Below are 72,089 nucleotides of genomic sequence, written 5' to 3'. Positions count from 1 at the left end.
CCTTGTTTACTTTCTCAGTTAATATAAATGGGACAGTTTCACGAGGATTTCACGCGAGTCACCGGGAAATTGAGAATGTAATTTATCTGGGGAACTACATCCTCGGTTGACGTATAAAACAAATAAAATAGGCATCGTGGAGGCTTTTTAAGTGATATTAATGATTCACTACCCCACACAGACGCATTTTGAAATAATGTGCAGAGATCAGCGTGATCGGAAGATATGGATGGTGAGTGCTGTATCGGAACTACTGACACAAACAGTTCTGTTCTCGTTGAAAAATGGACGTAATTGTGTATAATTTACTCTCTAGGCAGCGCTTCTGGCACGATGCCGCGCTATATTTAGACGTGGTAGAGAGATAGAGGGTCTCAAACGCAAGGTGATTCTGGATTACTTTCTTCTGCCCTGAGCTCTCTGCTGGAGGGGCGAATGGGTCTCTGAGCTGGCGTGAAGGCAGACGTTGCCGGCTCTTGCTCCATACCACACTGGTACAAACGCATCTTCTGCGAGAGATGGGCGGTCGCAGATAACCGAGAAGTCGAGAAGTTGAGAATTTGAAAGTAAATAAAACGAAGAGGAGTCTCTAGTCTAACTGGCGCCTTGAGGCTCACATTTTCACCTAGGGATCATTAGACTCCCCTTCTGCCTCATTAGCCCGACCATCTCTCGCTACACATTTCACTTGTTCCCTCTCTGATGTCCCAACACCAACCAGAGCTGGTCCTCAGTGCATTCGTCATCCGTGCTGAGGATTCGATTGGGCGCCGCCCATCGTCCCCGGGAAGGTATAAAAAGAACAGAGCAATGAAGCAGCGAGACAGAACCCGGGAAACCCGGAGAGGCTTTGCCCACAGGGAGAGAAAAGGAAAGAGAACGAGAGAGACAGAGTGTGAAGCAAGAATGACAGCTCTCTGCAGCCGCGAGATGGGTTACCTCGGCTTCCTCGCTTACCTGGTTGTGTTTTCGTACTTGTCCGTGTCCTCGGCGGTCAGTCTAGATCTTACAGAAGCCAACAATGTTTCCAAGATCAAATTCAATCCGAGAGGAAATCTGTGGGCCACAGGTAAGGTAACGGCGTGTCCAGGGCAGTGAGTGTGGGTCTCGGGGAAGGGGTCTTATCTCCGGTCGGGCTCACATTTACAGTCAGAGGAAGGATTGGGCAATGCTCAAGATGCTGGAGGAACTCAGCGAGTCGGGCAGCATCTATAGCGAGAAATCGACAGTGGACGTTTGAGGTCGCGACGCTTTGATGAATGTTGTGTCATGTACCTTGTGTGTTGCTCCAAATTCCAGCATCCGCGGTCTTTTGGATCTCCACACCTTCGATGGTGTCGGGAATCAGTGCCTATCCAAATTGAGGAAGGGAAAGGTAGAGCATTTACAATTAACCATGTTTGTACGTTAGCAGTTTGAGCTTCTTAAAGTGCCATAGAGTCGCAGAGCACAACAGCAAAGGAGCAGACCCTTCGGCCCATCTAGTCCATGCCAATCTGTTATTCTGCCTAGTTCCATTGACCCGAGCTGGAGCATGGCCCTCAAACCCCTCCCATCCATCTACTTATCCAAACGTCTCCCAAATCATGATTTAAAACCGTAAGACAGTAAGACACGGGGGCAGAATTAGGCCATTTCCCCTGTGGAGTCTTCTCTGCCATCCGATGGTATCTGATTTATTATTCCTCTCAACCCCATTCCCGTATCCTTCGACGCTGTTACTAATGAGGAACTTTCCAATCTCTGCTTTGTATATCAGATGATAAATATTGAGTTAAATATACCAGTAGTCAAATATTTTATCCGTGAAATAAAACAAGAATAGTTTAGAAGCTCTTTTAATTTTACTATCATTGCTACTTCGCACAGCTAAGGGAATGGCCTGGTCCCGCCCTCGTTCTCTGGAATTGTACCATCTCTTCTCTCCATTCCTCTACCTGTTATCCGTTTCCACCGCCCAGGTGAGTGTAACGAGTCCATGTACGAATGTTGCTGTCAGTAGATGGCAGTGTAGGCGATATGAGGAGAGGAAGCAGTCAAACCTGTGGTACCTCATCCTCCAAACCTGTAAATGGGCCGCATGTGGTGAACAAGGTTCCGCCAGGGAAACTGACCTCTCACCACGGAGGTGCAGCGGAAAGAGCAACTGTCTCGCCCCTCCAGAGATCCGGGTCCGATCCTGACCTCCGGTGCTCTCTGGGTGGAGTTCGCACGTTCGCCTTGTGATCGCGCGAGATTCCTTGGGTTAACTGAAGGCTGCAATGTGATTCAAGTGTGTAAACGACAATGAACGATGCAAATACAAAAACAGAAAAAATAATAATAAATAAATAATAGATATCGAGAATATATTATTCCCCCCGGCTCAAGAGCCTTATGGTTGAGGGTAATAACTTTTCCTGAACCTGGTGTTGTGGGATTTGAGGCTCATACACCTGCTTCTTGATGGGAGCAACGACAAGAGACATTGGCCTGGGTGGTGGGGGTCCTCGATGATGGACGCTGCGACGGCGTCCTTTGTAAATGCAATGTCGGAGAACGCAGGGTTAAGGTATGACTAGCATAAAGATAGGAACTTGATGACGGGCCGAAGGGCTTGTTTCAGTCTCTGTGACTCTACTGGGTGGCTGCTTTGAGACGATGCATTTGACAACACACCAGATGTACGAGGGCGCACAGCCCAGATGACTCCGCTGTGACGATCTCTATTGTTGGGTCGCAGGACACTTTATGGGAAAGAAGAGCCTGTCAGATTATCCAGATGGATATGACGATACTCCGGCGCTACTCCCTCTCACCTCTTCCAAAGACACTAAGACTATTGGGAGCCTGCTGAGCCGGAGGATGCTGGAAGTCGCCCTGGCCCAAGAAGCAAAGGGGAAGCGAGTGAGATACGGCTCCGGAGCCCAGGTAACGCCGCGAGTGCAAATATATTTCAGGATACAGCGGACAGTGCGGACGAAGGTGGTGGTATGAACGGTGCCAATCCACCCGCACGTTCTCCTGTATTCAATCTATTTTCCCGATCGATGTGTACATGTTGGGTACTTCCTTTAGGAGAGCCAATAGACGCGAGACAGCTCCCTCGAGTCCGCAATAACCATCAAACATACATCTTCCTCCCGTTTGATTCTCAATCACTTTATTCCCACCAGCTCCCCCAGATTGTACCGCTCACCAACTCGTTAGGGTCAATTTAAATCGCACAATTAACATCATCCCGCGTGTCTGAGAGACGTGGGAGGAAACTGCAGCACAGGCGGGAAGTCCGTACTGCACTTTCTCTGTAGCTGTTACACTTCATTCTACTTCGTTTTTATATTACCTTGTTCCACCTCAATGAACCGTGTGCTGGTTTGATCTGTATGAACAGCATGCAAGACAAGCTTTTCACTGTAACTCGGTACACGTGACAATTAAGCCAATACAAATACCAATAACCCCTCTGATCAGTCGGAAACGTACAAAATCTACACTTTCAGCACCAGAGGTCAGGATCGAACCTGCGCCTGTGGGATCTGCCAGCTCTCAGATGGTCAATCAGTTTTACCGAGCACCTGCCTTCAAATATTCTTCAGACGTCCCTCGACGGGGATCTCTGCCTGCCGACCCACTCTGGCTCCCTCAGAGGTACTCGGCGATTGGCATCCGCCCGATTCGCAAGCTCGAAGCCTTCCAGCCCAGAGGGAAAAAGCCCAGATCTGGACGAACCCGCCCTTTCACTGGATTCCATATTACAGAGGCCCTTAGTGATTGTCTGTGGAAACAACAGACAACCAAATGGGTTGCTAAAAAGACCAACTAAATTTCACGTCATCTGAATCAGTGATAATACATTTGATTCTGATTTTGTGCCATGTGTTAGAAATATCCATTAAATAGACCACATGTATTTCCTGTCAGGGGCCGGTCTGTTTCAGCGCTTGAGGTCAAAGTCAATGTCCAAAGTCCGGTTAATTGTCACAGGCTCAAGTTCTTGTCCAGTACATCTCCCCTGCTGGTACACAGGCTGCTGACGGCAGCCCACCAGAGTGCACTATCCTGGCCAGTCCCTCAAGCTGTCCCCCTGTGTAGCCCATCTTCCAAGACCTTTCCTCTTCCCAGAATGAGGTCTTTGGTGCTTCAATTGGTTTTTTCTTTAGCTATGGGTTTTTTTATGGATGGAGTTACTGACCACATTCTCAACCCTCCTCCTTTGGCGTGATACACGTATGCACAGGTGCAATGAGAAACTTAGTCAATCCGTGTCACGGGCACAAAAGAAAGTTAAATGATAGGTGAACACGAGGAATTCTGCAGATGCTGGAAATTCAAGCAACACACATCAAAGTTGCTGGTGAATGCAGCAGGCCAGGCAGCAACTCTAGGAAGAGGTACAGTCGACATTTCGGGCCAAGACCCTTCATCAGGACTAACTGAAAGAAGAGCTAGTAAGAGAGTAAGAAATCTCTTACTGGCTCTTCTTTCAGTTAGTCCTGACGAAGGGTCATGGCCTGAAACGTCAACGGTACCTCTTCCTAGAGATGCTGCCTGGCCTAAATGATAGGTGAAGTGCATTTTAAATTGGAGTCAAACATAGAACATTACATCACAGTACAGGCCCCTTGGCCAACCTTTTAACCTACTGCAAGATCAATCTATCCCTTCCCTCCTACATAACCCTCCACTTTTCTGTTATCCACATGCCCGTCTAAGAACTTCTTAAATGCCCTCGTGTATCTGTCTTTACCACCGCTCCTGGCAGGGCATGCCACGCACTCACCACTGTTTGTGTAAAGAATGTATCTCTGTCATCCCAGCTATACCTCACTCCAATCACCTTAAAATGACACCCCATCGTATTAGCCATTTCTGCGTTGGGAAAAGTTTCTGTCTATCCACTTTATTTATGCCTCTTCTCATCTTTCACACCTCTGTCAAGTCACTTCTCATTCTCCTTTGCTCCAAACAGAAAATCCCTCACTCACTCAACCTATCTTCAAAAGACATGCTCTCCAATTCAGGCAGCATCCTTTAAAAGTTTTGGATATATTGCATTAAAATAACTATTTTATGTGAGAAAAGTAAGGTGTGCAATACAACAGGTCTATTGTATGTTTGGGTCCAACTGATGCACCTTATCAGTAACATTTTTCAAAACACTGGAATTCTGATATCTTGGTAAGACTAGATTCAGTGGGTAATCATGTTTTCCCACACCATTATCAGATTCCACAACTCCATTTTGTTCCATAACAATTCTCCCCTCTGCAATTCTAGCAAACAAGTGTTTTATCTTAATTCGACCATTCTGTAAACTTCCCTTTGCAAGGACACAAATCTTATTAAATCCCTTCCAGACTTTCAAAACATAATTAAGCACACTGACACGTTTCCAAATCAGACCATAGTTCTCTGAGTTATGTCAAAGGTCCCTTTGACCTGTAACTGAACACAGGTTCCAACAAACTACCCTCCAATGGCTTCTGAATCGAATCTCCAACAATAAATAAGAGGAGAGAAACCCCCTCATCCCAATTTTTCCCATTTTTCACACAATATGCTTCAATCATAGTCTTAAGAGTTGAGTTGACCCATTCCAAGGCTCCCTTGGACTCCATGTGATATGCAGATGACACCATGTGCCTAGCTTCCAATTCTCTAACTATCCCCTGGAATGTTCTTGAAGTAAAGTTACTGCCCTGGTCAAATTGAATTTCTTTGGGCAGACCTACCAGTGTGAAAAAGTTACCGAATAACTTCTCCACAGACTTGGCCTGGATGTTTCTAAGAGGCACAGCTTCAGGGAACCGAGACACAGCACACACAATTGTTAACACATACTGACAATCAGCTGCAGTCTTTGGCAATGGGCCTACACAATGCACTATGACTCTAGAAAAAGATTCACCAAAAGCAGGTATCGGTTTAAGTGGTGTTACTTGAATAACCTGATTAGATTTCCCCTCAACTTGACAGGTATGGCATGTCTTATTAAAATTCACAACATCATTCCTTAAACTAGGCCAGTAAATTTCCTTCATAATCCTGCTCACTGTCTTCCTCGAGGTCCACCTAAAGGCATACTGTGAGCCATGTTTAACATTTCAGCCCTGTACACTTTCGGAACCACCACGTGACTTGCAGGCACAGTGGCTGGTCTCCACTTCCTCATTAACATCACATCTTTAAGGTAATGTCCCACTGACTCTCTCTGAACCTCCTCTCCTGTGAGAGCTAGCTCCTTTAAAGCCATCATTTCAGAATCTCACTTCTGTTCCTCTATAAATTCCGTCCTCAATAAGGACAAACCTTTCCTTTTCTCCTTGCTCTCCTCAGCTTTACTACCCTCTAATTCCTGCTGAAATCTGGAAGGTAGAAAAGTCTGTGGTACATCATCATAATTTAAACCTCTGGTCTTGCTATCATATGCCTAAACAGGCTGCTTAAACATCTCTTGATTATCTGCGCATATGAAATAAACACCTGTCTTTCTGTGTGGTTCCCTAACAACAGCTTTGCTCATCAGTTGAACAGCTATATCAACTTTATCTTGGAGAGGTGTCAACATTCCTCCATTGTTTACTAAACTTAGCACCATCACCAGGCTTATAAGAACCTTGGATACATTATGGAAGAGACCAAACAATCCCTCCATCTGATTACGACCTTCACTTCGACTTGCTTCCATAACATCACACTGAATTACATGATGATGACCTTGCAGGTGTCCAAATGTCCAAACAAAATTCAACAGAGTAGCACATCTTTACTCAGCAGCCTTTTGTCCTGCAAGCAGGGTCAAAGGTCATGCAACCAATCCAACCTTTTCCAGTACTTTATCCAAAAGTCCAGGAACAGCACTTTTCCCATTACTTTCAGCAAAACTTACCTTGCCAATTTTCACCTCATCACTAACTTTTAAAACACTGTCTAATACACGTGACTGAGAATCCTCACATTCCACTGAACCAAGATCATCTGACACAAAAAAAACTGCTTTCCCTTTCAACCAAGTCAGACACCTCAGACTTTAACTGAGCTTCAACACAAGGTTCAGAACTCCGTGAATTCAAAGGTACTTCAACAACCTGAACACAGGCAATCAGGACAGCTGCCTCTTCTGGACTGTCATCAGTTGTCCCAGTTTCAAATTCATAGGTCACCCCGAACCTCCCAGCTATTCTCTGGCAAACTCTCATCTGGAGTAAACTCAAGCTCGTGGGTCAGAATCTCTTTGTCTGCTTTCTTAGCAGACCCCCACAAGATAGCAGCATCCTCTGCACCTAGGTATGCCCTTATATCATCAGGAACACAACTTTTAAATTCATCACACAAAACAAGCCCTTCCGAGCTGTAAAAATCATCAGGGTCCGACATTAAACCTCTCAACTGCCACATCTCCCTTATCAACTGTCTCTGTCTTTGTGCCTCTTCTCTTTGTTTTTCTGCCTCTTCGGCCTCAAGCCGTTTCAGTTGCAACTCATGCTGTCTTTTCTTATCCTCAGTCTCCAGCCTGTATTTCTCCAGCTGAAGCTGAATCTCAGCCTCAGTAAGGTTACCTTCTGCGAACATTTTCAATACATCCTCAGTAAATTGTTTTGTCGAAACATAATATTCAACTATCTTCCTTTGAGTTTCTATCTTAGTCATACCCTTCTTTACCATTGTAAGCTTTAATTCCTTAACAATGTCACGCAACTCATACCTTCTAGCTTTCGTCAAGGCCATGGGGTTTGGTGATCCCAGAAATTCCGCAACATCAATTTCTGCTGTTTTTCCACACAACCAAATCAAAAGGGAACTTTCCCCCGATCAATTCAAACAAGCCTCTCGACCAATTTGTTCATATCCCGGACTAGCCCCCAATTTTGTCATGTACCCCGTGATGGGAATAAAGAACCAGCAGAAATAGAAAACACTTTGGAGTCCAGTATTGCTATTAACTAATAATATTTATTAGTAACTATGCAATACAGTAATACAAATGTAGATAAACCAAACAGGTTAGCAATGATTATATCAGAGTAAGTGTGGAATGTATATGAAAATCAAGCTCCTTCAAGTCTAGGGGGAAAAAGATACAGTCTTAAAATGATGAGTAAAGTTCAGTTCAGTTCGTGGTATTGAGTTGAGTCGTGATGGAGAGAGAGAGAGAGGGAGAGATTTGAGTCTTCAGGTGAGCTGACCTCATCAATCTTCTCGTTGTCCTCCAAAATCAACCTCCGAAATCCTTTAAAAGTCACCGACTGTGACTTGAGCAAAGAGGACCAGTCTTCTGTGGTACAGCTATCACCCAGGCAAGGTTGGACACATGGACAACTCCCCACCGGTCACTGCCTTTTCTTTTCACTGCAAGAGCCACTGATCGATCTGCCTGATCGATCCTGTAAAAACCCAGTTTTTCTGCGGGCACAACAAAGCTCATTCAGTGTCCGAACATGTGTCCGAGGTCTATATCATCTGACCTTCTATTTTATCTTCCCGTGCTGAGCACCAACTGTCTCTCATATAACTCCTCCTTCCTTTCTCTGTGTAAGAAATGCAAGCAGGCAAATGTCCTTGAGAAGTATCAACACGCTGCCGAAAAATCATAACATCGATTGTCCATTAAATAATGATGCCTTCGTTTACCATCGCAAATTACGAGCCGCTCAGAGCCATCTCTAACTCAGCAGAAATCCAAAAGTTAGCCAGTTCTTTCTCGTGCCTTAAAGTGACAGTCCAACAGTTAGTCTTCTTCTCTCTCTCTCTTTCTTTCTCTCTCTCTTTTCAAAATGACATGTCGGTGTTAAATAACTCTCTCTCTCTCTCTCTCTTTTCAAAAGCACAATTCGTAGGGGTAATCGAGCACAGTTCATAGGGGTAATCGAGCACAGTTCATAGGGGTAATCAAGCACAGTTCATTGGGGTAATTCAGGACCCCGTCAGACTCCAAACAGAAAATCCCTCACTCACTCAACCTATCTTCAAAAGACATCCTCTCCAATCCAGGCAGCATCCTTTAAAAGTTTTGGATATATTGCATTAAAATAACTATTTTATGTGAGAAATGTAAAGTGTGCAATGCAACAGGTCTATTGTATGTCCGGGGAATATTGTATGCCACTTGTATAAAACGCTAAAGGCAGTTACACTGCACATTGCCCACACCCGCATGGATGCATCGTGTCTGTATGAAGAATGTGACACCCTCACTCCATTTTTCAGTCCAGGAAACAGGACTAATAACGAAGATTATTGAGAGATATGGCAAAAGTACAAAGAAATGATGAACATCCAGGAAAATGGTTGGTGAAGATGTGAGCAAGATGACCCGAATGGTGAATGTGGACATTTTGTTGTAACAATAGTGTATTTCCATCACATATTTTATGTTTTGCTTCTGTACACTTATCCATATCTATTAAAGAGGGAGCAAGGATTATTCTACATTTTTCTGACTTTTTTGCATTGTTAAAGCACATTTAATGTAACCACAAGTTTATGCTTGGCGAATAAAGAATATATTGTTTAAGCAACTAGTACTTGGAATTTAATCCCATGAAAATGGACTGAGAAATGGGATCACAGCTGCAGATTGGGAGAATGGAATTGCTGACATAGCCTCACCCATGAAATGGTGTCCTTTGTCCTGATAATGTAAAATTACAGTGTTGTTGTGAATTTCATTGCGGTGACTCCAGATCCTTCCACGTGAAGTATGCCAGTTGTGAAACACTGCTCCAGCCTCAATAGATGAAGTAGATTTTCCTTTTTACCTTTCCCGTCCATTCTGTGGTCCGTGATCAGCTGCATGGACCATCTGCCTTTGTTCTGGATGTTCATTATAATTCTATACTGCACTATTTTCTCCAAACTTAATAAATCAAAAAGGGGCACACATGCACACAATTACAGATAGATACACATAGAATGTATTTCACAGAGGCACACTCACATATACACAGATGGACACACACACACACACACACACACACACACACACACAAAACAGGCCAACTAGCTCTTGACAGCTGTTGATTTGGAGGCCATTTCTGGACGAGCTGTGAGATTTGCCATTCCCTCTCCAACTTCACCCCCCTGACATCCACCTACCTCTAACTCCCAAATCCCCCTTCCTTCCCCTCCATTGTTCGTTCCACCCATCCTGCTTCACCAACCCCTCATCAGTCCACTAATCACCTCAGAACCCTGCCTCCTCTCCTCCTTACTCTGGCAATTCCCCCTCCACTCTCACACCCATTTAAGGCTCCGATCCATCCCACCCCTCCCACCCCACCACAAATTCTACTCAACCCACTGCTTTCCTCAGGCTGATTATTTGTTGGTCCATCCTTATATTGCTTTGCAGACTCAGCATTTGCCAACAGAATCTGCTTAACACCAAGTCGCAGATCTGAATTCTCAGTGCAGATTCATATCTTCTTCCAGCTTTATCTCCAGCATAGGATCACTGCCTTTCTGGTTACAGAGAAACTTTTCATAAATAAGGCAACATTATATCCCGATGTGCTTTCTTTAAAATGAAATGTGATGCTTACAGTACATGTGTACATATTCAATAATGTGTGTGTGTGTGTGTCGGTCTGTGTGCGAGAGCGTGGGCCCTTAACTCCTGGTGGAGTCATCGGGGAGCCGTGACGACAAGCTTTTTGCACGGATCTTTTTTGGTATGCTCATTGTCTTGGGCATCTGAATCCTGGAGGAGCCCATACCTCTCCAGGTTTTTTTTTACGAAGTCGTGTTGTTAGATTGACAGTCAACCCAGCACGGATGGAGAGCGTGCAAGGGACCCGGCCGGATTCGAACTCGGGACCTCTCGCCCCTAAGTCCAGCGCTGATGCCACTACGCCACTAGCGGGTAATATTCAATAATGTGTGGGTCTGATTACAGTGTGATTTCTATACATGATACATACATAGACTAAAGTTCAAGTTCAAATATATTTTCATGGGCATACATACCCAGGATATAATTGCCATGACAATTAGCTCTTTGCAGCAGCAGTAGCACAGTACAATACAGAATTATTGAACATCACTTCCAAAATAATTAAATGAATATAAATTATACATAATTTACACAACAAAATAAACAGCAGTAACACTATCACGTTAGTGCAACAGATTTGCAGAAGTATTGCTCATACAAGCTTTGACTTCTTCCCAGCTTCTCATTTTGTGTATGCGTGATTGAAGAATATCAGCACAGCCAGAATATCCCACAGAACAACCTACTGCAGCACCCATTATAACCACCTGCCTCATGGGAGTCGTACGGCAAGCCATTCTATACACACAGTGCCTCCTGTATCTAAAAGAGTGGCCAGTGAGTGTATGTGTGTGGTCTGCCGCTGTCGTTCATCCATTTCAGGCTCGGCACATTTTGCATTCCGAGATATTCTTCAGCACGTCCCTGTTGCAATGTGTGGTTATTTGATATACTTTTGCCTTCCTGTCAGCTTGAAGCAATCGGACCATTCACCACTGACCTCTCTCATTAACAAGGCATTTTCACCCACAGAACTGACTATCACTGGAATCTTTCTGTTTTTCTTTTTGCACAATCCTCTGTAGACTCTCCAAACTGTTGTGCATGAAAATCCTAGGAGATCTGCAGTTTTTCAGACACTCAAACCTTCCCATCTGGCACCAACAAAATATTTCACAGTCAAAGTCACTGAGATCACATTTCATCTCCATTCTGACATTTGGTCTGAACAACAACTGAACTTCTTGACCATGTCTGCATGCTTTCATGCATCGAGTTGCTGCCACGGGATTGACTAAATAGATATTTGCATTAATGAGCAGGTGTATAGGTGTAACTAATAAAGTAGCCACCAAATGTGCATCAACAGATAGAAACATAGCAAACCTACTGCACAATACAGGTCATTCATCCCAGAATGCTGTGCTGAACTGGTCATAACTTTAGAAATTACCTCGTGTTACCTATAGCTCTCTATTTTTCTAAGCTGCATGTACCTATCCAGGAGTCTCTAAAACGACCCTATTGTATCCTTGTAAATCTCCTCTGCACCCTTTCTATGGTTTCCACATCCTTCCTGTAGTGAGGCTACTAGAACTGAGTACAGTACTCCAAGTGGGGTCTGACCAGGGTCCTATATAGCTGCAACATTACCTCTTGGCTCCTAAACTCAATCCCACATTTGATGAAGGCCAATACACCACACGCCTTCTTAAACACAGAGTCAACCTGCATAGCAGCTTTGAGTGTCCTATGGACTCAGACCCCAATATCCCTCTGATCCTCCACACTGCCAAGGAGGTTTATCATTAATACTATATTCTTCCATCATATTTGACCTACCAAAATGAACCACCTCACACTTATATGGGTTGAGCTCCATCTGCCACTTCTCAGCCCAGTTTTGCATGCTATTGATGTCCCGCTGTAATCTCTGACAGCCCTCCACACTATCCACAACACCCCCACCCTTTGTGTCATCAGCAGATTTGCTAACCTATCCCTCCACTTCCTCATCCAAGACACTTATAAGAATCACGAAATGAGGGGTCCCAGAACAGATCACTGAGGCACACCACTGGTCATCAATCTCCATGCAGAATATGACCCATCTACTCTTTGTTTTCTGTGGGCAAGCCAATTCTGAATCCATGAAGCAATGTCCCCTGGGATCCTATGCCTCGTTACTTTCTCAATAAGCCTGGCATGGGGTACTTTATCAAATGCCTTGCTGAAATCCGTATACACTACATCTACTGCTCTAACTTCATCAATATGTTTACTCACATTCTCAAAAAATTCAATCAGGTTCGTAAGGCACAACCTGCATTTGACAAAGCCATGCTGACTGTTTCTAATCATATTATGCCTCTCCAAATGTTCATAAATCCTGTCTCTCAGGATCTTTTCCTTCAACTTACCAACCACTGAAGTAAGAATCACTGGTCTATAATTTCCTGGGCTACCACTACTCCCTTTCTTGAATAAGGGAACAACATCTGCAACCCTTCAATCCTCCAGAACCTCTCCCGCCTTCATTGATGATGCAAAGGTCATTGCCAGAGGCTCAGCAATCTCCTCACCCACCTCCCACAGTAGCCTGGGTTACATCTCATCTGGTCCCGGTGATTTCTCCAATTTGATGCTTTCCAAAAGTTCCAGCACATCCTCTTTCTTAATATCTATATGCTCAAGCTTTTCAGTCCACTGTAAGTCACCCCTGCAATCGCCAAGATCCTTTTCGGTAGTGAATACTGAAGCAAAGTATTCATTAATTACCTCTGCTATCTCCTCCAGTTCCATACACACGTCCCCACTGTCACACTTGATTGGTCCTATTCTCTCACGTCATATCTTTTTGCTCTTCACATACTTGTAGAATGCCTTGGGGTTTTCCTTAATCCTCTCTGCCAAAGCCTTTTCATGGCCCCTTCTGACTCTCCCAATTTCATTCTTAAGTTCCTTCCTGCTAGCCTTATGATCTTCTAGATCTCTATCATTACCTAGTTTTTTGAATCTTTTTTAAGCTCTTCTTTTCTTCTTGACTAGATTTACAACAGCCTTTGTACACCACGCTTCCTGTACCCTACCATCCTTTTCCTGTCTCATTGGAACGCACCTATACAGAACTCCACGCAAACATCCCCTGAAGGTTTGCCACATTTCTGCGGTACATTTCCTTGAGAACATCAGTTCCCAATTTATGCTTCCAAGTTCCTGCCTGATAGACTCATATTTCCCCTTACTCTAATTAAACACTTTCCAAACTTGCCTGTTCCTATCCCTCTCCAATGCTATGGTAAAGGAGATAGAATTGTGATCACCATCTCCAAAATGCTCTCCCACTGAGAGATCTGACACCTGACCAGGTTCATTTCCCAATACCAGATCAAGTACAGGATGTATGAACAGGCAGAGGGTGGGAGATATAGACAATGTGCAGGTAAGGGGGATTGGTTTTGATTGGTATCACGGTTGTAACAGACATTGTGGGCTGAAGATCTCAATCCAGTCTATGTACTACTGGCAGATACATGACTCTAATGAATGATCCTTGTCTAATCAATTGTCAGGAATAACACAGCAATACCTACAACTCAATCTTGGTCTCCGTTGGTCAAGGTCGACCACGGATGTTGCATCCCATCTATCTACATGATACATAAGCCCAGGGCAGTACAACAAGGACAGGAAGCTGCTGCCCTGAAACAGGCTCCCTCTCTCCACGCATCTGATGGGACCACAGGTACAGCAGAGACTGATACAGTTTGGCACCATCAGCATCACAGGAGTTGCCAGTCAGCATTGAACTCAATGTAGGACTGCCTTAGGGAATCCAGCCCCGGACTGTTCCTCAGGGATTAGTCCCAAAGCCGTCCCCATGAGTGGGTACAGTCGCAAGGCAGCAGAGGTTTAACATCAGAGTTTCCTTTCTCCTGGGTGAGTTGCCAACCATGGCTGATAAGCCCCATCTGCTCAAAGTGACTGGTTTAAGGCAACAGTAACCCCACTTTGCCCCTTCTCCTGTCAGTAGAAACGGTTCTGTCAGGCTCAGTAACTAAGCACACGTGAAGGCCAGGAGCTGGACTTGGTTGTCAGAGGCTACTTTAGATGCCTGCCATTGGGAGCATTTACTAGGAAGTGGGAGTTTATCCCCACTACAAACCCCGCTACAAAAATGTAAAGGAACCCTGTAAATCAAACTCAATATAAAATACAACATTAAAGAGCAGTAGATATTTCTCTCTTCCTTGAGTGCGTGTACGTTATGGGATATTGGGACTGCTGAATGCAGTGAATGGGAATGAAGGGAAAGAGCTGAGCTGCATCAGTTGGTTCTTGAAATATGAGTTGAAGGAACAAATCTGACTCATGCAACTTTCTACCTCCTTGAACACTTGAAGAAAGATGCAGGTGGTAGTATTCAAAGATGTGGACATCTGTTATAGAAACATGTGAAGTGCCCAGTCTTTCATGTGGAACCAAAGCCTGAAAATTCAAATGTCAATACAAATCCTGGGATAACAAGTAGAGAAATGATGTTCCCCATGCAACGGGTCATACTGAGTGAGTCAATGTGGTGGACTTGGCATCACTTAGCATCTCTGATGTCCAGGGCAGGTGGCTTCATCCTTGAGTACAACCATCTCTGAGCTTCCCCCGTTCTCAGGAAGGGTTATTAACCACTGTTTCATCTAAGCTGAGTGGGTGTAACAGAAATGTGCCTGCATATGTAGCCTTTGTTGGTTAGCAGCTGGAATTTTCTTTTATACTGTTTTATTAAAGTGTTGCACAGTTTTCAGGCTGTGTAAAAAGTTCTTGCTCAGAGCAAAGGTTGGCTCAAAAAAGTAGAGAGAACATTGTTATTGTCCCAAAGTATTTATTGGATAAAGGCACAAGAGACTGCAGATGCTGGAATATGGAGGAACCAACAAGATGCCGGAGGAATTCAATGGGTTAGGCAGCATCTGTGGAAAGAAGAGGACCAGTAACATTTTGGATCATGACTCTTCATCTGAACTGGTTTCTCTTTCCACCAAAACCTACCCACCTACTGAATATTGAAAGGCCTAGATAGTGGACATAAAGAGCGTGTTTCCAATAGTGGGAGAGTCTAGAACCAGAGGGCGCAGCCTCAGAATACAAGGATGTCCGTTTAGAACAGAGGTAAAGAGGAATTTCTTCAGTTAGAGGCTAGTGAATGTGTGGAATTCATTGCCACAGGTGGCTGTGGAGGCCAAGTCATTGGATATATTAAAAATGAGCATTGATAAATTTTGGATTACCTATAGCCTTTTGTGTGTGTTCCTCTAGCCTTTTATATGTGTTTTGCTTTGGATTTCCAGCATCTACAGATATTCTCGTGTTTGTCCTCCATGTGTTTTCAGAATAAATCTCACAATTCTAGAGAGATTCCTTTGAGTTTGATACAAACATAAGCTGAACATTGGAAACACTCAGTAGGTTAAGCAGCGTCTGTGGAGAAGGTGGAGTATGTCCATGATTCGATTCGAGACCCTGCATCAGGAGTTATTCCAGGATTCTGTTCCTTGTTCAGCAGTCTCTCATGTCTTTTCCTTCTCATCTGATATTTACAGAGGAGTTGGCACGCATATACTGTTTTTATTTTGTTTGGAAAAATCTCCTAAACCACAAGAGGATGATATGTTAAGATTTGGTGCAAAATGCAGTTTGAATTGAGATTGGTTCTGGGCACCACATTCTGAAAATAAAGTATTAATCGTGAAAAAGGCGCAAGACAGATTTCAAATTGACGCTAAGATTATAAACATGAGGACAGATAAGCTTGTAGTCTCCATAATTCAGAAGACAAAGAAGTCACAGATTCAAGGTTGAAAATAATGAGAAGGTGACACAGAGACTGGGTGCTGGGGTGGAGATCTGTCTCTATCAAAGGACGGGTGATAAGCTGCTCCTTCCCTCTGCCAGCCTGCGGGTCACCCTTGGGCAAGGGGTAGCACCTGCTTACACTCTCGATCAGGGTCAGGTGAAGCCACAGAAACAGGTGCTGGATGGTTGTATGAGCAGCTGGTGTACATTACAAGTCCTGGTTATGTGATCACTGATGCCAGGCAGACAATCACTGAAGAGTATTGCTGATGGTTGGGGTCAGCCATCTTGTAAAGACACTCTCCAGAAGAAGGTAATGGCAAATCACTTCTGTAGAAAAAATTTTGAACAACAATCATGGTCAAGACCTTGATTATCTCCGTCATACGACACGGCACTTGATGAATGAATGACACAGAGGTGCAGAGGTGCTATCGCACAGCACCAGAGATGACGGGTTCAATCCTGACCTCCAGGGCTGTTAGCTTCCACATTCTCCCTGTCTCTGTGTGGGTTGAGACCGTGTGCCCCAATGTTATCCGGCAACTCAAAGGCATGTAGGTTTTTGGTTAATTGAACAACGTCGAATGTCCCCTGGTGCAGGAAGAAGCTAGTGAATGGAACTGAGGTTCGGATCTAATTGAGCAGTTGACCAGGTTCAAGGGTTTTAATAGCCTGCATCATCATCTTACATTCATCATGCACCATGTCAGATGACAAGGGTGATCATTGCCCCATGATCATGATTGTGCTTGGCAAACTTTTCTCCAGAAGTGGTTCGCCACTGCCTTCTTCTGGGCAGTGTCTTTACAAGACGGGTGACCCTAGCCATTATCAGAGATTGTCCACCTGCACCTGTTCCATATAAGACCCCAACAATTGAGTACCTACCTTACCAGGATCATATTTACTAGGCACAGGATAACAATGTGAATAAATTATATTAGTTATGAGCAACTGGAATTAAGTTGCAACTCATTTGTGTTCCACATAATTCATTCATAAGCTGAAAGATTAAAACAAAGAATTTGCATCTGTGGCATGATGTTCATAATCACAGAACACCTGAATTTCCCAGCATCCAATGGAGAGTGGACACTGAGGAAAATCTTCCAGCTCATTTTCAAATAGTGTTATGGGTTCTTCCATGTTCAGTTACCATTGATAAGTGTTTTAGCTGAAAGGCAGCACCTCTGGCAGTGTCACGGTGCCTCAGCATAGCACTAGGGTGTCAAAGTAGATTTTTGTCATTATACCTTTGGAATTGCATAAGCACAGACTTTCTGAATTAAAAGTGAAGTGCATTTGTCACTCCCAAGATCAATAGGGAATATCTGCAATCTTTGTTCAACATTTAGTCACATTTTTTTTGCAGCAGGCAGAAAAGGCAATTTACCTCTAAGTGGTGGAAAAGCTGAATCACAAATTTCCAACATTACATTTCGAATGTCATAGAAGTAGGCCTTGCTATTGTACTCTTAGCATAATCTCTAGGTATGACAAATGTTACAAGAACTTCGACAACAGAATACAGGTGTGACAGGAAAGGATCTCACAATAAACTACATATTTGTTTACAGAATTGTAATGCCCCAGTTAAGATTTCTACTGCAATGCAGTGATGTACTTTATATTAGCCGTTTAAAAGCAGTGTGTTATGCTGGAAAGAGTGTTATAGCTTTGGCTAAAGAAAACAAACCACGTTGTCCAAGTTAGGAATGTGTGTCAGCCATTCAGAATCCTGGTTCTAGGGAGCCATGTGGAAGAGTTTTCTGAAGGACAATAGTCTGATTTGGGGTGTTTGGCGTGAGCTGCAGAGAGGGGCACAGGGGAAGATGCCACTGAATGCCATTGGAAGGAGAGTCCCTGTTGCAAGAAGCGCTTTGTGCAGATGAATGGCTCCAAGCAGGAAGGGCCAATCCTCTTGTGAGAGCCAATTCTTTCGAGATGGTCTTCAAGGGGAGTTCAGAATGTGGCAGGTTCCTTCAGGCAGACAGTGGGTCCAGCGCTTGAGTAAGAAATACACCCTGACTACTCCGGTATGATCTCCAAAGTTTGTGTGCACATTGGACTGTTTTAACTATAATGGACCATCTTAATTTATTTTCTTTACACAGCATTTTCTCAAAACGTGGTTCCATTTATTGATCCATCATGATATTCCTGCTTGGTTGAACCCCAAATCGTACCAAACCCAGACCCGTACATAGTTTGTCAAAGGTGGCCTTCTCACTGCTGAGCCACAGAGCTTTTAGCAGAGTTGGCTAACAAGCCAAATGTGCATGGGCCCTGGTGAGAGGGTTACAGTATTATGTGGTATTTCTCTCTGTCATCCAGAGTTTAGTCTCATGCTAAGGGTACAAACAATCCCATCATCCTCTTGTGCACCAAAGAAAATATCTCTCCACTCAGTTGTTGATCATTCTTATCTATAACACCTGACACCAGCTCTGCTGTCTCTTAATTCCATATCTAATTCTTTCTTTCATGTTCCCACCAGCCTCCAACCTACATCCTTCCACAAGCCATCCCCTGCTGGGACATCACCCACCTATTGTATTACCCAGTGCTGACTGGCATCATCAATCACTTCAGTCTTTCAGATAGCAAAGTTCAAAGTAAATTTATTATCGAAGTACTTACATGCCACAACCAAGATTCATTGTGTTGCAGGCATTCACAGTGGATACAAAGAAACACAACTGGGTTAATTAATGAAAAACTATGCACAAAGAAAGACAGACAAATAACCAAAGTGCAGAGGTAAACAAACAGTGCAAATACAAGATAAACAAATAAACGAACAAACACATAAATAAATAATATTGAGAACATGATTTGTAGAGTCATTGAAAATAAGTGGATAGTTTGTGAGATCAGTTCAGAGTTGAGGTGAGCGAGGTTGTCTATGCCTGTTCAGGAGCCCGATGGTTGAGCAGGAGTAACTGTCCCTGAACCTGGTGGTGTGGGTCCTGAGGCTCCTTCCCAATGGCAGCAACAAGAAGAGAGCACAGCGTGGATCATGGGGGTCTTGGATGATGGATGCTGCTTTCCTGTGGAATTGCCAGCTGCAACTGTGCTCAGTGGTGGGGAGGGCTTTTCCTGTGATGGATTGGGCTGCATCCACTGCTTTTCTGCTTATGGGCAATGGTGTTTCCATACCAGGCCATGATGCAACCAGTCAGAATACTCTCCAGTCCGCGTCTGTAGAAGGTCAGAAGTTAATTCCCTGCAGAGTCACCCAGCTCCAGCCCCTCCCTCACCACTTCCAAAACTGATGTCAGAAACAGAAGAAGACCACCACCCCCTTCATCCTGCCGCAGCACTCAGTAAGATGATGACTGATCTAATCCTGTCCTCGACACCATCATCCTGCTTGGCCCCTATATCTCTTCTTGGCTTTGAAGCTGATATATCTGTTCATATCTGGTTTTTGAGTTTATTTAATGACTTTGCCTTCACGGCTCTTTGGGGTAAAGAATTCAAGAGAATTGTGACCTTCTGAGACAAGTTGATCTCTTTTTTCATTGGGCAACCCATTATTCTGTAATTGTGCCCTCACATCAAGTTTATAATAGCCCCACCAGGAGAAATATCCCCTTCACCATCAATTTTGTCAGTACTCCTGGGAACTTTATATGTTTCAGGGGTTGATCTACACTACACCATTTTTCCTTGTTGAAACAATCGTACAGTTCATCCTAATCTCAACTTGCTGTGTTTTTCAATTTATTTCTAGTATTCCACCCAGCTTATTCCTTCTGAAAAGTCCTGTTTTATCACAGTGGGAGTGCTGGGAACGGACCTAATTGCGAGACACAAACACTGAAGTATAAGGAACAGGACTTGACTAGAGTAGGGACGTGACAGGAATCAGGCAAAGAGCGGGGACAAGAATGCAGACTTGGGCTAGGGAAAGCGGGACCAGGTCTAGAGACCATGGACTAGGAGACAAGGCTTGGACTCCGAGCCCGAGACTGGACAAGGACCCAGAACCTGGGTCTTGCCTCAGGCTCGGACCCCAGAACCAGGCAAGGGCATGACATAGCTTCAGGACAGGACATGGCTGGGGACTAGAGGCCTGAACTTGGCTGCAGGCTGGGGTCTTGGGTCTTGAGCTTGGCTGCAGGCTGGGGTCTTGGGTCTTGAATGTGGCTGCAGGCTGGGGTCTTGGTTCTTGAGCTTGGCTTGGGATCCTCGAAGCTTGGGTTCTTGGAGCTTGGCTTGGGACCCTCCAGGCTTGGATTCTTGGAGCTTGGCTTGGGATCCTCGAGGCTTGGGTTCTTGGAGCTTGGCTGTGGGATCGTCGGGGCTAGGGTTCTTGGATCTCAAGACACAGACTGGGAACTGAACATCAACATAGTGCCCAGACTTATCCTTCGACAAGCTGGGACTCATCTTTAACATGACACTAACATGAGACAGGACAGAGCATAGACATAGAGCAAGGACTTATCCAAAGACAAGCCGGGACTCAACTTCATCTCCACACCAAGCTGGGACAGGTCTCTCTGTCAGGTAATGGCAGAACAGCCGGACTTACCCAACAGAGGCAAGGACAAGAGAAGACAGATACCCCCCGCAGGGCAATGGCAAAACGGCCTGATTTACCCCACAGAGACCAGGACAAGACAAGACAGATCCCCGCAGGGCAACAGCAAAACAGCCTGGCTTACCCCACAGAGGAGAGAACTGCCACGGTCCGGTCCATGAAGTCCATATTCCAGTTCATGGACTGGTCCATCGACCCTTGCTCCAGGTTTTCCTGTCTACCCTGTTTCTGTTCTTGTTTAGCTCTAATTGAGGCAGCTGATGCTAGTTGGGGCTGGCTGCATAAATACCTTCAGAGACCCGGTGTGGCTGCTGGATTGTTCTTGTCCTTACTCCTTGTATCCCTTGCTCTGCCTGAAGCCCTGCCTTGTCTTGCCGGTAACTCTTGCATCACCTGAAGTTCTCGTCTCGCCTTGCTTTGCCAGAAGCCTTGCCTTGTCTTGCTGGTAACTTTCGCCTCGTCTCGCCTGCAGTCTTGTCCTGGAGCCACCCTGTACCTAGCTCCCTTCCTGTCCCTTCCCTCCACCCAGGTAAGCCAGGCCATCTTGCCGTTACCTGGGGTTGGTTCTGTCCCTTCCTGTCCCTTGCCTCTGTCAGGTGGTGATCCACACCCCACCCAGGAGATCCGCACCCTGCCCAGGAGTACAGCGCCCTGCCCAGGAGGAGATTCCAAGCCTCGCCTCAAGTCTCCTGCCTTCAGCCTCCAGCCTCGCCTCGTCTCAAGCCCGAAGGCTCCATCCTCAAGCCTCACTCCTGAAGGCGCCATCCTCCTGCACAGCCTCAAGCCCGAAGGCTCCAGCCTCCTGCCTAAGCCTCAAGCCCGAATGCTCCAGCCTCCTGCCTAGCCTCAAGCCTGAACACTCCAGCCTCCTGCCCAGCCTCCTGCCTAAGCCTCAAGCCCGAAGGCTCCAGCCTCCTGCCCAGCCTCAAGCCTGAAGACTCCAGCCTCCTGCCCAGCCTCAAGCCCGAAGGCTCCAGCCTCCTGCCAGGCCTCAAGCCCGAAGACTCCAGCCTCCTGCCCAGCCTCAAGCCCGAAGACTCCAGCCTCCTGCCCAAGCCTCATGCCCGAAGGCTCCAACCTCCTGCCAGGCCTCAAGCCCGAAGGCTCCAGCCTCCTGCCTAAGCCTCAAGCCCGAAGGCTCCAGCCTCCTGCCAGGCCTCAAGCCCGAAGGCTCCAGCCTCCTGCCAGGCCTCAAGCCCGAAGACTCCAGCCTCCTGCCAGGCCTCAAGCCCGAAGACTCCAGCCTCCTGCCAGGCCTCAAGCCCAAAGACTCCAGCCTCCTGCTTAGCCTCAAGCCCGAAGACTCCGGCCTCCTGCTTAGCCTCAAGCCTGAAGACTCCAGCCTTGTGCCTAGCCTCTTGCCAAACCAAGTCAAGTCTCTAGTCTCGAGCCTCTTGCCAAGCCAAGCCAAGCCAAGTATCTAGCCTCTAGCTTCTAGCCTCGTCCTGCCTGCCTGCCAAGGCTCATCCTTGCCTAGTTCTGGGGTTCGAGCCAGAGGCAAGACCCAGGTACTGGGTCCTTGTCCAGTCTCTGGCTCGGAGTCCAAGCCCCGGCTCCTAGCTCTCTTGTACAGTCCTGTTCCAGGTTCCTGGTTTTCCTGTGCATGTCCTTGCCATCACCCTGTATCCAGTTCAGTGTCTGTGTCTTGCACTTGGGTCCGCTCCAGCCACCCCACCTTATGACAAGAACAAGAAGAGACAAACACCAAAGAACGACAGATTGTTCCATCTCTGCTCCGGGGAAGCTCCGAGTCTCAGTTCAGCTAGCAACCTCAGCTGGCCCAGGAAACAGCCAAATCCATACCACAAAGACTACTCCAACAAGTAGCAACAAGGCTCCATGAAGCAGAGGTCTTCCAACCAGGCTTAAGGATCACAAATGTTTTCACTAACATTCCATCAGCAGGTTTTCTCCAATGGGGACTGAATGCAGACTTTACACATTTATTCCTCATTCCTTGGTGAAGTGAACTTCCGTGCCTTCTTCCTGGTCATTCTCACCTCAGTCTCAATCCTTAATTCAATGGCCGTTGCCCTGTGGAAAGTCCCTCCATCTGATAATAAACTTCAGGTGGTAGGACATTCTCTTACTCACTAACAGTAAGGCATTCCTTCCCTCCGCTAGCCTACAGGTCATCCTTGGGCAACGTATAACACCTGCTTAGCACCCCCACTCATCAGGGTCACATGAAGTCATGAGAGCTGGTGGTTGGTGATATGAGCAGCTGGTGCATAGCACAAGTCAAGCAGACAATCTCTGAAGTGTTTTGATAATGGCTGGGGTCACCCCTCTTGTAAAGACCACTGCCCAGAAGATGGCAAAGACAAACCACGTCGGAAGAAAAATTAGCTGAGAACAACCATGATCAGGACCATGATCGCCCACGTCATATGACACGACACATAATGAATGAATGAATGAATGATCTTATGAGACCATAAATCATAGGGGAAGAATTAGGCCATTCGGCCAAATGAGTCTGTTCCTCGGTTCCACCATGGCTGGTTTATTATCCCCATTCTCCAGCCTTCGTCCCACAACGTTTGACACCTTTTCTAACCAAGAAGCTATCAACCTCTCGTGGCACATTACAGTAAAAAAAATTCCTGCTGCACGGCAACGAAGGCTATGTGCGCGGGAGCATTTCAGTTACTGCGCGGCCGCGCACCCGCGCAGCTTAGAGGAGACAGTGGAGGAGGGGCTTCTGAGTTCCTGACATCCCGACAGCGATACCGTCTGGAGTTTAGCCATCTGGCGCTCAGCTCAGGGTAGGGTCACCCATCGCGGTAAAATCAAGAGAGAGGTTCCGGACAAATAGTGATCCAACCAAGACCTCAACGGTAGAGCAGCGTGAGATGATGACACGTCACAACGGCAGAGGAAGGCTACAGCAGTGAAGGGCCCCCAGTATACTATGCCATTGTAAACGTGAGGACGCACCGATAGACAAGCCTTTTGGAGAATATCGTACTCGGCTCGAGTGATCGCAGTACCCTGCATGACCCACATCAGCAACCTCTGTAAGGTCAATAAGGTCACTCCTCCGCCTCCGTGGCTCCAGGGAAAACTGTCCCAGTCTAAACAGTCTCCCTGGGTAATGTGCTCGTGGACCTTCTCACATAGCCTTTCTAGTTTAACGAAGTCCTTCCATGATGTGTAAATATATTTCCCGTCCCGATTTTCGCTGGATCTAAGTACTCTACTTCCCATCCCAACAGCACTGTGGGAACACCTTCACCAGATGGACGTTTGCGATTCAAGGAGGAGGCTCTCCTCCCGAGCCCTCTCAAAGGCAAACCGGAAATGGGCAACGAAAGCTCGTTTTGATTGACGACCTGCGTCTAATGTTGGAACCATTTCATTGGCTGCAGGTAGCTTTGGGTCGATTTGAGATTTCAAAGGTATTAGATTTTAAACAGCACTTCGAAAGTTAAAATTGAAAACGGAGGGGGAAATAGGATTGCAAACACAAATCATTGAACCTATCAACCTCTCTTGTGCCGTATCATAGAACAACTGAAAAGTTAATATTATCAAGGACGTCACGTTTATTTTTAACCTATTTAACAGTTTAAGGAAAAGTTAAACACCTCAGATCTGGTACGGAAACGATAGAGAGATATAATCGAACCATATAACTTTCACGGGGATCTGTGAGTAGTATCTAGCGTAAACTATGGTTAATCTGAACAACATCACCCCACCCAGCCCCGCGTTTACTTTCTCAGTTGATATAAATGGGACAGTTTCACAAGGATTTCACGCGAGTCACCGGGAAATTGAGAATGTAAATTATCTGGGGAACTACATCCTCGGTTGATGTATAAAACAAATAAAATAGGCATCGTGGAGGCTTTTAAAGTAATATTAAGGATTCACTTGCCCACACAGACGCATTTTGAAATAATGTGCAGAGATCAGCGTGATCGGAAGGTATGGATGGTGAGTGCTGTATCGGAACTACTGACACAAACAGTTCTGTTCTCGTTGAAAAGTGGACGTAATTGTGTATAATTTACTCTCTGGGCAGCGCTTCTGGCACGATGCCGCGCTATATTTAGACGTGGTAGAGAGATAGAGGGTCTCAAACACAAGGTGATTCTGGATTACTTCCTTCTGCCCTGAGCTCTCTGCTGGAGGGGCGAATGGGTCTCTGAGCTGCCGTGAAGGCAGACGTTGCCGGCTCTTGCTCCATCCCACACCGGCACAAACGCATCTCCTCCGAGAGTTGGGCGATCGCAGATAACCGAGAAGTTGAGAATTTGAAAGTAAATAAAGCGAAGAGGAGTCTCTAGTCTAACCGGCGCCTCGAGACTCACATTTTCACCTAGAGATCACTAGACTCCCCTTCTGCCTCATTAGCCCGACCATTTCTCGCTACACATTTCACTTGTTCCCTCTCTGATGTCCCAACACCGACCAGAGCTGGTCCTCAGTACATTAGTCATCCGTGCTGAGGATTCGATTGGGCGCCGCCCATCGTCCCCGGGAAAGTATAAAAAGAACAGAGCAATGAAGCGGCGAGACAGAACCCGGGAAACCGCGAGAGGCTTTGCCCACAGGGAGAGAAAAGGAAAGACAACGAGAGAGACAGAGTGTGAGGCAAGAATGACAGCTCTCTGCAGCCGCGAGATGGGTTACCTCAGCTTCCTCGCTTACCTGGTTGTGTTTTCGTACTTGTCCGTGTCCTCCGCGGTCAGTCTAGATCTTACAGAAGCCAACAATGTTTCGAAGATTAAATTCAATCCCAGAGGAAATCTGTGGGCCACAGGTAAGGGGACGGCATGTCCAGTGCAGTGAGTGTGGGTCTCGGGGAAGCGGTCGTATCTCCGGTTGGGCTCACATTTACATTCGGAGGAAGGGTTGGGTGATGTTTAGGAGCAGTGCTTAAGATGCTGGAGGAACTCAGCAGGTCGGCCAGCATCTATGGCGAGAAATCGACAGTGAACGTTTGAGGTCGAGACGCTTTGATGAATCTTGTGTCATGCACCTTGTGTGTTGCTCCAAATTCCAGCATCCGCGGTCTTTTGGGTCTCCAAACTTTCGATGGAGTCGGGAATAGAGACTCGGAATCAGTACCTATCCAAACTGGGGAAGGGGAAGGTAGATCATTTAAAATTAACCATGTTTGTACGTTATCAGTTTGAGCTTGTTTAAGTGCCGTAGAGTCACAGAGCACAACAGCAAAGGAAGCAGACCCTTCGGCCCATCTAGTCCATGCCAATTTGTTATTCTGCCTAGTTCCATTGACCCGCAGCTGGAGCATGGCCCTCCATACCCTCCCATCCATCTACTTATCCAAACTTTTCGTAAATCGTGATTTAAAACCGTAAGAGATTAAGACACTGGGGCAGAATTAGGCCATTTCTCCTATCGAGTCTTCTCCACCATCCGATGGTATCTGATTTATTATTCCTCTCAACTCCATTCCCGTATCCTTCGACGCTCTTACTAATGAAGAACTTTTCAATCTATGCTTTAAGTATACCAGATGATAAATATTGAGTTAAATATACCAGTAGTTAAACATTTTATCCGTGAAATAATACAAGAATAGTTTGGAAGCTCTTTTAATTTTACTACCAATTGTACTTCGCACAGCTAAGGGAATGGCCTGGTCCCGCCCTCGTTCTCTGGAAATGTACTATCTCTTCTCTTCATTCCTCCACCTGTTATCCATTTTCACCGCCCAGGTGAGTGTAAGGAGTCCGTGTACGAATGTTGCTGGCCAGTAGATGGCAGTGTAGGCGTTATGAGGATAAGAAACAATCAAACCTGTGGTACCTCATCTTCCAAACCCATAAATGGGCCGCATGTGGTGAACAAGGTTCCGCCAGGGAAACTGACCCCTCACCACGGAGGTGCAGCGGAAAGAGCAACTGCATCGCACCTCCAGAGATCCGGGTCCGATCCTGACCTCCGGTGCTCTCTGGGTGGAGTTCGCATGTTCGCCTTGTGATCGCCCGAGATTCCTTGGGTTAACTGAAGGCTGCAATATGATTCAAGTGTGTAAACGACAATGAACGATGCAAATACAAAAACAGAAAAAATAATAATAAATAAATAATAGATATCGAGAACATATTATTCCCCCCGGCCCAAGAGCCTTATGGTTGAGGGTAATAACTTTTCCTGAACCTGGTGTTGTTGGACCTGAGGCTCATATACCTGCTTCTTGATGGGAGCAGCGACAAGAGACATTGGCCTGGGTGGTGGGGGTCCTCGATGATGGACGCTGCGACGGCGTCCTTTGTAAATGCAATGTCGGAGAACGCAGGGTTAAGGTATGACTAGCATAAAGATAGGAACTTGATGACGGGCCGAAGGGCTTGTTTCAGTCTCTGTGACTCTACTGGGTGGCTGCTTTGAGACGATGCATTTGACAACACACCAGATGTACGAGGGCGCACAGCCCAGATGACTCCGCTGTGACAATCTCTATTGTTGGGTCGCAGGACACTTTATGGGAAAGAAGAGCCTGTCAGATTATCCAGATGTATATGACGATATTCCGGCGCTACTTCCTCTCACCTCTCCCGAAGAACGCAAAACTATCGGGAGCCTGCTGAGCCAGAGGATACTGGAAATCGCCCTGGCCCAAGAAGCAAAAGGGAACCGAGTGAGATACGGCTCCGGAGCCCAGGTAACGCCGCGAGTGCAAATATATTTCAGGATACAGCGGACAGTGCGGACGAAGGTGGAGGTATGAACGGTGCCAGTCCACCCGCCCGTTCTCCTGTATTCAATATATTTTCCCGATCGATGTGTACATGTTGGGTACTTCCTTTAGGAGAGACAAGAGATGCGAGACAGCTCCCCCGAGTCCGCAATAACCATCAAAGATACATCTTCCTCCCATTTGATTCTCAATCATTTAATTCCCACCAGCTCTCCCGGATTCTACCGCTCACCAACTCGTTAGGGTCAATTTAATTCGCACAATTAACTTCTCATCCCGCGTGTCTGAGAGACGTGGGAGGAAACTGCAGCACAGGCGGGAAGTCCGTACTGCACTTTCTCTGTAGCTGTTACACTTCATTCTACTTCGTTTTTGTATTACCTTGTTCTACCTCAATGAACCGTGTAGTGATTTGATCTGTATGAACAATATGCAAGACAAGCTTTTCACTGTAACTCGGTACATGTGACAATAATAAGCCAATACAAATAACAATGACACACCTGATCAGACGGAAACGTACAAAACCTACACTTTCAGCGCCCGAGGTCAGGATCGAACCTGCGTCTGTGGAGTCTGCCAGCTCTCAGATGGTCAGTCAGCGTTACCGGGCACCTGCCTTCAAGCATTCTTCAGACACCCCCCGGAGTTCTCCGACTGCCGACCCACTCTGGCTCCTTCAGAGGTACACGGTGATTGGCATCTGCCCGATTCTGATTTTGTACCATGTGTTAGAAATATCCATTAAATAAACCACATATATTTCCTGTCTGAGGCTGGTCTGTTTCAGCCACTTGAGGTCAAAGTAGGTGTCCAAAGTCCGGTTAATTGTTCAGGCTCAAGTTCATATACAGTACATCTCCCCTACCGGTACACAGGCTGCTGACGGCAGCCCACCAGAGTGCACTATCCTGGCCAGTCCCTCAAGCTGTCCCCCTGTGTAGCCCATCTTCCAAAACCCTTCCTCTTCCCAGAATGGTGTCTTTGGTGCTTCTGTTCGTTTTTTCAGTAGCTATGGGTTTTTTTATGGATGGAAGTACTGGCCCCATGCTCAATCCTCCTCCTTTGGCGTGATACACGTATGCACAGGTGCAATGAGAAACAGTCAATCCGTGTCACGGGCACAAAAGAAAGTTGAACGATAGGTGAAGTGCATTTTAAATTGGAGTCAAACATAGAACATTACATCACGGTACAGGCCCCTTGGCCAACCTTTTAACCTACTCCAAGATCAATCTAACCCTTCCCTCCTACATAACCCTCCACTTTTCTGTTCTCCACGTGCCTATCTAAGAATTTCTTAAATGCCCTCGTGTATCTGTCTTTACCACTGCCCCTGGCAGGGCATTCCACGCACTCACCACTGTCTGTGTAAAGAATTTATCTCTGACGTCCCGGCTATGCCTCACTCTAATCACCTTAAAATGACACCGCATCATATTAGCCATGTCTGTGTTGGGAAAAGTTTCTGCCTATCCACTTCATTTCTGCCTCTTCTCATCTTTCACACCCCTGTGAAGTCACTTCTCATTCTCCTTTGCTCCAAACAGAAAATCCCTCACTCACACAGCCTATCTTCAAAAACCATGCTCTCCAATTCAGGCAGCATCCTTTAAAAGTTTTGGATATATTGCATTAAAATAACTATTTTATGTGAGAAATGTAAGATGTGCAATGCAACAGGTCTATTGTATGTCCGGGTCCAACTGATGCACCTTATCAGTAACATTTTTCAAAACACTGGAATTCTGACAGCTTGGTGAAACTAGATTCAGTGGGTAAACATGTTTTTCCACCCCATTATTAGATTCCACAACTTCATTTTATTCCATATCAATTCTCCCAGCTGCAATTCTGTAAAAACAAGTGTTTTATCTTAATTCGACCATTCTGTAAACTTCCCTTTGCAAGGACACAAATCTTATTAAGTCCCTTCCAGAGTTTCAAAACATAATTAAGCACACTGACACGTTTCCAAATCAGACCATAGTTCTCTGAGTAGGGTCAAAAGTCCTTTTGGCCTGTAACTGAACATAGGTTCCAACAAACTACCCTCCAATGCCTTCTGAATCGAATCCACAACAATAAATAAGAGGAGGGGAACCCCCTCATCCCAATGTTTCCCATTTTTCACACAATATGCTTTAATCATGGTCTTAAGAGTTGAGTTGAACTGTTCCAAGCCTCCCTTGGACTCCGTGTGATATGCAGATGTGTAATATGCAATGTGTCTAGCTTCCAATTCTCTAACTATCCCCTGGAATGTTCTCGAAGTAAAGTTACTGCCCTGGTCAAACTGAATTTCTTCGGGCAGATCTACCAGTGTGAAAAACTTACTGAATAACTTCACCCCAGTCTTTGCCTGGATGTTTCTGAGAGGAACAGCTTCAGGAAACCTAGACACAGCACACACAATTGTTAACACATACTGACAACCAGCTGCAGTCTTTGGCAATGGGCCTACACAATGTACTATGACCCTAGAAAAAGATTCACCAAAATCAGGTATCAGTTTAAGTGGTGATACTTGAATAATCTGATTAGATTTCCCATCAACTTGACAGGTATGGCATGTCCTGTTAAAATTCACAACATCATTCCTTAAACTAGGCCAGTAAAATTCCTTCATAATCCTGTTCACTGTCTTCCTCGAGATCCACTTTACGGCATACTGTGAGCCATGTTTAAAATTTCAGCCCTGTAAACTTTCTGAACCATCACGTGACTTGCAGGCACAGTGGCTGGTCTCCACTTCCTCATTAACATCCCATCTTTAAGGTAATATCCCATTGACTCTCTCTGAACCTCCTCTCCTGTGAAAGCTATCATTTCAGAATCACGCTTTTGTTCCTCTATAAATTCCTTCCTCAATAAGGACTAACCTTTCCTTTCCTCCTTGCTCTCCTCAGCTTCACTACCCTCTAAGTCTTGCTGAAATCTGGAAGGTAGAAGTGTCACATCATCATAATTTAAACCTCTGGTCTTGCTATCATATGCCTCAACAGGCTGCTTAAACATACCTTGATTATCTGCGCATGTGAAATAAACATCTGTCTTTCTGTGTGGTTCCCTAGCAACAGCTTTGCTCATCAGTTGAACAGCTATATCAACCTTATCTTGGAGAGGTGTCAACATTTCTCCATTGTTTACTAAACTTAGCACCATCACCAGGCTTATAAGAATCATGTATACATTATGGAAGAGACCAAACAACCCCTCCATCTGATTACGACCTTCACTTCAACTTGCTTCCATAACATCACACCGAATAACATGATGATGACCTTGCAGGTGTCCAAATGTGCAAACAAAATTCAACAGAGTAGCACAACTTTCCTCAGCAGCCTTTTGTCCTGGAAGCAGGGTCAAAGGTCATGTAACTAATCCAACCTTAACCAGCACTTTATCCAAAAGTCCAGGATCAGCACTTTTCCCATTACTTTCAGTAAAATTTACCCCATCAATTTTCACCTCATCACTAACTTTTAAAACACCGTGTAATACACGTGACTGAGAATCCTCATATTCCACTGGTACCAAGGTTAACCCCTTATTCACTGAACCAAGATCATCTGACACAAAAAAAACTGCTTTCCCTTTCAACCAAGTCAGACACCTCAGACTTTAACTGAGCTTCAACACAAGGTTCAGAACTCTGTGAATTCACAGGTACTTCAACAACCTGAACACAGGCAATCAGGACAGCTGCCTCTTCTGGACTGTCATCACTTGTCCCAGCTTCAAATTCAAGATCACCCCGAACCTCCCAGCTATTCTCTGGCAAACTCTCATCTGGAGTAAACTCAAGCTCGTAGGTCAAAACCTCTTTGTCTGCTTTCTTAGCAGACCCCCGCAAGATAGTGGCATCCTCTGCATCTAGGTATGCCCTTATATCATCAGGAACACAACTTTTAAATTCATCACACAAAACAAGCCCTTCCGAGCTGTAAAATCACCAAGGTCCAACATTAAACCTCTCAGCTGCCACATCTCCCTTATCAACTGTCTCTGTCTTTGTGCCTCTTCTCTTTGTTTTTCTGCCTCTTCGGCCTCAAGCCGTTTCAGTTGCAACTCATGCTGTCTTTTCTTATCCTCAGTCTCCAGCCTGTATTTCTCCAGCTGAAGCTGAATCTCAGCCTCAGTAAGGTTACCTTCTGCGAACATTTTCAATACATCCTCAGTAAATTGTTTTGTCGAAACATAATATTCAACTATCTTCCTTTGAGTTTCTATCTTAGTCATACCCTTCTTTACCATTGTAAGCTTTAATTCCTTAACAATGTCACGCAACTCATACTTTCTAGCTTTCGTCAAGGACATGGGGTCTGGTGATCCCAGAAATCCTGCAACATCAATTTCTGCTGTTTTTCCACACAACCAAATCTAAAGGGTACTTTCCCCCAATCAATTCAAACAAGCGTCCCGACCAATTTGTTCATATCCCGGATGAGCCCCCAATATTGTCACGTACCCCGTGATGGGAATAAAGAACCAGCAGAAATAGAATACACTTTGGAGTCCAGGATTGCTATTAACTAATAATATTTATTAGTAACTACGCAATACTGTAATATAAATGTAGATACATCAAACAGGTTAGCAATGATTATATCAAAGTAAGTGTGGAATGTCTATGAAAATCAAGCTTCTTCAAGTCTAGGGGTAAAAAGATATAGTCTTACAATGATGAGTAAAGTTCAGTTCAGTTCGTGGTATTGAATTGAGTAGCGATGGAGAGAGAGAGAGAGAGAGAGGGAGAGAGAGGTTTGAGTCTTCAGGTGAGCTGAACCCGCCGAACTTCTTGTTGTCCTCCGAAATCCTTTAAAAGTCACCGACTGTGACGTGAACAATGGGGACTGATTTTCTGTGCTAGAGCTATCACCCAGGCAAGGGTGGATACATGGACAACTCCCCACCAGTCACTGCCTTTTCTTTTCACTGCAAGAGCCACTGATCGTTCCGCCTGATCGATCCTCCAAAAACCTACAAAGCTCATTCAGTGTCCGAACATGTGTCCGAGGTCTATATCATCTGATCTTCTATTTTATCTTCCCGTGCTGAGCACCAACTGTCTCTCAAATAACTCCTCCTTCCTTTCTCTGTGTAAGAAATGCAAGCAGGCAAATGTCCTTGAGAAGTATCAACACGCTGCCGAAAAATCATAACATCGATTGTCCATTAAATAATGATGCCTTTGTTTACCATCGCAAATTACGAGCTGCTCGGAGCCATCTCTAACTCAGCAGAAATCCAAAAGTTAGCCAGTTCTTTCTCGTGCATTAAAGTGACAGTCCAACAGTTAGTCTTCGTCTCTCTCTCTCTTTTCAAACGACATGTCGGTGTTAAATAACTCTCTCTCTCTCTTTTCAAAAGCACAATTCTTAGGGGTAATTGAGCACAGTTCATAGGGGTAATCCAGCACAGTTCACAGGGGTAATTTAGGACCCCATCACACTCCAAACAGAAAATCCCTCACTCATTCAACCGATCTTCAAAAGACATGCTCTTCAATCCAGGCAGCATCCTTTGAAAGTTTTGGATATATTGCATTAAAATAACTATTTTATGTGAGAAATGTAAAGTGTGCAATGCAACAGTTCTATTGTATATTTGGGAAATATTGTATGCCACTTGTATAAAACACTAAAGGCAGTTACACTGCACATTGCCCACACCCGCAGTGGGTGCACCGTGTCTGTATGTAGAATGTGACACCTTCACTCCATTTTTCTTTCCAGGAAACAGGACTAATAACGAAGATTATTGAGAGATATGGTAAAAGTACAAAGAAATGATGAACATCCAGGAAAATGGTTGGTGAAGATGTGAGCAAGATGACCCGAATGGTGAATGTGGACATTTTGTTTTAACAATAGTGTATTTCCATCACATATTTTATGTATTGCTTCTGTACACTTATCCATATCTATTAAAGAGGGAGCAAGGATTCTGTATTTTTCTGACTGTTTTGCATTGTTAAAGTACATTTAATGTAACCACAAGGTTATGCTTGGCGAATAAAGAATATATTGTTTATGCAACTAGTACTTCCAATTTAATCCCATGAAAATGGATTGAGAAACAGGATCACAGCTGAAGACTGGAGGAATGGAATTGCTGACATAGCCTCACCTACGAAATGGTGTCCTTTGTCCTGAAAATATAAAATCACAGTGTTGTTGTGAATTTCATTGTGGTAACTCCAGATCCTTCCACGTGGAGTGTTCCAGTTGTGAAACACTGCTCCAGCCTCGATAGATGAAGTAGATTTTCCTTTTTACCTTTCCTGTCCACTCTGTGGTCCGTGATCAGCTGCAGGGACTGTCTGCCTTTGTTCTGGATGCTCATTATAATTCTATACTGCACTATATTCTCCAAATTTAATAAATCAAAAAGGGGCACACATGCACACAATTACAGATAGATACACACAGAATGTATTTCACAGAGGCACACTCACATATACACAGAAAGACACACACACACACACACACACACACACACACACACAAAACTGGTCAAGTAGCTCTTGACAGCTGTTGATTTGGAAGCCATCTTTGGATGAGCTGTGAGATTTGCTATTCCCTCTGCAACTTCATCCTCCTGACATCCACCTACCTGTAACTCCCAACTCCCCCTCCATTCCCCTCCCTTGTTCGATCCACCCAACTTCCCTCACCACCCCCTCATCAGTCCACTAATCACCTCAGAACCCTGCCTCCTCTCCTCCTTACTCTGGCTAATCCCCCTCCACTCTCACACCCATTTAAGGCTCCGATCCATCCCACCCCGCTCACCCCACCACAAATTCTACTCAACCCACTGCTTTCCTCAGACTGATTGTTTGTTGCCCCATCCTTATATTGCTTTGCAGACTCAGCATTTGCCAACAGAATCTGCTTAACACCAAATCGCAGATCTGAATTCTCAGTGCAGATTCATATCTTCTTGCAGCTTTATCTCCAGCACAGGGTCATTGCCTTTCTGGTTACAGGGAAACTTTTCATAAATAAGGCAACACTATATCCCGATGTGCTTTCTTCAAAGTGGAATGTGATGCTTATAGTACACATGTACATATTCAATAGTGTGTGTGTGTGTGTGTGTGTGTGTGTGTGTGTGTGTGTGTGTGTGTGCGCGCGCGTGCACACCCTTAACTCCTGGTGGAGTCATTGGGGCGCCGTGATCACAAGCTTTTTGCACAGATCTTTTTTCGTGTGCTCATTGTATGCCGTGTCTTGGGCATCTGAATCCTGGAGGAGCCCATACCTCTCCAGGTGTTTTTTTTATTATTATTATTTATAAACAAGGTCGAGTTGTTAGATTGACACTCAACCTAGCACGGATGGAGAGCGTGCAAGGGAGCCAGCCGGATTCGAACTCAGGACCGCTCGTCCCGAAGTCCAGCGCTGATTGCCACTACGCCACCAGCGGTAATATTCAATACTGTGTGGGTCCAATTACAGTGTGATTTCTATACATGATACATACATAGACTAAAGTTCAAGTTCAAATATATTTTCATGGGCATACATACCCAGGATATAATTGCCATGACAATTAGCTCTTTGCAGCAGCAGTAGCACAGTACAATACAGAATTATTGAACATCACTTCCAAAATAATTAAATGAATATAAATTATACATAATTTACACAACAAAATAAACAGCAGTAACACTATCACATTAGTGCAACAGATTTGCAGAAGTATTGCTCATATAAGCTTTGACTTCTTCCCAGCTTCTCAGTTTGTGTATGCGTGATTGAAGAATATCAGCACAGCCAGAATATCCCACAGAACAACCTACTGCAGCGCCCATTACAACCACCTGCCTCATGGGAGTCGTACGGCAAGCCATTCTATACACACAGTGCCTCCTGTATCTAAGAGAGTGGCCAGTGAGTGTATGTGTGTGGTCTGCCGCTGTAGTTCACAATTCAAGCTCGGCACATTTTGCATTCCGAGATATTCTTCAGCACGTCCCTGTTGCAATGTGTGGTTATTTGATATACTTTTGCCTTCCTGTCAGCTTGAAGCAATCTGGCCATTCTCCACTGACCTCTCTCATTAACAAAGCATTTTCACCCATAGAACTGACTATCACTGGAATCTTTCTGTTTTTCTTTTTGCACAATCCTCTGTAGACTCTCCAAACTGTTGTGTATGAAAATCCTAGGAGATCTGCAGCTTTTCAGACACTCAAACCTTCCCGTCGGGCACCAACAAAATATTTCACAGTCAAAGTCACTGAGATCACATTTCATCTCCATTCTGACATTTGGTCTGAACAACAACTGAACTTCTTGACCATGTCTGCATGCTTTCATGCATCGAGTTGCTGCCACGGGATTGGCTACATAGATATTTGCATTAATGAGCAGGTGTATAGGTGTAACTAATAAAGTAGCCACCAAATGTGCATCAACAGATAGAAACATAGCAAACCTACTGCACAATACAGGTCATTCGTCCCAGAATGCTGTGCTGAACTGGTCATTACTTTAGAAATTACCTCATGTTACCTATAGCTCTCTATTTTTCTAAGCTCCATGTACCTATCCAGGAGTCTCTAAAATGACCCTTTTGTATCCTTGTAAATCTCCTCTGCACCCTTTCTATGGTTTCCACATCCTTCCTGTAGTGAGGCTACTAGAACTGAGTACAGTACTCCAAGTGGGGTCTGACCAGGGTCCTATATAGCTGCAACATTACCTCTTGGCTCCTAAACTCAATCCCATATTTGATGAAGGCCAATACACCATACGCCTTCTTAAACACAGAGTCAACCTGCATAGCAGCTTTGAGTGTCCTATGGACTCAGACCCCAATATCCCTCTGATCCTCCACACTGCCAAGGAGGTTTATCATTAATACCATATTCTTCCATCATATTTGACCTACCAAAATGAACCATCTCACACTTATATGGGTTGAGCTCCATCTGCCACTTCTCAGCCCAGTTTTGCATGCTATTGATGTCCCGCTGTAATCTCTGACAGCCCTCCACACTATCCACAACACCCCCACCCTTTGTGTCATCAGCAGATTTGCTAACCTATCCCTCCACTTCCTCATCCAGGACACTTATAAGAATCACGAAATGAGGGGTCCCAGAACAGATCACTGAGGCACACCACTGGTCACCAATCTCCATGCAGAATATGACCTATCTACTCTTTGTTTTCTGTGGGCAAGCCAATTCTGAATCCATGAAGTAATGTCCCCTGGGATCCTATGCCTCATTACTTTCTCAATAAGCCTGGCATGGGGTACTTTATCAAATGCCTTGCTGAAATCCATATACACTACATCTACTGCTCTAACCTCATCAATATGTTTAGTCACATTCTCAAAAAATTCAATCAGGTTCGTAAGGCACAACCTGCATTTGACAAAGCCATGCTGACTGTTTCTAATCACATTATCTTCAAATGTTCGTAAATCCTGCCTCTCAGGATCTTTTCCTTCAACTTACCAACCACTGAAGTAAGAATCTCTGGTCTATAATTTCCTGGGCTACCACTACTCCCTTTCTTGAATAAGGGAACAACATCTGCAACCATTCAATCCTCCAGAACCTCTCCCGTCTTCATTGATGATGCAAAGGTCATTGCCAGAGGCTCAGCAATCTCCTCACCCACCTCCCACAGTAGCCTGGGTTACATCTCGTCTGGTCCCGGTGATTTCTCCAATTTGATGCTTTCCAAAAGTTCCAGCACATCCTCTTTCTTAATATCTATATGCTCAAGCTTTTCAGTCCACTGTAAGTCATCCCTGCAATCGCCAAGATCCTTTTCGGTAGTGAATACTGAAGCAAAGTATTCATTAAGTACCTCTGCTATCTCCTCCAGTTCCATACACACGTCCCCACTGTCACACTTGATTGGTCCTATTCTCTCACGTCATATCTTTTTGCTCTTCACATACTTGTAGAATGCCTTGGGGTTTTCCTTAATCCTCTCTGCCAAAGCCTTTTCATGGCCCCTTCTGACTCTCCCAATTTCATTCTTAAGTTCCTTCCTGCTAGCCTTATGATCTTCTAGATCTCTATCATTACCTAGTTTTTTGAATCTTTTTTAAGCTCTTCTTTTCTTCTTGACTAGATTTACAACAGCCTTTGTACACCACGCTTCCTGTACCCTACCATCCTTTTCCTGTCTCATTGGAACGCACCTATACAGAACTCCACGCAAACATCCCCTGAAGATTTGCCACATTTCTGCGGTACATTTCCTTGAGAACATCAGTTCCCAATTTATGCTTCCAAGTTTCTGCCTGATAGACTCATATTTCCCCTTACTCCAATTAAACACTTTCCAAACTTGCCTGTTCCTATCCCTCTCCAATGCTATGGTAAAGGAGATAGAATTGTGATCACCATCTCCAAAATGCTCTCCCACTGAGAGATCTGACACCTGACCAGGTTCATTTCCCAATACCAGATCAAGTACAGGATGTATGAACAGGCAGAGGGTGGGAGATATAGACAATGTGCAGGTAAGGGGGATTGGTTTTGATTGGTATCACGGTTGTAACAGACATTGTGGGCTGAAGATCTCAATCCAGTCTATGTACTACTGACAGATACGTGACTCCAATGAATGCTCCTTGTCTAATCAATTGTCAGGAATAACACAGCAATACCTACAACCCAATCTTGGCCTCCGTTGGTCAAGGTCGACCACGGATGTTGCATCCCAGCTATCTACATGATACGTAAGCCCAGGGCAGTACAACAAGGACAGGAAGCTGCTGCCCTGAAACAGGCTCCCTCTCTCCACACATCTGATGAGACCACAGGTACAGCAGAGACCGATACAGTTTGGCACCAGCAGCATCACAGGAGTTGCCAGTCAGCATTGAACTCAATGTAGGACTGCCTTAGGGAATCCAGCCCCAGATTGTTCCTCAGGGATTAGTCCCAAAGCCTTCCCCATGAGTGGGTACAGTCGCAAGGCAGCAGAGGTTTAACATCAGAGTTTCCTTTCTCCTGGGTGAGTTGCCAACCATGGCTGATAAGCCCCATCTGCTCAAAGCAACTGGTTTAAGGCAACAGTAACCCTGCTTTGCCCCTTCTCCTGTCAGTAGAAACGGTTCTGCCAGGCTCAGTAACTAAGCACACGTGAAGGCCAGGAGCTGGACATGGTTGTCAGAGGCTACTTTAGATGCCTGCCATTGGGAGCATTAACTAGGAAGTGGGAGTTTATCCCCACTACAAATCCCGCTACAAAAATGTTAAGGAACCCTGTAAATCAAAGTCAATATAAAATACAACATTAAAAAGCAGTGGATATTTCTCTCTTCCTTGAGTGCGTGTACGTTATGGGATATTGGGTCTGCTGAATGCAGTGAATGGGAATGAAGGGAAGGAGCTGAGCTGCATCAGTTGGTTCTTGAAATATGAGTTTAAGGAACAAATCTGACTCATGCAACTTTCTACCTCCTTGATCACTTGAAGAAAGATGCAGGTGGTAGTATTCAAAGACGTGGACATCTGTTATAGAAACATGTGAAGTGCCCAGTCTTTCATGTGGAACCAAAGCCTGAAAATTCAAATGTCAATACAAATCCTGGGATAACAAGTAGAGAAATGATGTCCCCCATGCAACGGGTCATACTGAGTGAGTCAATGTGGTGGACTTGGCATCACTTAGCATCTCTGATGTCCAGGGCAGGTGGCTTCATCCTTGAGTACAACCATCTCTGAGCTTCCCCCGTTCTCAGGAAGGGTTATTAACCACTGTTTCATCTAAGCTGAGTGGGTGTAACAGAAATGTGCCTGCATATGTAGCCTTTGTTGGTTAGCAGCTGGAATTTTCTTTTATAATGTTTTATTAAAGTGTTGCACAGTTTTCAGGCTGTGTAAAAAGTTCTTGCTCAGAGCAAAGGTTGGCTCAAAAAAGTAGAGAGAATATTGTTATTGTCCCAAAGTATTTATTGGATAAAGGCACAAGAGACTGCAGACGCTGGAATATGGAGGAACCAACAAGATGCTGGAGGAATTCAATGGGTTAGGCAGCATCTGTGGAAAGAAGAGGACCGGTAACATTTTGGATCATGACTCTTCATCTGAACTGGTTTCTCTTTCCACCAAAACCTACCCACCTACTGAATATTGAAAGGCCTAGATAGTGGACATAAAGAGAGTGTTTCCAATAGTGGGAGAGTCTAGAACCAGAGGGCGCAGCCTCAGAATACAAGGATGTTCCTTTAGAACAGAGGTAAAGAGGAATTTCTTCAGTTAGAGGCTAGTGAATGTGTGGAATTCATTGCCACAGGTGGCTGTGGAGGCCAAGTCATTGGATATATTAAAAATGAGCATTGATAAATTTTGGATTACCTATAGTCTTTTGTGTGTGTTCCTCTAGCCTCTTATATGTGTTTTGCATTGGATTTCCAGCATCTACAGATATTCTCGTGTTTGTCCTCCATGTGTTTTCAGAATAAATCTCACAATTCTAGAGAGATTCCTTTGAGTTTGATACAAACATAAGCTGAACGTTGGAAACACTCAGTAGGTTAAGCAGCGTCTGTGGAGAAGGTGGAGTATGTCCATGATTCGATTCGAGACCCTGCATCAGGAGTTATTCCAGGATTCTGTTCCTTGTTCAGCAGTCTCTCATGTCTTTTCCTTCTCATCTGATATTTACAGAGGAGTTGGCACGCATATACTGTTTTTATTTTGTTTGGAAAAATCTCCTAAACCACAAGAGGATGATATGTTAAGATTTGGTGCAAAATGCAGTTTGAATTGAGATTGGTTCTGGGCACCACATTCTGAAAATAAAGTATTAATCGTGAAAAAGGCGCAAGACAGATTTCAAATTGACGCTAAGATTATAAACATGAGGACAGATAAGCTTGTGGTCTCCATAATTCAGAAGACAAAGAAGTCACAGATTCAAGGTTGAAAATAATGAGAAGGTGACACAGAGACTGGGTGCTGGGGTGGAGATCTGTCTCTACCAAAGGACGGGTGATAAGCTGCTCCTTCCCTCTGCCAGCCTGCGGGTCACCCTTGTGCAAGGGGTAGCACCTGCTTACACTCTCGATCAGGGTCAGGTGAAGCCACAGAAACAGGTGCTGGATGGTTGTATGAGCAGCTGGTGTACATTACAAGTCCTGGTTATGTGATCACTGATGCCAGGCAGACAATCACTGAAGAGTATTGCTGATGGTTGGGGTCAGCCATCTTGTAAACACACTCTCCAGAAGAAGGTAATGGCAAATCACTTCTGTAGAAAAAATTTTGAACAACAATCATGGTCAAGACCTTGATTATCTCCGTCATACGACACGGCACTTGATGAATGAATGACACAGAGGTGCAGAGGTGCTATCGCACAGCACCAGAGATGACGGGTTCAATCCTGACCTCCAGGGCTGTTAGCTTCCACATTCTCCCTGTCTCTGTGTGGGTTGAGACCGTGTGCCCCAATGTTATCCGGCAACTCAAAGGCATGTAGGTTTTTGGTTAATTGAACAACGTCGAATGTCCCCTGGTGCAGGAAGAAGCTAGTGAATGGAACTGAGGTTCGGATCTAATTGAGCAGTCGACCAGGTTCAAGGGTTTTAATAGCCTGCATCATCATCTTACATTCATCATGCACCATGTCAGATGACAAGGGCGATCATTGCCCCATGATCATGATTGTGCTTGGCAAACTTTTCTCCAGAAGTGGTTCGCCATTGCCTTCTTCTGGGCAGTGTCTTTACAAGACGGGTGACCCTAGCCATTATCAGAGATTGTCCACCTGCACCTGTTCCATATAAGACCCCAACAATTGAGTACATACCTTACCAAGATCATATTTACTAGGCACAGGATAACAATGTAAATAAATGATATTAGTCATGAGCAACTGGAATTAAGTTGCAACTCATTTGTGTTCCACATAATTCATTCATAAACTGAAAGATTAAAACAAAGAATTTGCATCTGTGGCATGATGTTCATAATCACAGAACACCTGAATTTCCCAGCATCCAATGGAGAGTGGACACTGAGGAAAATCTTCCAGCTCATTTTCAAATAGTGTTATGGGTTCTTCCATGTTCAGTTACCATTGATAAGTGTTTTAGCTGAAAGGCAGCACCTCTGACAGTGTCACGGTGCCTCAGCATAGCACTAGGGTGTCAAAGTAGATTTTTGTCATTATACCTTTGGAATTGCATAAGCACAGACTTTCTGAATTAAAAGTGAAGTGCGTTTGTCACACCCAAGATCAACAGGGAATCAATAGGGAATATCTGCAATATTTGTTCTCACATTTAGTCACTTTTTTTTTGCAGCAGGCAGAAGAGGCAATTTACCTCTAAGTGGTGGAAAAGCTGAATCACAAATTTCCAACATAACATTTCGAATGTCATAGAAGTAGACATTGCTATTATACTCTTAGCATAATCTCTAGGTATGACAAATGTTACAAGAACTTCGACAACAGAATACAGGTGTGACAGGAAAGGATCTCACAATAAACTACATATTTGTTTACAGAATTGTAATGCCCCAGTAAAGATTTCTACTGCAATGCAGTGAGGTCCTTTATATTAGCCGTTTAAAAGCAGTGTGCCATGCTGGAAAGAGTGCTTTGGCTTTGGCCAAAGAAAATAAGCCACGTTGTCTAACTTAGGAATGTGTGTCAGCCATTCAGGATCCTGGTTCTAGAGAGCCGTGGGGAAGAGTTTTCTGAAGGACAATAGTCTGGTTCGGGGTCTTTGGCGTGAGCTGCGGAGAGGGGCACAGGGGAAGATGCCACTGAATGCCATTGGAAGGAGAGTCCCTGTTGCAAGAAGTGCTTTGTGCAGGTGAACGGCTCCAAGCAAAAAGGGCCAATCCTCTTGTGAGAGCCAATTCTTTCGAGATGCTCTTCGAGGGGAGTTCAGAATTTGGCAGCTTCCTTCAGGCAGACTGTGGGTCCAGCGCTTGAGTGAGAAATACACCCTGACTACTCCAGTATGATCTCCAATGTTTGTGTGCACATTGCACTGTTTTACCTATAATGGACCATCTTAATTTCTTTTCTTTACACAGCATTTTCTCAAAACGTGGTTCCATTTATTGAACCATCATGATATTCCTGCTTGGTTGAACCCCAAATCATACCAAACCCAGACCCATACATAGTTTGTCAGAGGTGGCCTTCTCACTGCTGAGCCACAGAGCTTTTAGCAGAGTTGGCTAACAAGCCAAATGTGCATGGGCCCTGGTGAGAGGGTTACAGTATTATGTGGTATTTCTCTCTGTCATCCAGAGTTTAGTCTCATGCTAAGGGTACAAATAATCCCATCTAATCTAGTAATCTAATCTAATCATCCTCTTGTGCACCAAAGAAAATATCTCTCCACTCAGTTGTAGTTCATTCTTATCTATAGCACCTGACACCAGCTCTGCTGTCTCTTAATTCCATACCTAATTCCTGCTTTCATGTTCCCTCCCGCCTCCAGCCTACATCCTTCCACAAGCCGTCCCCTGCTGGGACATCACCCACCTATTGTATTACCCAGTGCTGACTGGCATCATCAATCACTTCAGTCTTTCAGATAGCAAAGTTTAAAGTAAATTTATTATCGAAGTACGTACATGCCACAACATACTACCCCACAACCAAGATTCCTTTTGTTGCAGGCATTCACATTGGATACAAAGAAACACAACTGGGTTAAGTAATGAAAAACTATGCACAAAGAAAGACAGACAAATAACCAAAGTGCAGAGGTAAACAAACAGTGCAAATACAAGATAAACAAATAAACGAACAAACACATAAATAAATAATATTGAGAACATGATTTGTAGAGTCATTGAAAATAAGTGGATAGTTTGTGAGATCAGTTCAGAGTTGAGGTGAGCGAGGTTGTCTATGCCTGTTCAGGAGCCCGATGGTTGAGCAGGAGTAACTGTCCCTGAACCTGGTGGTGTGGGTCCTGAGGCTCCTTCCCAATGGCAGCAACAAGAAGAGAGCACAGCGTGGATCATGGGGGTCTTGGATGATGGATGCTGCTTTCCTGTGGAATTGCCAGCTGCAACTGTGCTCAGTGGTGGGGAGGGCTTTTCCTGTGATGGATTGGGCTGCATCCACTGCTTTTCTGCTTATGGGCAATGGTGTTTCCATACCAGGCCATGATGCAACCAGTCAGAATACTCTCCAGTCCGCGTCTGTAGAAGGTCAGAAGTTAATTCCCTGCAGAGTCACCCAGCTCCAGCCCCTCCCTCACCACTTCCAAAACTGATGTCAGAAACAGAAGAAGACCACCACCCCCTTCATCCTGCCGCAGCACTCAGTAAGATGATGACTGATCTAATCCTGTCCTCGACACCATCATCCTGCTTGGCCCCTATATCTCTTCTTGGCTTTGAAGCTGATATATCTGTTCATATCTGGTTTTTGAGTTTATTTAATGACTTTGCCTTCACGGCTCTTTGGGGTAAAGAATTCAAGAGAATTGTGACCTTCTGAGACAAGTTGATCTCTTTTTTCATTGGGCAACCCATTATTCTGTAATTGTGCCCTCACATCAAGTTTATAATAGCCCCACCAGGAGAAATATCCCCTTCACCATCAATTTTGTCAGTACTCCTGGGAACTTTATATGTTTCAGGGGTTGATCTACACTACACCATTTTTCCTTGTTGAAACAATCGTACAGTTCATCCTAATCTCAACTTGCTGTGTTTTTCAATTTATTTCTAGTATTCCACCCAGCTTATTCCTTCTGAAAAGTCCTGTTTTATCACAGTGGGAGTGCTGGGAACGGACCTAATTGCGAGACACAAACACTGAAGTATAAGGAACAGGACTTGACTAGAGTAGGGACGTGACAGGAATCAGGCAAAGAGCGGGGACAAGAATGCAGACTTGGGCTAGGGAAAGCGGGACCAGGTCTAGAGACCATGGACTAGGAGACAAGGCTTGGACTCCGAGCCCGAGACTGGACAAGGACCCAGAACCTGGGTCTTGCCTCAGGCTCGGACCCCAGAACCAGGCAAGGGCATGACATAGCTTCAGGACAGGACATGGCTGGGGACTAGAGGCCTGAACTTGGCTGCAGGCTGGGGTCTTGGGTCTTGAGCTTGGCTGCAGGCTGGGGTCTTGGGTCTTGAATGTGGCTGCAGGCTGGGGTCTTGGTTCTTGAGCTTGGCTTGGGATCCTCGAAGCTTGGGTTCTTGGAGCTTGGCTTGGGACCCTCCAGGCTTGGATTCTTGGAGCTTGGCTTGGGATCCTCGAGGCTTGGGTTCTTGGAGCTTGGCTGTGGGATCGTCGGGGCTAGGGTTCTTGCATCTCAAGACACAGACTGGGAACCGAACATCAACATAGTGCCCAGACTTATCCTTCGACAAGCTGGGACTCATCTTTAACATGACACTAACATGAGACAGGACAGAGCATAGACATAGAGCAAGGACTTATCCAAAGACAAGCCGGGACTCAACTTCATCTCCACACCAAGCTGGGACAGGTCTCTCTGTCAGGTAATGGCAGAACAGCCGGACTTACCCAACAGAGGCAAGGACAAGAGAAGACAGATACCCCCCGCAGGGCAATGGCAAAACGGCCTGATTTACCCCACAGAGACCAGGACAAGACAAGACAGATCCCCGCAGGGCAACAGCAAAACAGCCTGGCTTACCCCACAGAGGAGAGAACTGCCACGGTCCGGTCCATGAAGTCCATATTCCAGTTCATGGACTGGTCCATCGACCCTTGCTCCAGGTTTTCCTGTCTACCCTGTTTCTGTTCTTGTTTAGCTCTAATTGAGGCAGCTGATGCTAGTTGGGGCTGGCTGCATAAATACCTTCAGAGACCCGGTGTGGCTGCTGGATTGTTCTTGTCCTTACTCCTTGTATCCCTTGCTCTGCCTGAAGCCCTGCCTTGTCTTGCCGGTAACTCTTGCATCACCTGAAGTTCTCGTCTCGCCTTGCTTTGCCAGAAGCCTTGCCTTGTCTTGCTGGTAACTCTCGCCTCGTCTCGCCTGCAGTCTTGTCCTGGAGCCACCCTGTACCTAGCTCCCTTCCTGTCCCTTCCCTCCACCCAGGTAAGCCAGGCCATCTTGCCGTTACCTGGGGTTGGTTCTGTCCCTTCCTGTCCCTTGCCTCTGTCAGGTGGTGATCCACACCCCACCCAGGAGATCCGCACCCTGCCCAGGAGTACAGCGCCCTGCCCAGGAGGAGATTCCAAGCCTCGCCTCAAGTCTCCTGCCTTCAGCCTCCAGCCTCGCCTCGTCTCAAGCCCGAAGGCTCCATCCTCAAGCCTCACTCCTGAAGGCGCCATCCTCCTGCACAGCCTCAAGCCCGAAGGCTCCAGCCTCCTGCCTAAGCCTCAAGCCCGAATGCTCCAGCCTCCTGCCTAGCCTCAAGCCTGAACACTCCAGCCTCCTGCCCAGCCTCCTGCCTAAGCCTCAAGCCCGAAGGCTCCAGCCTCCTGCCCAGCCTCAAGCCTGAAGACTCCAGCCTCCTGCCCAGCCTCAAGCCCGAAGGCTCCAGCCTCCTGCCAGGCCTCAAGCCCGAAGACTCCAGCCTCCTGCCCAGCCTCAAGCCCGAAGACTCCAGCCTCCTGCCCAAGCCTCATGCCCGAAGGCTCCAACCTCCTGCCAGGCCTCAAGCCCGAAGGCTCCAGCCTCCTGCCTAAGCCTCAAGCCCGAAGGCTCCAGCCTCCTGCCAGGCCTCAAGCCCGAAGGCTCCAGCCTCCTGCCAGGCCTCAAGCCCGAAGACTCCAGCCTCCTGCCAGGCCTCAAGCCCGAAGACTCCAGCCTCCTGCCAGGCCTCAAGCCCAAAGACTCCAGCCTCCTGCTTAGCCTCAAGCCCGAAGACTCCGGCCTCCTGCTTAGCCTCAAGCCTGAAGACTCCAGCCTTGTGCCTAGCCTCTTGCCAAACCAAGTCAAGTCTCTAGTCTCGAGCCTCTTGCCAAGCCAAGCCAAGCCAAGTATCTAGCCTCTAGCTTCTAGCCTCGTCCTGCCTGCCTGCCAAGGCTCATCCTTGCCTAGTTCTGGGGTTCGAGCCAGAGGCAAGACCCAGGTACTGGGTCCTTGTCCAGTCTCTGGCTCGGAGTCCAAGCCCCGGCTCCTAGCTCTCTTGTACAGTCCTGTTCCAGGTTCCTGGTTTTCCTGTGCATGTCCTTGCCATCACCCTGTATCCAGTTCAGTGTCTGTGTCTTGCACTTGGGTCCGCTCCAGCCACCCCACCTTATGACAAGAACAAGAAGAGACAAACACCAAAGAACGACAGATTGTTCCATCTCTGCTCCGGGGAAGCTCCGAGTCTCAGTTCAGCTAGCAACCTCAGCTGGCCCAGGAAACAGCCAAATCCATACCACAAAGACTACTCCAACAAGTAGCAACAAGGCTCCATGAAGCAGAGGTCTTCCAACCAGGCTTAAGGATCACAAATGTTTTCACTAACATTCCATCAGCAGGTTTTCTCCAATGGGGACTGAATGCAGACTTTACACATTTATTCCTCATTCCTTGGTGAAGTGAACTTCTGTGCCTTCTTCCTGGTCATTCTCACCTCAGTCTCAATCCTTAATTCAATGGCCGTTGCCCTGTGGAAAGTCCCTCCATCTGATAATAAACTTCAGGTGGTAGGACATTCTCTTACTCACTAACAGTAAGGCATTCCTTCCCTCCGCTAGCCTACAGGTCATCCTTGGGCAACGTATAACACCTGCTTAGCACCCCCACTCATCAGGGTCACATGAAGTCATGAGAGCTGGTGGTTGGTGATATGAGCAGCTGGTGCATAGCACAAGTCAAGCAGACAATCTCTGAAGTGTTTTGATAATGGCTGGGGTCACCCCTCTTGTAAAGACCACTGCCCAGAAGATGGCAAAGACAAACCACGTCGGAAGAAAAATTAGCTGAGAACAACCATGATCAGGACCATGATCGCCCACGTCATATGACACGACACATAATGAATGAATGAATGAATGATCTTATGAGACCATAAATCATAGGGGAAGAATTAGGCCATTCGGCCAAATGAGTCTGTTCCTCGGTTCCACCATGGCTGGTTTATTATCCCCATTCTCCAGCCTTCGTCCCACAACGTTTGACACCTTTTCTAACCAAGAAGCTATCAACCTCTCGTGGCACATTACAGTAAAAAAAATTCCTGCTGCACGGCAACGAAGGCTATGTGCGCGGGAGCATTTCAGTTACTGCGCGGCCGCGCACCCGCGCAGCTTAGAGGAGACAGTGGAGGAGGGGCTTCTGAGTTCCTGACATCCCGACAGCGATACCGTCTGGAGTTTAGCCATCTGGCGCTCAGCTCAGGGTAGGGTCACCCATCGCGGTAAAATCAAGAGAGAGATTCCGGACAAATAGTGATCCAACCAAGACCTCAACGGTAGAGCAGCGTGAGATGATGACACGTCACAACGGCAGAGGAAGGCTACAGCAGTGAAGGGCCCCCAGTATACTATGCCATTGTAAACGTGAGGACGCACCGATAGACAAGCCTTTTGGAGAATATCGTACTCGGCTCGAGTGATCGCAGTACCCTGCATGACCCACATCAGCAACCTCTGTAAGGTCAATAAGGTCACTCCTCCGCCTCCGTGGCTCCAGGGAAAACTGTCCCAGTCTAAACAGTCTCCCTGGGTAATGTGCTCGTGGACCTTCTCACATAGCCTTTCTAGTTTAACGAAGTCCTTCCATGATGTGTAAATATATTTCCCGTCCCGATTTTCGCTGGATCTAAGTACTCTACTTCCCATCCCAACAGCACTGTGGGAACACCTTCACCAGATGGACGTTTGCGATTCAAGGAGGAGGCTCTCCTCCCGAGCCCTCTCAAAGGCAAACCGGAAATGGGCAACGAAAGCTCGTTTTGATTGACGACCTGCGTCTAATGTTGGAACCATTTCATTGGCTGCAGGTAGCTTTGGGTCGATTTGAGATTTCAAAGGTATTAGATTTTAAACAGCACTTCGAAAGTTAAAATTGAAAACGGAGGGGGAAATAGGATTGCAAACACAAATCATTGAACCTATCAACCTCTCTTGTGCCGTATCATAGAACAACTGAAAAGTTAATATTATCAAGGACGTCATGTTTATTTTTAACCTATTTAACAGTTTAAGGAAAAGTTAAACACCTCAGATCTGGTACGGAAACGATAGAGAGATATAATCGAACCATATAACTTTCACGGGGATCTGTGAGTAGTATCTAGCGTAAACTATGGTTAATCTGAACAACATCACCCCACCCAGCCCCGCGTTTACTTTCTCAGTTGATATAAATGGGACAGTTTCACAAGGATTTCACGCGAGTCACCGGGAAATTGAGAATGTAAATTATCTGGGGAACTACATCCTCGGTTGATGTATAAAACAAATAAAATAGGCATCGTGGAGGCTTTTAAAGTAATATTAAGGATTCACTTGCCCACACAGACGCATTTTGAAATAATGTGCAGAGATCAGCGTGATCGGAAGGTATGGATGGTGAGTGCTGTATCGGAACTACTGACACAAACAGTTCTGTTCTCGTTGAAAAGTGGACGTAATTGTGTATAATTTACTCTCTGGGCAGCGCTTCTGGCACGATGCCGCGCTATATTTAGACGTGGTAGAGAGATAGAGGGTCTCAAACACAAGGTGATTCTGGATTACTTCCTTCTGCCCTGAGCTCTCTGCTGGAGGGGCGAATGGGTCTCTGAGCTGCCGTGAAGGCAGACGTTGCCGGCTCTTGCTCCATCCCACACCGGCACAAACGCATCTCCTCCGAGAGTTGGGCGATCGCAGATAACCGAGAAGTTGAGAATTTGAAAGTAAATAAAGCGAAGAGGAGTCTCTAGTCTAACCGGCGCCTCGAGACTCACATTTTCACCTAGAGATCACTAGACTCCCCTTCTGCCTCATTAGCCCGACCATCTCTCGCTACACATTTCACTTGTTCCCTCTCTGATGTCCCAACACCGACCAGAGCTGGTCCTCAGTGCATTAGTCATCCGTGCTGAGGATTCGATTGGGCGCCGCCCATCGTCCCCGGGAAGGTATAAAAAGAACAGAGCAATGAAGCGGCGAGACAGAACCCGGGAAACCGCGAGAGGCTTTGCCCACAGGGAGAGAAAAGGAAAGACAACGAGAGAGACAGAGTGTGAGGCAAGAATGACAGCTCTCTGCAGCCGCGAGATGGGTTACCTCAGCTTCCTCGCTTACCTGGTTGTGTTTTCGTACTTGTCTGTGTCCTCCGCGGTCAGTCTAGATCTTACAGAAGCCAACAATGTTTCGAAGATTAAATTCAATCCCAGAGGAAATCTGTGGGCCACAGGTAAGGGGACGGCATGTCCAGTGCAGTGAGTGTGGGTCTCGGGGAAGCGGTCGTATCTCCGGTTGGGCTCACATTTACATTCGGAGGAAGGGTTGGGTGATGTTTAGGAGCAGTGCTTAAGATGCTGGAGGAACTCAGCAGGTCGGCCAGCATCTATGGCGAGAAATCGACAGTGAACGTTTGAGGTCGAGACGCTTTGATGAATCTTGTGTCATGCACCTTGTGTGTTGCTCCAAATTCCAGCATCCGCGGTCTTTTGGGTCTCCAAACTTTCGATGGAGTCGGGAATAGAGACTCGGAATCAGTACCTATCCAAACTGGGGAAGGGGAAGGTAGATCATTTAAAATTAACCATGTTTGTACGTTATCAGTTTGAGCTTGTTTAAGTGCCGTAGAGTCACAGAGCACAACAGCAAAGGAAGCAGACCCTTCGGCCCATCTAGTCCATGCCAATTTGTTATTCTGCCTAGTTCTATTGACCCGCAGCTGGAGCATGGCCCTCCATCCCCTCCCATCCATCTACTTATCCAAACTTTTCGTAAATCGTGATTTAAAACCGTAAGAGATTAAGACACTGGGGCAGAATTAGGCCATTTCTCCTATCGAGTCTTCTCCACCATCCGATGGTATCTGATTTATTATTCCTCTCAACTCCATTCCCGTATCCTTCGACGCTCTTACTAATGAAGAACTTTTCAATCTATGTTTTAAGTATACCAGATGATAAATATTGAGTTAAATATACCAGTAGTTAAACATTTTATCCGTGAAATAATACAAGAATAGTTTGGAAGCTCTTTTAATTTTACTACCAATTGTACTTCGCACAGCTAAGGGAATGGCCTGGTCCCGCCCTCGTTCTCTGGAAATGTACTATCTCTTCTCTTCATTCCTCCACCTGTTATCCATTTTCAACGCCCAGGTGAGTGTAAGGAGTCCGTGTACGAATGTTGCTGGCCAGTAGATGGCAGTGTAGGCGTTATGAGGATAAGAAACAATCAAACCTGTGGTACCTCATCTTCCAAACCCATAAATGGGCCGCATGTGGTGAACAAGGTTCCGCCAGGGAAACTGACCCCTCACCACGGAGGTGCAGCGGAAAGAGCAACTGCATCGCACCTCCAGAGATCCGGGTCCGATCCTGACCTCCGGTGCTCTCTGGGTGGAGTTCGCATGTTCGCCTTGTGATCGCCCGAGATTCCTTGGGTTAACTGAAGGCTGCAATATGATTCAAGTGTGTAAACGACAATGAACGATGCAAATACAAAAACAGAAAAAATAATAATAAATAAATAATAGATATCGAGAACATATTATTCCCCCCGGCCCAAGAGCCTTATGGTTGAGGGTAATAACTTTTCCTGAACCTGGTGTTGTTGGACCTGAGGCTCATATACCTGCTTCTTGATGGGAGCAGCGACAAGAGACATTGGCCTGGGTGGTGGGGGTCCTCGATGATGGACGCTGCGACGGCGTCCTTTGTAAATGCAATGTCGGAGAACGCAGGGTTAAGGTATGACTAGCATAAAGATAGGAACTTGATGACGGGCCGAAGGGCTTGTTTCAGTCTCTGTGACTCTACTGGGTGGCTGCTTTGAGACGATGCATTTGACAACACACCAGATGTACGAGGGCGCACAGCCCAGATGACTCCGCTGTGACAATCTCTATTGTTGGGTCGCAGGACACTTTATGGGAAAGAAGAGCCTGTCAGATTATCCAGATGTATATGACGATATTCCGGCGCTACTTCCTCTCACCTCTCCCGAAGAACGCAAAACTATCGGGAGCCTGCTGAGCCAGAGGATACTGGAAATCGCCCTGGCCCAAGAAGCAAAAGGGAACCGAGTGAGATACGGCTCCGGAGCCCAGGTAACGCCGCGAGTGCAAATATATTTCAGGATACAGCGGACAGTGCGGACGAAGGTGGAGGTATGAACGGTGCCAATCCACCCGCCCGTTCTCCTGTATTCAATATATTTTCCCGATCGATGTGTACATGTTGGGTACTTCCTTTAGGAGAGACAAGAGATGCGAGACAGCTTCCCCGAGTCCGCAATAACCATCAAAGATACATCTTCCTCCCATTTGATTCTCAATCATTTAATTCCCACCAGCTCTCCCGGATTCTACCGCTCACCAACTCGTTAGGGTCAATTTAAATCGCACAATTAACTTCTCATCCCGCGTGTCTGAGAGACGTGGGAGGAAACTGCAGCACAGGCGGGAAGTCCGTACTGCACTTTCTCTGTAGCTGTTACACTTCATTCTACTTCGTTTTTGTATTACCTTGTTCTACCTCAATGAACCGTGTAGTGATTTGATCTGTATGAACAGTATGCAAGACAAGCTTTTCACTGTAACTCGGTACATGTGACAATAATAAGCCAATACAAATAACAATGACACACCTGATCAGACGGAAACGTACAAAACCTACACTTTCAGCGCCCGAGGTCAGGATCGAACCTGCGTCTGTGGAGTCTGCCAGCTCTCAGATGGTCAGTCAGCGTTACCGGGCACCTGCCTTCAAGCATTCTTCAGACGCCCCCCGGAGATCTCCGCCTGCCGACCCACTCTGGCTCCTTCAGAGGTACACGGTGATTGGCATCTGCCCGATTCTGATTTTGTACCATGTGTTAGAAATATCCATTAAATAAACCACATATATTTCCTGTCTGAGGCTGGTCTGTTTCAGCCACTTGAGGTCAAAGTAGGTGTCCAAAGTCCGGTTAATTGTTCAGGCTCAAGTTCATATACAGTACATCTCCCCTACTGGTACACAGGCTGCTGACGGCAGCCCACCAGAGTACACTATCCTGGCCAGTCCCTCAAGCTGTCCCCCTGTGTAGCCCATCTTCCAAAACCCTTCCTCTTCCCAGAATGGTGTCTTTGGTGCTTCTGTTCGTTTTTTCAGTAGCTATGGGTTTTTTTATGGATGGAATTACTGGCCCCATGCTCAATCCTCCTCCTTTGGCGTGATACACGTATGCACAGGTGCAATGAGAAACAGTCAATCCGTGTCACGGGCACAAAAGAAAGTTGAACGATAGGTGAAGTGCATTTTAAATTGGAGTCAAACATAGAACATTACATCACGGTACAGGCCCCTTGGCCAACCTTTTAACCTACTCCAAGATCAATCTAACCCTTCCCTCCTACATAACCCTCCACTTTTCTGTTCTCCACGTGCCTATCTAAGAATTTCTTAAATGCCCTCGTGTATCTGTCTTTACCACTGCCCCTGGCAGGGCATTCCACGCACTCACCACTGTCTGTGTAAAGAATTTATCTCTGACGTCCCGGCTATGCCTCACTCTAATCACCTTAAAATGACACCGCATCATATTAGCCATGTCTGTGTTGGGAAAAGTTTCTGTCTATCCACTTCATTTCTGCCTCTTCTCATCTTTCACACCTCTGTCAAGTCACTTCTCATTCTCCTTTGCTCCAAACAGAAAATCCCTCACTCACACAGCCTATCTTCAAAAACCATGCTCTCCAATTCAGGCAGCATCCTTTAAAAGTTTTGGATATATTGCATTAAAATAACTATTTTATGTGAGAAATGTAAGGTGTGCAATGCAACAGGTCTATTGTATGTCCGGGTCCAACTGATGCACCTTATCAGTAACATTTTTCAAAACACTGGAATTCTGACAGCTTGGTGAAACTAGATTCAGTGGGTAAACATGTTTTTCCACCCCATTATTAGATTCCACAACTCCATTTTATTCCATATCAATTCTCCCAGCTGCAATTCTGTAAAAACAAGTGTTTTATCTTAATTCGACCATTCTGTAAACTTCCCTTTGCAAGGACACAAATCTTATTAAGTCCCTTCCAGAGTTTCAAAACATAATTAAGCACACTGACACGTTTCCAAATCAGACCATAGTTCTCTGAGTAGGGTCAAAAGTCCTTTTGGCCTGTAACTGAACATAGGTTCCAACAAACTACCCTCCAATGCCTTCTGAATCGAATCCACAACAATAAATAAGAGGAAGGGAACCCCCTCATCCCAATTTTTCCCATTTTTCACACAATATGCTTTAATCATGGTCTTAAGAGTTGAGTTGAACTGTTCCAAGCCTCCCTTGGACTCCGTGTGATATGCAGATGTGTGATATGCAATGTGCCTAGCTTCCAATTCTCTAACTATCCCCTGGAATGTTCTCGAAGTAAAGTTACTGCCCTGGTCAAACTGAATTTCTTCGGGCAGATCTACCAGTGTGAAAAACTTACTGAATAACTTCACCCCAGTCTTTGCCTGGATGTTTCTGAGAGGAACAGCTTCAGGAAACCTAGACACAGCACACACAATTGTTAACACATACTGACAACCAGCTGCAGTCTTTGGCAATGGGCCTACACAATGTACTATGACCCTAGAAAAAGATTCACCAAAATCAGGTATCAGTTTAAGTGGTGATACTTGAATAATCTGATTAGATTTCCCCTCAACTTGACAGGTACGGCATGTCCTGTTAAAATTCACAACATCATTCCTTAAACTAGGCCAGTAAAATTCCTTCATAATCCTGTTCACTGTCTTCCTCGAGATCCACTTTACGGCATACTGTGAGCCATGTTTAAAATTTCAGCCCTGTAAACTTTCTGAACCATCACGTGACTTGCAGGCACAGTGGCTGGTCTCCACTTCCTCATTAACATCCCATCTTTAAGGTAATATCCCATTGACTCTCTCTGAACCTCCTCTCCTGTGAAAGCTATCATTTCAGAATCACGCTTTTGTTCCTCTATAAATTCCTTCCTCAATAAGGACTAACCTTTCCTTTCCTCCTTGCTCTCCTCAGCTTTACTACCCTCTAAGTCTTGCTGAAATCTGGAAGGTAGAAGTGTCACATCATCATAATTTAAACCTCTGGTCTTGCTATCATATGCCTCAACAGGCTGCTTAAACATACCTTGATTATCTGCGCATGTGAAATAAACATCTGTCTTTCTGTGTGGTTCCCTAGCAACAGCTTTGCTCATCAGTTGAACAGCTATATCAACCTTATCTTGGAGAGGTGTCAACATTTCTCCATTGTTTACTAAACTTAGCACCATCACCAGGCTTATAAGAATCATGTATACATTATGGAAGAGACCAAACAACCCCTCCATCTGATTACGACCTTCACTTCGACTTGCTTCCATAACATCACACCGAATAACATGATGATGACCTTGCAGGTGTCCAAATGTCCAAACAAAGTTCAACAGAGTAGCACAACTTTCCTCAGCAGCCTTTTGTCCTGGAAGCAGGGTCAAAGGTCATGTAACTAATCCAACCTTAACCAGCACTTTATCCAAAAGTCCAGGATCAGCACTTTTCCCATTACTTTCAGTAAAATTTACCCCATCAATTTTCACCTCATCACTAACTTTTAAAACACCGTGTAATACACGTGACTGAGAATCCTCATATTCCACTGGTACCAAGGTTAACCCCTTATTCACTGAACCAAGATCATCTGACACAAAAAAAACTGCTTTCCCTTTCAACCAAGTCAGACACCTCAGACTTTAACTGAGCTTCAACACAAGGTTCAGAACTCTGTGAATTCACAGGTACTTCAACAACCTGAACACAGGCAATCGGGACAGCTGCCTCTTCTGGGCTGTCATCACTTGTCCCAGTTTCAAATTCAAGGTCACCCCGAACCTCCCAGCTATTCTCTGGCAAACTCTCATCTGGAGTAAACTCAAGCTCGTAGGTCAAAACCTCTTTGTCTGCTTTCTTAGCAGACCCCCGCAAGATAGTGGCATCCTCTGCATCTAGGTATGCCCTTACATCATCAGGAACACAACTTTTAAATTCATCACACAAAACAAGCCCTTCCGAGCTGTAAAATCACCAAGGTCCAACATTAAACCTCTCAGCTGCCACATCTCCCTTATCAACTGTCTCTGTCTTTGTGCCTCTTCTCTTTGTTTTTCTGCCTCTTCGGCCTCAAGCCGTTTCAGTTGCAACTCATGCTGTCTTTTCTTATCCTCAGTCTCCAGCCTGTATTTCTCCAGATGAAGCTGAATCTCAGCCTCAGTAAGGTTACCTTCTGCGAACATTTTCAATACATCCTCAGTAAATTGTTTTGTCGAAACATAATATTCAACTATCTTCCTTTGAGTTTCTATCTTAGTCATACCCTTCTTTACCATTGTAAGCTTTAATTCCTTAACAATGTCACGCAACTCATACTTTCTAGCTTTCGTCAAGGACATGGGGTTTGGTGATCCCAGAAATCCTGCAACATCAATTTCTGCTGTTTTTCCACGCAACCAAATCTAAAGGGTACTTTCCCCCAATCAATTCAAACAAGCCTCCCGCCCAATTTGTTCATATCCCGGATGAGCCCCCAATATTGTCACGTACCCCGTGATGGGAATAAAGAACCAGCAGAAATAGAATACACTTTGGAGTCCAGGATTGCTATTAACTAATAATATTTATTAGTAACTACGCAATACTGTAATATAAATATAGATACATCAAACAGGTTAGCAATGATTATATCAAAGTAAGTGTGGAATGTCTATGAAAATCAAGCTTCTTCAAGTCTAGGGGTAAAAAGATACAGTCTTACAATGATGAGTAAAGTTCAGTTCAGTTCGTGGTATTGAATTGAGTAGCGATGGAGAGAGAGAGAGAGGGAGAGAGAGGTTTGAGTCTTCAGGTGAGCTGAACCCGCCGAACTTCTTGTTGTCCTCTGAAATCCTTTAAAAGTCACCGACTGTGACGTGAACAATGGGGACTGATTTTCTGTGCTAGAGCTATCACCCAGGCAAGGGTGGATACATGGACAACTCCCCACCGGTCACTGCCTTTTCTTTTCACTGCAAGAGCCACTGATCGTTCCGCCTGATCGATCCTCCAAAAACCTACAAAGCTCATTCAGTGTCCGAACATGTGTCCGAGGTCTATATCATCTGATCTTCTATTTTATCTTCCCGTGCTGAGCACCAACTGTCTCTCAAATAACTCCTCCTTCCTTTCTCTGTGTAAGAAATGCAAGCAGGCAAATGTCCTTGAGAAGTATCAACACGCTGCCGAAAAATCATAACATCGATTGTCCATTAAATAATGATGCCTTCGTTTACCATCGCAAATTACGAGCTGCTCGGAGCCATCTCTAACTCAGCAGAAATCCAAAAGTTAGCCAGTTCTTTCTCGTGCCTTAAAGTGACAGTCCAACAGTTAGTCTTCATCTCTCTCTCTTCAAACGACATGTCGGTGTTAAATAACTCTCTCTCTCTCTTTTCAAAAGCACAATTCGTAGGGGTAATTGAGCACAGTTCATAGGGGTAATTTAGGACCCCATCACACTCCAAACAGAAAATCCCTCACTCATTCAACCGATCTTCAAAAGACATGCTCTTCAATCCAGGCAGCATCCTTTGAAAGTTTTGGATATATTGCATTAAAATAACTATTTTATGTGAGAAATGTAAAGTGTGCAATGCAACAGTTCTATTGTATATTTGGGGAATATTGTATGCCACTTGTATAAAACACTAAAGGCAGTTACACTGCACATTGCCCACAGCCGCAGTGGGTGCACCGTGTCTGTATGTAGAATGTGACACCTTCACTCCATTTTTCTTTCCAGGAAACAGGACTAATAACGAAGATTATTGAGAGATATGGTAAAAGTACAAAGAAATGATGAACATCCAGGAAAATGGTTGGTGAAGGTGTGAGCAAGATGACCCGAATGGTGAATGTGGACATTTTGTTTTAACAATAGTGTATTTCCATCACATTTTTTATGTATTGCTTCTGTACACTTATCCATATCTATTAAAGAGGGAGGAAGGATTCTGTATTTTTCTGACTGTTTTGCATTGTTAAAGTACATTTAATGTAACCACAAGGTTATGCTTGGCGAATAAAGAATATATTGTTTATGCAACTAGTACTTCCAATTTAATCCCATGAAAATGGATTGAGAAACAGGATCACAGCTGAAGACTGGAGGAATGGAATTGCTGACATAGCCTCACCTACGAAATGGTGTCCTTTGTCCCGAAAATATAAAATCACAGTGTTGTTGTGAATTTCATTGTGGTGACTCCAGATCCTTCCACGTGAAGTGTGCCAGTTGTGAAACACTGCTCCAGCCTCGATAGATGAAGTAGATTTTCCTTTTTACCTTTCCCGTCCACTCTGTGGTCCGTGATCAGCTGCAGGGACTGTCTGCCTTTGTTCTGGATGCTCATTATAATTCTATACTGCACTATATTCTCCAAATTTAATAAATCAAAAAGGGGCACACATGCACACAATTACAGATAGATACACACAGAATGTATTTCACAGAGGCACACTCACATATACACAGAAAGACACACACACACACACACACAAAACTGGTCAAGTAGCTCTTGACAGCTGTTGATTTGGAAGCCATCTTTGGATGAGCTGTGAGATTTGCTATTCCCTCTGCAACTTCATCCTCCTGACATCCACCTACCTGTAACTCCCAACTCCCCCTCCATTCCCCTCCCTTGTTCGATCCACCCAACTTCCCTCACCACCCCCTCATCAGTCCACTAATCACCTCAGAACCCTCCACTCTCACACCCATTTAAGGCTCCGATCCATCCCACCCCGCTCACCCCACCACAAATTCTACTCAACCCACTGTTTTCCTCAGACTGATTGTTTGTTGTTTGTTGCCCCATCCTTATATTGCTTTGCAGACTCAGCATTTGCCAACAGAATCTGCTTAACACCAAATCGCAGATCTGAACTCTCAGTGCAGATTCATATCTTCTTGCAGCTTTATCTCCAGCACAGGGTCATTGCCTTTCTGGTTACAGGGAAACTTTTCATAAATAAGGCAACACTATATCCCGATGTGCTTTCTTCAAAGTGAAATGTGATGCTTATAGTACACATGTACATATTCAATAGTGTGTGTGTGTGTGTGTGTGTGTGTGTGTGTGGGTGTGTGTGCGCGTGCGCACACCCTTAACTCCTGGTGGAGTCATTGGGGCGCCGTGATCACAAGCTTTTTGCACAGATCTTTTTTCGTGTGCTCATTGTATGCCGTGTCTTGGGCATCTGAATCCTGGAGGAGCCCATACCTCTCCAGGTGTTTTTTTTATTATTATTATTTATAAACAAGGTCGAGTTGTTAGATTGACACTCAACCTAGCACGGATGGAGAGCGTGCAAGGGAGCCGGCCGGATTCGAACTCAGGACCGCTCGTCCCGAAGTCCAGCGCTGATGCCACTACGCCACCAGCGGTAATATTCAATACTGTGTGGGTCCAATTACAGTGTGATTTCTATACATGATACATACATAGACTAAAGTTCAAGTTCAAATATATTTTCATGGGCATACATACCCAGGATATAATTGCCATGACAATTAGCTCTTTGCAGCAGCAGTAGCACAGTACAATACAGAATTATTGAACATCACTTCCAAAATAATTAAATGAATATAAATTATACATAATTTACACAACAAAATAAACAGCAGTAACACTATCACATTAGTGCAACAGATTTGCAGAAGTATTGCTCATATAAGCTTTGACTTCTTCCCAGCTTCTCATTTTGTGTATGCGTGATTGAAGAATATCAGCACAGCCAGAATATCCCACAGAACAACCTACTGCAGCGCCCATTACAACCACCTGCCTCATGGGAGTCGTACGGCAAGCCATTCTATACACACAGTGCCTCCTGTATCTAAAAGAGTGGCCAAATAGTGTACGTGTGTGGTCTGCCGCTTAGTTCATCCATTTCAGGCTCAGCACATTTTGCATTCAGAGATATTCTTCAGCACGTCCCTGTTGCAATCTGTGGTTATTTGAGATACTGTCGCCTTCTTCTCAGCTTGAAGCAATCTGGCCATTCTCCACTGACCTCTCTCATTAACAAGGCATTTTCACCCACAGAACTGACTATCACCGGAATCTTTGTTTTTTTCTTGCACAATCCTCTGTAGACTCTCCAGACTGCTGTGTATGAAAATCCTAGGAGATCTGCAATTTTTGAGATACTCAAACCACCCCAGCCAGCACCGACAAAGTATTTCAGAGTCAAAGTCACTGAGATCACATTTCATTTCCATTCTGACATTTGGTCTGAACAACTGAACTTCTTGACCATGTCTGCATGCTATCATGCATCAAGTTGCTGCCACGGGATTGGCTAAATAGATATTTGCATTAATGAGCAGGTGTACAGGTGTAACTAATAAAGTGGCCACTAAATGTATATGGACAGTCAAATGTACGAAAGACTATAACTTATGCGCCACACTAAAACATAAACCAGCAGAACCAGCAGAATATACAATACATTTACATTGCAGTTTGGAAGATGTGTGCAGTTCTGGTTGCCACATTACAAGAAGGATGTGGAGACTACAGAGAGTGTGTGGGAGAGGTTAACCAGAATGCTGTTTGGATTAGAGTGTATTAGCTAGAAGGAGGAATTTGGCAGACTTTTATTATTTTCTCTGGAAGATCAGAGACTGAGCAGCAACATGACAGAACTAGATAAAATTATTTGAGGTGTATATAGTGAGCGTCTTTTACCCAGGGTGAAAATGTCAAATACTGAAGAGCATTGATTTAAGGTGACAAGGGGAAATTTTAAAGGAGATTTGCAAGACGCGTTCTTTGCACAGAGTGGTAGTTTGCAGATAAATAGCATTGTTTAAGAGGCATTTGGACAGATAGAAACATAGAAAACCTACAGCACAATACAGGCCCTTCATACCACAATGCTGTGCCGAACAGGTCCTTACTTTAGAAATTACCTAGTGTTACCTATAGCCTTCTATTTTTCTAAGTTCCATGTACCTATCCAGGAGTCTCTAAAAAGACCCTGTTGTATCCTCGTAAATCTCCTCTGCACCCTTCCTGTGGTTTCCACATCCTTCCTGTAGTGAAGCTACCAGAACTGAGTACAATACTCCAAGTGGGGTCTGACCAGGGTCCTATATAGCTGCAACAGTATCTCTTGACTCCTAAACTCAATCCCACATTTGATGAAGGCCAATGCACCGCATGCCTTCTTAAACACAGAGTCAACCTGCACAGCAGCTTTGAGTGCCCTATGGACTCAGATCCCAAAATCCCGCTGATCCTCCACACTGCCAAGGAGGTTTACCATTAATACTATATTCTTCCATCATATTTGACCTACCAAAATGAACCATCTCACACTGATCTGGGTTGAGCTCCATCTGCCACTTCTCAGCCCAGTTTTGCATTCTATCGAAGTCCCGCTGTAACCTCTGAGAGCCCTCCACACTATCCACAACACCCTAACCCTTTGTGTCATCAGCAAATTTGCTAACCTAATCCTCCACTTCCTCATCCAGGTCACTTATAAGAATCATGAAGAGAAGGGGTCCCAGAACAGATCACTGAGGCACACCACTGGTCACCAATCTCCATGCAGAATATGACCCATCTACACTTTGCTTTCTGTGGGCAAGCCAATTCTGGATCCACAAAGTAATGTCCACTCGAATCCCATGCCTCCTTACTTTCTCAATAAGCCTGGCATGGGGTACCTTATCAAATGCCTTGCTGAAATCCATATACACTACATCTACTGCTCAAACTTCATCAACATATTTAGTCATATTCTCAAAAAATTCAATCAGGTTCGTAAGTGAATGAGAGTGGTGAATCTGTGGAATTCTGTGTCACGGGAAACAGTTGAGGCCAGTTCATTGGCTATATTTAAGAGGGAGTTAGATATGGCCCTTGTAGCTAAAGGGATCAGTGGGTATGGAGAGAAGGCAGGTACAGGGCTCTGAATTGGATGATCAGCCATGATCATACTGAATGGCAGTGCGGGCTCAAAGGGCCAAATGGCCTACTCCTGCACCTATTTTCTATGTTTCTATATTTCTTTGTAAGGCATTACCTGCATTTGACAAAGCTATGCTGACTATTCCTAATCATATCATCTCTCTCCAAATGTTCATAAATCCTGCATCTCAGGATCTTTTCTTCAACTTACCAACCACTGAAGTTAGAATCACTGGTCTATAATTTCCTGGGCTACCTCTACTCCCTTTCTTGAATAAGAGAACAACATCTGCAACCCTCCAATCCTCCGGAACCTCTCCCGTCTCCATTGATGATGCAAAGGTCATCGCCAGAGGCTCAGCAATCTCCTCACTCACCTCCCACAGTAGCCTGGGGTACATCTCATCTGGTCCCAGTGACTTCTCCAATTTGATGCTTTCCAAAAGTTCCAGCACATACTCTTTCTTAATATCTATATGCTCAAGTCTTTCAGTCCACTGTAAGTCATTCCTACAATCACCAAGATCCTTTTCCATAGTGAATACTGAAGCAAAGTATTCATTAAGTACCTCTGCTATCTCCTCCAGTGCCATACACACGTCCCCACTGTCACACTTGATTGGTCATATTCTCTCACGTCATATCTTCTTGCTCTTCACATACTTGTAGAATGCCTTGGGGTTTTCCTTAATCCTCTCTGCCAAAGCCTTTTCATGGCCCCTTCCGGCTGGGAGGGGAGGTGAGGCGAGGCGAGGCAAAGCGAGGCTGGAGGCAGGAGACTTGAGGCGAGGTGAGGCTGGAGGCAGGAGACTTGAGGTGAGGTGAGGCTGGAGGCTGGACCCAGGAGACTTTAGGCGAGGCGAGGCTGGAGGCTGGACCCAGGAGACTTTAGGCGAGTCGAGGCTGGAGGCTGGACCCAGGAGACTTTAGGCGAGTCGAGGCTGGAGGCTGGACCCAGGAGACTTTAGGCGAGGCTGGAGGCTGGAGGCAGGAGACTTGAGGTGAGGCGAGGCTGGAGGCTGGAGACAGGAGATTTGGGGCAAGGCTTGGCAGGCTCCTCCTGGGCGGGGCGCAGATCAGCTGGGCAGGGCACGGTACTGCTGGGCAGGGCGCAGATCACCACCTGACGGAGGCAAGGGACAGGAGGGGACAGAACCAACCCCAGGTAACGGCAAGACAGCCTGGCTTACCTGGGCGGAGGGAAGGGACAGGAAGGGAGCTAGGTACAGGGTGGCTCCAGGCGAGACGAGGCAAGAGTTACCGGCAAGACAAGGCAAGGCTTCTGGCAAAGCAAGGCAAGGCGAGACGAGACAAGACGAGAACTTCAGGTGAGGCGAGAGTTACCAGCAAGCCAAGGCAGGGCTTCAGGCAAGGAAACAGAAGGCAGAGCAAGGCATACAAGGAGTAAGGACTAGAACAATCCAGCAGCCACACCTGGGTCTCTGAAGGTATTTATGCAGCCAGACCCAACTAGCATCAGCTGCCTCAATTACAAAAACAAGAACAGAAACAGGGTAAACAGTAAAACCTGGAGCAAGGGTCGATGGACCGGACCGTGAACCGGAATACGGACTTCATGGACCGGACCATGACAGTTCTCTCCTCTGTGGGGTAAACCGGGCCATTTTTCCATTGCCCTGCGGGGGATCTGTTCTTGTGTTGTCCTTGCCTCCGTTAGGTAAGTCAGGCCGTTTCGCCATTGCCCTGCGGGAGGTATCTGTCTTGTCTTCTCCTTGCCTCTGTTGGGTAAGTCCGGCTGTTCTACTGTTACCTGACAGAGAGACCTGTCCCAGCTTGGTGTGGAGATCAAGTTGAGTCCTGGCTTGTCTTTGGATAAGTCTTTGCTCTATATCTATGCTCTGTCCTGTCTCATGTTAGTGTCATGTTAAAGATGAGTCCCGGCTTGTCGAAGGGTAAGTCTTGGCTCTATGTTGATGTTTGGTTCCCAGTCTGTCCCTGAGCTCCAAGAACCCTAGCCCCGACAATCCCACAGCCAAGCTCCAAGAACCCAAGCCTGGAGGGTCCCAAGCCAAGCTCCAAGAACCCAAGCCTTGAGGGTCCCAAGCCACATTCTAAGAACCCAAGCCTTGAGGGTCCCAAGCCAAGCTCCAAGAACCCAAGCCTCGAGGATCCCAAGCCAAGCTCAAGACCCAAGACCCCAGCCTGCAGCCAAGCTCAAGACCCAAGACCCCAGCCTGCAGCCAAGCTCAAGACCCAAGACCCCAGCCTGAAGCCAAGCTCAAGACCCCAGCCTGCAGCCAAGCTCAAGACCCAAGACCCCAGCCTGCAGCCAAGCTCAGGTCTCTAGTCCCCAGCCATGTCCTGTCCTGAAGCTATGTCATGTCCTTGCCTGGTTCTGGGGTCCGAGCCTGAGGCAAGCCCCAGGTTCTGGGTCCTTGTCCAGACTCGGGCTCAGAATCCAAGCCTTATTTCCTAGTCCATGGTTTCTAGTCCTGGTTCCCTGAGCCCAAGTCTGCGTTCTTGTCCCTGCTCCTTGCCTGTATCCTGTCACGTCCCTACTCCAGTCAAGTCCTGTTCCTTGTACTTCAGTGTTTGTGTCTCGCATTTGGGTCCATTCCCAGCACGCCCTTGTGACAAAACAGGACCTTTCAGAAGGAATAGGCTGGGTAGAATACTAGAAATAAATTGAAAAACACAGCAAGTTGAGGTTAGGATGAACTGTACGATTGTTTCAACAAGGAAAAAGAGTGAAGTGTAGATCAACCCCTGAAACATATAAAGTTCCCAGGAGTACTGACAAAATTGATGGTGAAGGGGATATTTCTCCTGGTGGGGCTATTATAAACTTGATGTGAGGGCACAATTACAGAATAATGGGTTGCCCAATGAAAAAAGAGATCAACTTGTCTCAGAAGGTCACAATTCTCTTGAATTCTTTACCCCAAAGAGCCGTGAAGGCAAAGTCATTAAATAAACTCAAAAACCAGATATGAACAGATATATCAGCTTCAAAGCCAAGAAGAGATATAGGGGCCAAGCAGGATGATGGTGTCGAGGACAGGATTAGATCAGTCATCATCTTACTGAGTGCTGCGGCAGGATGAAGGGGGTGGTGGCCTTCTTCTGTTTCTGACATCAGTTTTGGAAGTGGTGAGGGAGGGGCTGGAGCTGGGTGACTCTGCAGGGAATTAACTTCTGACCTTCTACAGACGCGGACTGGAGAGTATTCTGACTGGTTGCATCATGGCCTGGTATGGAAACACCATTGCCCATAAGCAGAAAAGCAGTGGATGCAGCCCAATCCATCACAGGAAAAGCCCTCCCCACCACTGAGCACAGTTGCAGCTGGCAATTCCACAGGAAAGCAGCATCCATCATCCAAGACCCCCATGATCCACGCTGTGCTCTCTTCTTGTTGCTGCCATTGGGAAGGAGCCTCAGGACCCACACCACCAGGTTCAGGGACAGTTACTCCTGCTCAACCATCGGGCTCCTGAACAGGCATAGACAACCTCGCTCACCTCAACTCTGAACTGATCTCACAAACTATCCACTTATTTTCAATGACTCTACAAATCATGTTCTCAATATTATTTATTTATGTGTTTGTTCGTTTATTTGTTTATCTTGTATTTGCACTGTTTGTTTACCTCTGCACTTTGGTTATTTGTCTGTCTTTCTTTGTGCATAGTTTTTCATTACTTAACCCAGTTGTGTTTCTTTGTATCCAATGTGAATGCCTGCAACAAAAGGAATCTTGGTTGTGGGGTAGTATGTTGTGGCATGTACGTACTTCGATAATAAATTTACTTTAAACTTTGCTATCTGAAAGACTGAAGTGATTGATGATGCCAGTCAGCACTGGGTAATACAATAGGTGGGTGATGTCCCAACAGGGGACGGCTTGTGGAAGGATGTAGGTTGGAGGCTGGTGGGAACATGAAAGAAAGAATTAGATATGGAATTAAGAGACAGCAGAGCTGGTGTCAGGTGTTATAGATAAGAATGATCAACAACTGAGTGGAGAGATATTTTCTTTGGTGCACAAGAGGATGATGGGATTGTTTGTACCCTTAGCATGAGACTCAACTCTGGATGACAGAGAGAAATACCACATAATACTGTAACCCTCTCACCAGGGCCCATGCACATTTGGCTTGTTAGCCAACTCTGCTAAAAGCTCTGTGGCTCAGCAGTGAGAAGGCCACCTTTGACAAACTATGTATGGGTCTGGGTTTGGTACGATTTGGGGTTCAACCAAGCAGGAATGTCATGATGGATCAATAAATGGAACCACGTTTTGAGAAAATGCTGTGTAAAGAAAATAAATTAAGATGGTCCATTATAGTTAAAACAGTCCAATGTGCACACAAACATTGGAGATCATACTGGAGTAGTCAGGGTGTATTTCTTACTCAAGCGCTGGACCCACTGTCTGCCTGAAGGAACCTGCCACATTCTGAGCTCCCTTCGAAGACCATCTCGAAAGAATTGGCTCTCACAAGAGGATTGGCCCTTCCTGCTTGGAGACATTCATCTGCACAAAGCGCTTCTTGCAACAGGGACTCTCCTTCCAATGGCATTCAGTGGCATCTTCCCCTGTGCCCCTCTCTGCAGCTCACGCCAAACACCCCAAACCAGACTATTGTCCTTCAGAAAACTCTTCCACATGGCTCTCTAGAACCAGGATCCTGAATGGCTGACACACATTCCTAACTTGGACAACGTGGTTTGTTTTCTTTAGCCAAAGCCATAACACTCTTTCCAGCATGGCACACTGCTTTTAAACGGCTAATATAAAGTACATCACTGCATTGCAGTAGAAATCTTAACTGGGGCATTACAATTCTGTAAACAAATATGTAGTTTATTGTGAGATCCTTTCCTGTCACACCTGTATTCTGTTGTCAAAGTTCTTGTAACATTTGTCATACCTAGAGATTATGCTAAGAGTACAATAGCAAGGCCTACTTCTATGACATTCGAAATGTAATGTTGGAAATTTGTGATTCAGCTTTTCCACCACTTAGAGGTAAATTGCCTCTTCTGCCTGCTGCAAAAAAAATGTGACTAAATGTTGAACAAAGATTGCAGATATCCCCTATTGATCTTGGGAGTGACAAATGCACTTCACTTTTAATTCAGAAAGTCTGTGCTTATGCAATTCCAAAGGTATAATGACAAAAATCTACTTTGACACCCTCGTGCTATGCTGAGGCACCGTGACACTGCCAGAGGTGCTGCCTTTCAGCTAAAACACTTATCAATGGTAACTGAACATGGAAGAACCCATAACACTATTTGAAAATGAGTTGGAAGATTTTCCTCAGTGTCCACTCTTCATTGGATGCTGGGAAATTCAGGTGTTCTGTGATTATGAACATCATGCCACAGATGCAAATTCTTTGTTTTAATCTTTCAGCTTATGAATGAATTATGTGGAACACAAATGAGTTGCAACGTAATTCCAGTTGCTCATAACTAATGTAACTTGTTTACATAGGTATTCTGTGCCTAGTAAATATGATCCTGGTAAGGTATGTACTTAATTGTTGGGATCTTATATGGAACAGGTGCAGGCGGACAATCTCTGATAATGGCTAGGGTCACCCGTCTTGTAAAGACACTGCCCAGAAGAAGGCAATGGTGAACCACTTCTGGAGAAAAGTTTGCCAAGAACAATCATGATCATGGGGCAATGATCGCCCTTGTCATCTGACATGGTGCATGATGAATGTAAGATGATGATGCAGGCTATTAAAACCCTTGAACCTGGTCGACTGCTCAATTAGATCCGAACCTCAGTTCCATTCACTAGCTTCTTCCTGCACCAGGGGACATTCGACGTTGTTCAATTAACCAAAAATCTACATGCCTTTGAGATGCCGGATAACATTGGGGCACATGGTCTCAACCCACACAGAGACAGGGAGAATGTGGAAGCTAACAGCCCTGAAGGTCAGGATTGAACCCGTCATCTCTGGTGCTGTGCGATAGCACCTCTGCACCTCTGTGTCATTCATTCAGTAAGTGCCGTGTCGTATGACGGAGATAATCATGCTCTTGACCATGACTGTTCTTGGAAATTTTTTCTGTCGAAGTGATTTGCCATTACCTTCTTCTGGAGAGTGTGTTTACAAGATGGCTGACCCCAACCATCAGCAATACTCTTCAGCGATTGTCTGCCTGGCATCAGTGGTCACATAACCAGGACTTGTAATGTACACCAGCTGCTCATACAACCATCCAGCACCTGTTTCTGTGGCTTCACGTGACCCTGATCGAGAGTGTAAGCAGGTGCTACCCCTTGCCCAAGGGTGACCCGCAGGCTGGCAGAGGGAAGGAGCAGCTTATCACCCATCCTTTGGTAGAGACAGATCTCCACCCCAGCACCCAGTCTCTGTGTCACCTTCTCATTATTTTCAACCTTGAATCTGTGACTTCTTTGTCTTCTGAATTATGGCGACTACAAGCTTATCTGTCCTCATGTTTATAATCTTAGCGTCAATTTGAAATCTGTCTTGCACCTTTTTCAAGATGAATACTTCTTTTCAGAATGTGGTGCCCAGAACCAATCTCAATTCAAACTGCATTTTGCACCAAATCTTAACGAAATCTTGTGGTTTAGGAGATTTTTCCAAACAAAATAAGAACAGTTTATGCCTGCTAACTGTTCTCTAAATATCAGATGAGAGGGAAGAGACATGAGAACAAGGAACAGAATCCTGGAATAACTCCTGATGCAGGGTCTCCAATCAAATCATGGACATACTCCACCTTCTCCACAGACGCTGCTTAACCTACTGAGTGTTTCCAACATTCAGCTTATGTTTGTATCAAACTCAAAGGAATCTCTCTAGAACTGTGAGATTTATTTTGAATTCACATGGAGGACAAACACGAGAACATCTGTATATGCTGGAAATCTAAAGCAAAACACATAAAAGGCTAGAGGAACACACACAAAAGGCTATAGGTAATCCAAAATTTATCAATGCTCACTTTTAATATATCCAATGACTTGGTCTCCACAGCCACCTGTGGCAATGAATTCCACACATTCACTAACCTCTAACTGACGAAATTCCTCTTTACCTCTGTTCTAAAGGGACATCCTTGTATTCTGAGGCTGTGCCCTCTGTCCTGGATTCCCCCACTACTGGAAACACGCTCTTTATGTCCACTATCTCTAGGTCTTTCAATATTCAGTAGGTGGGTAGGTTTTGGTGGAAAGAGAAACCAGTTCAGATGAAGGGTCATGATCCAAAATGTTACCAGTCCTCTTCTTTCCACAGATGCTGCCTAACCCATTGAATTCCTCCAGCATCTTGTTGGTTCCTCCATATTCCAGCATCTGCAGTCTCTTGTGCCTTTATCCAATAAATACTTTGGGACAATAACAATATTCTCTCTACTTTTTTGAGCCAACCTTTGCTCTGAGCAAGAACTTTTTACACAGCCTGAAAACTGTGCAACACTTTAATAAAACATTATAAAAGAAAATTCCAGCTGCTAACCAACAAAGGCTACATATGCAGGCACATTTCTGTTACACCCACTCAGCTTAGATGAAACAGTGGTTAATAACCCTTCCTGAGAACGGGGGAAGCTCAGAGATGGTTGTACTCAAGGATGAAGCCACCTGCCCTGGACATCAGAGATGCTAAGTGATGCCAAGTCCACCACATTGACTCACTCAGTATGACCCGTTGCATGGGGGACATCATTTCTCTACTTGTTATCCCAGGATTTGTATTGACATTTGAATTTTCATGCTTTGGTTCCACATGAAAGACTGGGCACTTCACATGTTTCTATAACAGATGTCCACGTCTTTGAATACTACCACCTGCATCTTTCTTCAAGTGATCAAGGAGGTAGAAAGTTGCATGAGTCAGATTTGTTCCTTCAACTCATATTTCAAGAACCAACTGATGCAGCTCAGCTCTTTCCCTTCATTCCCATTCACTGCATTCAGCAGTCCCAATATCCCATAACGTACACGCACTCAAGGAAGAGAGAAATATCCACTGCTTTTTAAGGTTGTATTTTATATTGAGTTTGATTTACAGGGTTCCTTAACATTTTTGTAGCGGGGTTTGTAGTGGGGATAAACTCCCACTTCCTAGTTAATGCTCCCAATGGCAGGCATCTAAAGTAGCCTCTGACAACCAAGTCCAGCTCCTGGCCTTCACGTGTGCTTAGTTACTGAACCTGACAGAACCGTTTCTACTGACAGGAGAAGGGGCAAAGTGGGGTTACTGTTGCCTTAAACCAGTCACTTTGAGCAGATGGGGCTTATCAGCCATGGTTGGCAACTCACCCAGGAGAAAGGAAACTCTGATGTTAAACCTCTGCTGCCTTGCGACTGTACCCACTCATGGGGACGGCTTTGGGACTAATCCCTGAGGAACAGTCCGGGGCTGGATTCCCTAAGGCAGTCCTACATTGAGTTCAATGCTGACTGGCAACTCCTGTGATGCTGCTGGTGCCAAACTGTATCGGTCTCTGCTGTACCTGTGGTCTCATCAGATGCGTGGAGAGAGGGAGCCTGTTTCAGGGCAGCAGCTTGCTGTCCTTGTAGTACTGCCCTGGGCTTACGTATCATGTAGATAGCTGGGATGCAACATCCGTGGTCGACCTTGACCAACGGAGACCAAGATTGGGTTGGAGGTATTGCTGTGTTATTCCTGACAATTGATTAGACAAGAATCATTCATTGGAGTCACGTATCTGCCAGTAGTACACAGATTGGATTGAGATCTTCAGCCCACAATGTCTTACAACAGTAATGCCAATCAAAACCAATCCCCTTTGCCTACACATTGTCTATATCTCCCACCCTCTGCCTGTTCATACATCCTGTACTTGATCTGATATTGGGAAATGAACCTGGTCAGGTGTCAGATCTCTCAGTGGGAGAGCATTTTGGAGATAGTGATCACAGTTCTATCTCCTTTACCATAGCATTAGAGAGGGATAGGAACAGGCAAGTTTGGAAAGTGTTTAATTGGAGTAAGGGGAAATATGAGTCTATCAGGCAGGAACTTGGAAGCATAAATTGGGAATTTGATGTTCTCAAGGAAATGTACCGCAGAAATGTGGCAAATGTTCAGGGGATCTTTGTGTGGAGTTTTGCATAGGTACGTTCCAATGAGACAGGGAAAGGATGGTAGGGTACAGGAACCGTGGTGTAGTCTCCAGTCTCCAGTCTCAAGGCTCCAGCCTCCTGACTAGCCTCAAGCCCGAAGGCTCCAGCCTCTTGCCGAGTCAAGCCAAGTCTCTAGCCTCGAGCCTCTTGCCAAGCCAAGTCTCTAGCCTCGAGCCTCCTGCCAAGCCAAGCCAAGTCTCTAGCCTCCAGCTTCTATCCTGAAGACTCCAGCCTCATTCTGCCTGCCTGCCAAGCCTCGTCCTTGCCTAGTTCTGGGGTCCGAGCCATATGCAAGACCCAGCTACTTGGTCCTTGTCCAGTCTCTGGCTCTGAGTCCAAGCCTGGGCTCCTAGCTCTCTTGTTCAGTCCTGTTCCAGGTTCCTGGTTTTCCTGTCCATGTCCTTGCCATTGCCTTGTATCCTAGTCCTGTTCCTAGTACTTCAGTGTCTGTGTCTTGCACTTGGGTCCATTCCAGCCACCCCACCTTATGACAAGAACAAGAAGAGACAAACACCAAAGAACGACAGACAGTTCCATCTCTGCTCCCGGGAAGCTCTGAGTCTCAGTTCAGCTAGCAACCTCAGCTGGCCCAGGAAACAGCCGAATTCATAACACAGAGACAACTCCAACAAGTAGCAACAAGGCTCCATGAAGCGGAGGTCTTCCAACCAGGCCTAAAGATCACAAATGGTTTCACTAACATTCCATCCAATGGGGACTGAATGCAGACTTTATACATTTATTCCTCATTCCTTGGTGAAGCAAACTTCTGTGCCTTCTTCCTTGCCATTCTCAACTCAGTCTCAATCCTTAATTCCATGGCTGTTGCCTTGTGGAAAGTCCCTCCATTTGATAATAAACTTCAGGTGGTAGGACATTCTCTTACTCACTAACAGTAAGGCGCTCCTTCCCTCCGCTAGCCTGCAGGTCACCCTTGGGCAACGTATAACACCTGCTTAGCACCCCCACTCATCAGGGTCACATGAAGTCATGAGAACTGGTGGTTGGTGATATGAGCAGCTGGTGCATAGCACAAGTCAAGCAGACAATCTCTGAAGTGTTTTGATAATGGCTGGGGTCACCCCTCTTGTAAAGACCACTGCCCAGAAGATGGCAAAGACAAACCACGTCGGAAGAAAAATTAGCCAAGAACAACCATGATCAGGACCATGATCGCCCACGTCATATGACACGACACATAATGAATGAATGAATAATCTTATGAGACCATAAATCATAGGGGAAGAATTAGGCCATTCGGCCAAATGAGTCTGTTCCTCGGTTCCACCATGGCTGGTTTATTATCCCCATTCTCCTGCCTTCGTCCCATAACCTTTGACACCCTTCC

General features: G+C 45.5%; 3 protein-coding genes across 3 annotated transcripts; all 3 read left to right on the top strand.

The window, feature by feature from the left end:
• The first annotated feature begins 877 nt into the window (after nucleotides 1-877).
• LOC140211803 (neuromedin-B-like) lies at nucleotides 878-9,284 on the top strand. The gene is made up of 3 exons (XM_072281949.1): nucleotides 878-1,069; nucleotides 2,723-2,910; nucleotides 9,195-9,284. The coding sequence occupies exons 1-3, from the start codon at nucleotides 907-909 to the stop codon at nucleotides 9,249-9,251; spliced, it is 408 nt and encodes a 135-aa protein (XP_072138050.1). The 5' UTR covers nucleotides 878-906; the 3' UTR covers nucleotides 9,252-9,284.
• A 16,200-nt stretch (nucleotides 9,285-25,484) lies between these two features.
• Nucleotides 25,485-33,361, top strand: LOC140211801 (neuromedin-B-like). The gene is made up of 3 exons (XM_072281948.1): nucleotides 25,485-25,647; nucleotides 27,332-27,519; nucleotides 33,294-33,361. The coding sequence occupies exons 1-3, from the start codon at nucleotides 25,485-25,487 to the stop codon at nucleotides 33,348-33,350; spliced, it is 408 nt and encodes a 135-aa protein (XP_072138049.1). The 3' UTR covers nucleotides 33,351-33,361.
• A 16,312-nt stretch (nucleotides 33,362-49,673) lies between these two features.
• On the top strand, nucleotides 49,674-57,517 carry LOC140211800 (neuromedin-B-like). Its single transcript, XM_072281947.1, has 3 exons — nucleotides 49,674-49,836; nucleotides 51,521-51,708; nucleotides 57,450-57,517. Exons 1-3 carry the CDS (start codon nucleotides 49,674-49,676, stop codon nucleotides 57,504-57,506), a joined length of 408 nt encoding a protein of 135 aa, XP_072138048.1. The 3' UTR covers nucleotides 57,507-57,517.
• Nucleotides 57,518-72,089: the final 14,572 nt, after the last annotated feature.

The sequence above is a fragment of the Mobula birostris genome, chromosome 18 (genome assembly GCF_030028105.1).
Source record: "Mobula birostris isolate sMobBir1 chromosome 18, sMobBir1.hap1, whole genome shotgun sequence".
NCBI classification, from domain to species: Eukaryota; Metazoa; Chordata; class Chondrichthyes; order Myliobatiformes; family Myliobatidae; genus Mobula; species Mobula birostris.
This window is presented reverse-complemented; position numbering and strand designations above follow the sequence as displayed.

Excerpts from the sequence above, each read along its gene's own strand:
- LOC140211803 (XM_072281949.1), top strand. The coding sequence starts at position 907 with ATGACAGCTCTCTGCAGCCGCGAGATGGGTTACCTCGGCTTCCTCGCT. Across the intron at positions 1,070-2,722 it reads AGGAAATCTGTGGGCCACAG|GACACTTTATGGGAAAGAAG; the intron begins GTAAGGTAACGG and ends GTTGGGTCGCAG. Across the intron at positions 2,911-9,194 it reads GATACGGCTCCGGAGCCCAG|GAAACAGGACTAATAACGAA; the intron begins GTAACGCCGCGA and ends TTTTCAGTCCAG.
- LOC140211801 (XM_072281948.1), top strand. The coding sequence starts at position 25,485 with ATGACAGCTCTCTGCAGCCGCGAGATGGGTTACCTCAGCTTCCTCGCT. Across the intron at positions 25,648-27,331 it reads AGGAAATCTGTGGGCCACAG|GACACTTTATGGGAAAGAAG; the intron begins GTAAGGGGACGG and ends GTTGGGTCGCAG. Across the intron at positions 27,520-33,293 it reads GATACGGCTCCGGAGCCCAG|GAAACAGGACTAATAACGAA; the intron begins GTAACGCCGCGA and ends TTTTCTTTCCAG.
- LOC140211800 (XM_072281947.1), top strand. The coding sequence starts at position 49,674 with ATGACAGCTCTCTGCAGCCGCGAGATGGGTTACCTCAGCTTCCTCGCT. Across the intron at positions 49,837-51,520 it reads AGGAAATCTGTGGGCCACAG|GACACTTTATGGGAAAGAAG; the intron begins GTAAGGGGACGG and ends GTTGGGTCGCAG. Across the intron at positions 51,709-57,449 it reads GATACGGCTCCGGAGCCCAG|GAAACAGGACTAATAACGAA; the intron begins GTAACGCCGCGA and ends TTTTCTTTCCAG.